This window comes from Suncus etruscus, chromosome 4 (assembly GCF_024139225.1).
Source record: "Suncus etruscus isolate mSunEtr1 chromosome 4, mSunEtr1.pri.cur, whole genome shotgun sequence".
NCBI lineage: Eukaryota > Metazoa > Chordata > Mammalia > Eulipotyphla > Soricidae > Suncus > Suncus etruscus.
This window is the reverse complement of record NC_064851.1, coordinates 86,859,909-86,920,856: the sequence shown is the minus strand read 5'-3', so window position 1 is coordinate 86,920,856 and position 60,948 is coordinate 86,859,909. Positions and strand designations below refer to the sequence as shown.

The following is a 60,948-nucleotide window of genomic DNA, read 5'->3' as shown; positions in this document are numbered from 1 at the left end:
AGATCTGTGTGAAATCTTGGTAGTGATATTTCAAGCATTCTGAGAACTAAAGATAAAAATTCTTTTGAGTGTGAGGTGAATGTGATAGCCTCTTTGCTACAAAACTCAGTAGGAAACTTGCCACAAAGGCGAGTGCAGCTAGAATAAAGAAGGAAGCACTATAAAAATAATAGTTGGAAAGGATCACTTTGGACAGGAAGTGGATTCTGAAAGGAGGTAAAGTAAATGATTGATACCCCTTCAGTAACTATATTGCAAATGTCAATTTTTAGAAAGTAAAGAAAGAAATATCGAGATAAAGAATGAGCAAGAGAAGGCTGTCTGCCATCAAGTCAGGCAAGAGGAAGGGCAGGGGAAGCATAAAAGCCAAACCGGGGACATTTGTGGTGGGAAATGTGCATAGTGAAGGGATGGTTGTTGGACATTGATTGAAAATCAATCAGGAACAACTTTGTAACTGTATCTCCAAATGATTCAATTAAAATTTATTTTAGGGTTCAGGGCTGGACGGATGGTATCTAATCATCTGAGGTTTAAGTTGATTCCACATGACATTTTTTCCAGGTAGGAGATATCCCTGTATTGTAAACAACTATGAGTTCCCATCTCTAGTAGATAGGAGCTCTTTTTTGTATGTAAGATTTCCCCTTTTTTTTAATGTGCCTTTGCAGGGGGAAATGGCGCTACATTCATTATATTGTCGGTGTCTTTGGGGGTGGACAAAGGGGAAAACAAAAACAGGTCACATACCCAGAGAAGGTAAAAAAAAAGAAGAAAAAATAATAAGAATATATATATATAGGAATAAGAATATATGTGTTCTCATATGTATGTGTAGAACCGACACATTTGAAAAAAAAATAGTAAAAAACAAAACAAAAAAAAAAACAAAAAACAAAAACACAAAAAAAAACACAAAAAAACAACAACAACAAATAAAAACAACGAAATAAGGAAGTATTTAAAGGACCAAAGTGATGCAATAGACTACTTTACATTTGGGGAAAAGCAAGTAAAGGGGTGGTGTAATACAGGTCTTATGCTTATGTTGGGAGTACAGTTTTTCTCATTGTCTTTTGGGTTTTTCTTGTGGTGTGTGGGTTCTCCGGCACTTTTCCATCACGCCACCTGACCTTCTTCAGATTGGCAAATGGTTTGCGGCAGGGAGGTCCTGGAAGAGATCTTGCCTTGGGGCTACTTTTGGGAGTAAGACCAGTTTCAAGTAGCAGTCCACATTAGGGGGAGTTGATAGGGAGGGCCACGCAGCATGAGTCCGCAGGGGAGTTGGCTGCCTTTTCTTGCAGGAGGCGAGGTGTGGGATTGACTGGGTGTCACTTCGCTTGGGTGCTGGGTACTGGGTCGTTGGGGTAGGAGGTCAATCTTGTTGCCTAATAGATTAAGGACTGAGGGTGAAGAGTTTTAATATGGTGGGAGGTCTGGCTGGGAGTGGAGGGTGGAGGGATAGTTGGATTTCCAGAGGGGGGAAAGGATAAGGCATATGGGAGGGGTAGGAAGGGAGAAAAGAGAAAATACCTTAGGAAGAAAGGGAGAAGAGAAAGGAGAAAAAGTAAAGAAAAGAATAGAAAAGGAAAAAAATAAAAATAATAAATAAATGAATAAAAATAAAAAAGAAAGTGGTGAGAAGAGAGGAGAGAATAGCAAGGGGATGCTAGTTTGCTTGAATATGTTCGATGAATAGGGCATGTAGTTTAAGTCTGTACGTCGCTGTTACTGCTTCGGTGGTCTGTCTGGTCACGTGCTTCAATCCCTAAAAGAAGGTATAACCTAGAGATAAGGTGTATGTTAGAGAGTTTTCTCGGGGCCGCCTTGTAGTGCAGACTAGGTATGGTATCTCGTGTGGTATCCCGAGATGCCATCTTAGCTTGTCCGCCTTTTGTATCTAAGAACACCTGTGGACAGAAAAGCTGAGAGGTTATTTTAAATATAGTAAGATAGAGGCATTAATACGTAGTGATATGGGATGTTTCCATTGGAGTCAGTGGTTTTCCGTGGTATTCTTTACCTGTGTTCCTATATACGATCCATAGAAACGGCACAGTCCTCCATGACAACTACAAGAAACAAATACCAGCCAGGACAGCCTTAATACGGCAGGGTCACCATCAAGTCCCAGCTCCAGTACGACATGCTGACAACGAGGAAAATGGGAACAACTTGATCTAAGAGCAGGTTACCCTACCTTACCAGCTAACAATAAGACAAAATCAGAAGACCTGTCACCCTTTGGTAGATCCAAAAGCCAAGATCGCGATTTACAGATGACTGGCTGCTAGAACCATAACCAGACGGTATACACCGTGAGACCAATAAAAAAGCCCTAGTCTAGGGTTTGAACTACGACCTGCACAACAACCATGAACCCCACTTCCAAAGGTCTAGCAGAGACAATCGTAAAGGAATCTGGCTTCTGGAAGCACAAAGAAAGATGCTATCCTAAGTGCCATCCTAGGTACAGTGCAAAGACCAAGACCACCAACCACAGATGATGGATTAAAATGAAACTGAGGGAACAGAACTCCTGAACCACAAAGACTGACGTCATCGTAAATCCCAACCCTGAATTTGTGCAGATACTGAGATCTCAAGACACAGAGGTCTGTTTGTACCACCCAGAACAGAACGGAAGTCTCCCAAACACGACAAAAGACCACCGGGAGAGTAAATGATCCTGAACAGAGTCTATAGTTGATCCCATGACAATATACTCCAAGGGCAGAGAAACCCATAACTCTTAGGCCAAGTGAATTCCTTTTCGAATGACCCCAACATTTACTGTGCCAGGGCAGAAGGGAAAACAAAAAAAGCACAAAGCATTGTTTACTTATTATATATTATTTTGTACCTTCATTTATTATTATTACTATTATTTTTACTTACATAACTATTTTTTGATCAATTTCTCTGTGTAGGTGTGGTTATTGAAGCTGTTGTCCCCAGATATTCCTAGTTTTTTCTCCTCTTTTCTTTTCTTTCTTTATGGGCTAATTCATGTTTCTTATATCAAGACCATGGCGGTTTTTGCTTTGTTTTGTTTTGTTTTGTTTGTTTGTTTGTTTTTTGTTTTTATTTTTGTTTTGTGCATGTGTGGTGCTTACCATTATTGTTGGAGTCCTCACTGGATAATGGACACTTTTTTTTTTGTACTGATGGAATGTTTCATTTTCTTTTTTCTCCATCGCCCCCCAAATCGATGATGAGAACCTCTAGAAGGACTCTGCCCACTTTTGGAGTATTAGACTTTTACCCCAGTATACTACTTTTCTCTTCTTCAGACCAAACCACGCAAACTTAACTAGGTAGGCCTACCTCCCAGTTAGAGGGGGAAATTAGGGAGACACCTAGACCAATCAGATGCAAGACTACTATGTGGTAGGATAGGTACATAGGGGACCACATATTCTAGCAGCCCTGGGGGTGAGGGAAGTGGATATGGGAGATACAACAAAAACGGAGGTGAAGGGAAGACAATTTGGTGATGGGAATCCCCCCTGATGTTATGTAAATATTTAACTAAAATATTATTGTCAACATGTAAACCACTATGATCAAAATAAAAATTATATTATAAAAAATTTATTTTAGGAAAAGAAAACAAAACCTCTTTTGAAATAATGGATATTTTGTATCATTTCTTACTGCTTTTTTGGGGGGGGATTGGGAGGCTCTATGATACTGAGGAAACTTAAGGTCACTAACCAGTAGTTCTCAGTCAACCAAGGGCTGACACTGTGATGTGAGGGGAACTATGTGGTGCTAGATCCAAGCACCAAGCTAGGCATCTACTCTAACTTTGCTGCTACCTGCCAGCCCACTTTTTATGCTTGTGCTGAATTTGGGAATAAATTAATCAAGAAACAGAATATTGAAGTGAAAGAAAGTCTTGTTGTATGCTGAGATAATTCTAATAGCAGAATGTAAGTTTACCCTTTTCTCATATAATTTTTAGGATGTTCAAAATGAACATATTGCAGTTATATAAACTCCCCGTAGAATTTTCTTGGCCAATCAGAAGTGTTTAAAGCAGTCAGCAGGTAGCTCAATTTGAATGAATATATTGAGTAAGATTTTGTTAACATTTTGAAAAGCTTATCAGTTTTCTACATAAACAACAATGGAATCAAAACTTGTAGACAGGTAAATGAATCGCAAGTATAGGTCATTTTACTAAACTTTGACAACTATGCACAAAATAAAAATACATTTCAAAATTATAGCAACAACTTCCTTTGGCATGAAGGGTGATTACAAACTAAATTTAGATTCTTCATGAAATTTTGCATCATCCAATGTGAAACTACAGACAATTCTAGAATATTGTATCGAATTTCTCCTAGTATGCACCTTCATTTTCCAAGAAAACACAGCACTGTAGTACTGAAGTGACGTCCCTCTACAACTATTTTATTTAAAGTGACATTACCAAAGTCAGCCGATTTGGTTTTGTTTGCTTGTTTGTTTTGGCTTTGTGAATAAACCTGGCAGTCAGTACTCAAAGCACAATGCTGTCTCTACGTTCAGAGATCACTGCTGGTCAGTTACAGATGACCTAATATGGTAACAGGTTTTGAACTGGGTTGAATGTGCAAGCTAAGCTCTTTAGCCTGGTACTATCAGACCTTGAGCAGCCAATTTGAAAAAGTTCTGTAATTGGCATTTTTTTCTCAGACTGTTCTAAAATGTCCCTTGGGTTTTATGTTCTTTTTTTCTGTCATGAGCAACCCATATAAGTTGCTTTTGAGAATTGTTCTCAAGTTTCTATTTAGCATATAATTTTACCCCAGGGTAGATGATTTATCCTTTAAATTCAGACATCTTCAATATTAGAGTGAATTTAGTCTGAGATTCATTTAAACTCATAAGTTTTCAAACCATATCTTGTTTCAATTAGTATTTATGTATAAGATAACAACCCTTTACTTGGTAAGTTACACACATGAAATTGATAAGTACAAGAAGTTGATTATTAGTCCAGAATTTCTGACTTTTATGTAAATTTTCATGAAAATGATCAAGTAAGAACATTTGCATATCAGATAAATTCTCATTCTCTCTCTCTTAACAGTCTATGTTAATAGTACTATGAAAAATAGTATACACATATTTCCTGCAATAACATTACTTTCCTCATTTTTTAAAAATGATTTTTATTGAGACAAATGTGAATTACATGTCTTTCACAGTATATTTAAGGTACATAGTGACAGTGAATTAGGACAATTTCCACCACTAATATTGACCTCCCTCCACCCCTGTTTCCAGCAATGTTCCATTGTCTCTACCTTTAGCCCCCTGGACTGCTAGTGTAACAGATCCCTTTTATGTATAGCTTTTTGTAGTTTGGATCTCTTGATTCTATTGTCATTAATTTTGGGTTGGGTATTTAGGTCTTTTCATTTTTTATACTTTCCTCATGTCTGTACCAAACAATAAGTGCATGTAACTCCTGAAAGTTTTACTAATTTTTCTCATATAACTCTCAAGGCTTAGAAAATAGCAATTTTATAAATGTAGAAATGGTGTCATGTGTTTTTGTTATGATTTGTTTGTTTATTTACTGGGAGTAGGTGTCAGAAGCTGTGGTGCTAGGAGACCATGTGAAGTGCCTGGGATCAATCCAAGTTTGAACACATGGAAGACAAAGACCTTGATCCCTGACCTATATATTCAGTCCTGTAAAATTATATTTAAAATATCAAAGGTGAAAGAGAAAAGCCATGAGTCATTATGCTATTATTGTACATGACTGCCTGTTCTTTTCACTTCATATTTTTATTCATTATATATTTTAATTTTTCAGTCTCAGGAAGTGAAGTAATTGACAATACTTATAAAATATATTATGTTGTATTAATTTTTCTGCTCTTTTTAAATTCTAGGAGGTTCTAGTATCAATATGTAGTTAGAGCATTTAACTTGAGATTGCCAAGATTCAGTTGTCTAAATACAAATCCTTAATACGTTGAATCATGCCAATGAGCAAAGGAAATGAAAGTGATCTTTCAAAGTCTTATTATATTGGAATGTAAAAAAAAGAATATAGAATATCCATCAAAATATTTATAGACAGCCTGAATTTGTCATATAGACAACTAAGAAAAATTTATATATTAAAAATTAATGATGATTTCCTTTGTTTTGCTGGTTTTTAAATTTGATATAAAATGTTTTACTTAATGTTTAGTTGGCATCTGTTGTATAATTTAAAAAATTACCATGAGATTTATATGAGAGCATATGTTACCCATATTTTCCTTTCCTCACTGATATTTATTGCAGTGCTATTTACAGTAGTCAGACTGGAAACAACTAAGATGCCCTTCAACAGATGAATGGCTAAAGAAATAGTGATACATAGACACAATGGAATATTATGCAGTCGTCGGGAGAGGTGACGTAGTGAAATTTTCCTATACATGGATGTACATGGGATCTACTATGATGAGTGAAATAAGTCAGAGGGAGAGAGATAGATGCAGAATAGTGTCACTCAATATGAGTTTTAAGAAAAATAAAGTACATTTTTACAATAATTCCCTGAGATAGAAGAGAAAGGGCTGGAACGTCCAGCTCATGACTTGAAGTTCACCACAAAGAGTGAGGAGTGTAGTTAAAGAAATAACTACATTGAGAACTATAAAAACAATGTGAATGAATGAGGAAAGTAGAAAGCCTGTCTAGAGTTCAGGTAGGGGTGTGGTGGGTAGGAGGAAGATTTGGGACTTTGGTGATGGGAATGTTGCACTAGTGAAGGGGAGTGTTCTTTACATGACTGAAACCCAACTACAATCATATTTGTAATCAAGTTGTTTAAATAAAGATATTAATAAAAATAAAGACATAAATAATGGAAAATATCGCATATAAATAATACCATCAAACAAAATTTATAAACTTTCCAAGAAACTTGATAAATTTTGAGTGTTTGCAGAGATTCACAATAATATTATTTTTATTTGCAATTACACCTGATGAATCTTTTTGTCAAAATAAGTGTTCTATTTTCTCTTTCTATGAATCTATATTAGAATTAAGAACTTTCTGACACCCCCTCAAAATGTGGCAAGAATATCACTGTACCAATTCCAGAACTACTTCTCAAAAGAACTTGCTGATTCCTCTTCTGGCTCTTGGACTAAAATCAAGTTACCATAAAAAATGTCAGGTTGTACTACAGAATAAACAGATATTCCATGGTGATAAATACCTGTATTTTAGTTCAACTCTAACATGTGTACACATATATCCATTGCACCTCTAACTCCAGCCAAGCTAATCTGAAGTCTCAAATATTTAAAAACATGAGTAAAGTCAAAAAAGAGCAATATATAACTCCATAGCCAGACATAATATATATTAGTTAAAAAACAATGTTTCAAGATAGTTGATTATTAATCTATGAATAAACAATACAGAAAATTATATTTTATTAAAATAATTTTGGCCCTTTGTTTCTAAATAGCATTAATTAAAAGTGTGTCTCACTAAGGACAAAGTGAGAGTACAGTGAGTAAATTATTTGCCTTTCAGAGGCCAGAGTGATAGTGCAGCGGTAGCGCATTTGCCTTGCAAGCAGCTGACAGAGTACGGACCTAGGTTAGATCCCCACCAAACCATATGGTCCCCCAAGTCAGGAGCAATTTCTGAGTACATAGGAGAAATTCCTGAGTGTGACCAGGAATGCCCCCTGTCCCCTATATATACATATATACATACATATATATATGTATATATGTATATATGTACCTTACATAGACTGTCAGGTGCTTGACAAGCATCTCCAGAAGAAATTCCTGAGAGAAAAGCTACAAATAAACGCTAAGCATTGTCTGGTGTGAATAAAAAAAAGAAATTTCTCAAGGTTTAATTAAGTCAAGAATCATTAGGTGCGCAAATGAATGTATGGGTTGATGTTAACATATCAGCATTCTTGTTTTCTGGCAGATATAGAACTGATATTAAATTATATTCTAATAAAAAATGAAGTGACAGAAACTGCATGAAGATCTCAAATAAAGCCAAAATATACTTTTTAAAATATAACACATTCATGATTTTAAAATATCTAAACTAAACTATTCCACAATAATAAGGAACCCTTAATATGTTTTATGTACTGTTGAGACATACTCAATAAAAGACTGATCTCTTTTCCTGGTAAGAACATGAACCAGTTTTGGAGATATAGTGGGTACTACGTTTACCTAGGCTTTTGATGTGGGCTCAATCCCAGCTTCCTATATGGTATGTCAAGTCTCAGAAAAATTCTTGACCACAGAATCGGGAGTAAGCTCTGAAAACTGACTGCTGTGGCCCCCACTAAAGGAAATATTGACTAAAGTGATTTCTATTCTAAACACTTGGACTATACATATTGCCAGAAGTACTATATGAAAAAATTAGATAACAAGGAATAAAATAAGGGAAGAATAAATACAATAATCAGTTAATTTTGCATATAGAAAATAATTACAGCTTCAAACACACAAAAATCCTGTTAAGCCTAATAAAATACAGCTGGAAAGATAGCACAGCAGTAGGGCATTTGTTTGCCTTGCAGGTGGCTTACCAAGAACGGATTTAAATTCGATTCCTGGCATCCCATATGGTCCCTCAAGCCTGGCAGGAGCAATTTCTGTGTGCAGTGCCAAAAGTAACCCCTGAATGCTGTCGAGGGTGCCCCCGTCCGGGAGGAAGGGAAAGGAGCAAGGAAGCATGGAGAAGAGCTAAAAGGGAAACAGAAGCGGAGGGAGTCAGAGAAGCCGAGAAAAAACTGCTATTGTGATTGAAATACATTTTGGTGCTTCATGGTCTGAGAAGGTTTTTGTTATTATTTCCATCATCTTGACATTTTAGGTATGTTTTGTGTTCTAGCTATTGACCGATCTTGTAGAATGTACCATGTTTAAAAAGAATGTATATTTGACATTGTGATGATGAAATACCCTATATCTATAAATCTAAGACCTCTCTTCACTTTATTTCATCAAAACAAACATTTTCTTACTAAACTTTAAAAGAGTAGATCTACTGAGAGGTTGCAGAGCAATTTCGAAATATCCTATCAGTATTATTTTGTTGCTATCAATATCTTATACTAACTCTATTAGCAGTTTGACCTATTTTCTGTTCCCTTGTTGGGTGCATATATGTTTAGGAATGTGGTTCTTTGTAGTCCTTTGATCATTACGAAATGACTTTTTCATGGCCGGAGAGATAGCATGAAAGTAAGGCGTTTGCCTTGTATGCAAAAGGACAGTGGTTCAAATCCCGGCAACCCATCTGTTCCCCCAAGTCTGCCGGGGGCAATTTCTGAGCATAGAGCCAGGAGTAACCCCTGAGCTCTGCAGGGTGTGACCCAAAAATCAAAAAAAAAAAAAAGACTTTTTCTTTCTCTTATAATTTTTTTAGCCTGAGGTCTAAGTTTTTTGATACTACTATGAACACACCAGCCTTATAAGGGAGTTATTGCTTCAGGGCTTATTTTTTATTCTTTGACACTGAGTTTTCTTGACTGCTCAGAAGTGTTTCATGTAGGCAACAGATTTTTGGGTTCTATTTTCTTTTTTTTTTTTTGGTTTTTGGGCCACACCCGTTTGACACTCAGGGGTTACTCCTGGCTATGTGCTCAGAAATCGCCCCTGGCTTGGGGGGACCATATGGGACGCCGGGGGATCGAACCGCGGTCCTTCCTTGGCTAGCGCTTGCAAGGCAGACACCTTACCTCCAGCGCCACCTACCCGGCCCTGGGTTCTATTTTCTAATCTACCCTATTTGCACTAAGAGAAATATACTCCAATTTTACTCAAGTATCATGAACTGCAAGATGTATACTTGTAGTTGCATAATATTCTTTTGTGAATACAACTCAAAATTTAGATAAACTTTGATCTTGCCTATTTCTCTAAGTACAAAAATGTACATCTCTTAAAATTGATACTTTTAGGTTTTGAGGATAGATATCTAAAACTGGATAACTGGGTTAAATGGGGGCTTTATTCTTGTTTCCCTGAGAAATCTTCATTTTGTTTTCAGGAGAGTCTGTAACCACAAAACATTACTACCACTCATGTGTGTATATTGTGTATATTTTTTTTTGCTAGACACCTCAAATAGCTATTTGCATTATCTTGATATATACTGTTTTTATTGTAAGTTTGATTTATGTTTCTATCATACTAAGTAATGACTGTTTCTTCTTCATAGGTTTTTTAAGCCATTCAAATATGTTCTTCATTGAAGTATTTTTAAGTTCATTTTTGCTTGCTAATACCGATATTTTTGTTGCTGAGTTTTGTACATTATTGATTAAGGAAGTTAATTATTTATCTAAAACATTGTATACATAGATCTTTTCCCAATCAATAGGATGCCTTTTAGTTTATTTTTTAGTGAAAAAACTTTTTACCTTTCACACAGTCCTATGTGTTTATTTTGGTTTTCTTTTCTTTGCCAGTGGAATAAGTCATCGATGACAACTTTGAATTTCAGTTACTGGAGAGTTCATCCTAGATTTCCTTCACTTATTTTATTATTTCTTGTCTAATATTTCAGGTTATTTACCCAATTTGAGGCATTTTTCTGTATGATGTGAGATATAGATTCACTTTTATATTTGCACAAGGGTCTATCTTGTGCTCTCCATTTTATTTACCCAACATTTTGTCTTAGGTTAAAATGTGTATCTGAGAATTTATTACTAGGATCCAGGATTTGATCAAACTATTCCAATAGCATCCTGTTTTGCTTAAAAAGCATTATTGGGGCCAGAGCAGTGGCACAAACATAGGGCATTTGCTTTGCAGGTGCTAACCTAAGACAGACCGCAGTTGGATTCCCCGGCGTCCCATATGGTCCCCCAAGACAGGAAAGATTTCTGAGTGCATAGCCAGAAATAATCCCTGAGTGTCACCAGATATGGCCACAAAACCAAAATGAATAAATAAATAGATATATAAAATTAAAATTAAAGCATTGTTTAATAAAGAATAAAATTCTTTATTACTATTTCAAGTTTTTTACTTGATATTGGCATATGTGCGTTTTCTACTCCTCTTAATCGTGTCTTAGAAATTTCTGTTTCAGAAATTCAACCAGTGGTTTAGGTTCTCCAGCTTGATGGCACAAGAGTGTTTGTAATGTCATCTGATGATTAGTGGAATTTAAAGGTGTCCATTGTAATTTCTTTCCTTTCATAATGAATCCTTATTATTAGTTTGGTTTTATCTTTTTGTTCCTGATGAATCTAGCTACCTGTCTGTATATATAATTTTTTCTTTAAGAATAAGCTCTTATTTTCATAATCTTTTCATAGTGTTTTATTACATTGTGGTTCAATTTTATTCAGTTTTCTAGTGCTATTTATCTATATATTTCTAGGTATTCAATGTGATTTTACTTTAATGTTAAACAATCAGATACATTTTATTTAGTTAAAAGACTAGTGTTTGAACACAGTTTTCTCATTCAAGTATTTTAATTATTAAACAATGACATGATTATTTATGCTTTGATTGATTCTTACTTTGCAATGAATAAAACACTAAAGAGAACTTTGCAGTTATTTTGACATTATATTTAAATCACAGAAACAAAATGTTATTATAGTGATACAATTATTTTATCTCACTGATGTAAAATATAATAGCAAACAAAGGGAAAAATGTAACAACAAAGAAGGCACTTCCAAAATTTATGGAAAGTTTCCCAACATTCATCATTATTTTACATAATTGTACAACATCTTTTTGGGAGGAGGCAGTCACACCCAGCAGCACTCAGGGGTTACTCCTGACTCTACGCTCAGAAGTCACTCCTGACAGGCTCAGGGGACCATCTGGGATGCCGGGATTCGCTCCACCATCCTTCTGCATGCAAGGCAAGCACCCTATCTCCATGCTATCTCTTCGGCCCCAATAATTATACATCTTAAAAGTACTTTCAATTTTAGTTTTATTGACAATCAAATTGGTGATAACAAATCTATGTAATGATTATTCATTTTGCTGATCAATTTTTATGAGAAATTTTTATGATAAGCACAATTGATAATATATATGAAAATATGTTCTGTGATAGTAGATTTTTATGATTCTCTTTCATTAAACCTACTGCTCATTTATATCCCAGATGAACTTCAAGGGGATATCTTTCATATTCATTTGGAATATCTTATCAAATCTTTCACTTTGATTCACAGTGAAATGATTTTTCCAGTCACCAATGGTACCTAATGTAAAAAAAAAGGTATGTTACACGGTTGAGAAAACATATTTCTCAAGACAAAAATTTACCCAAGATCCTTTACTCTCTTTCTAACAAAATATAGTAGCTGTTCATTGCCAATTAGGCTTAATAATTCATTTTCCTCAGATATATATGTCAACTTCTTTATTTCTTTTTTTTTTTTTTTTGGTTTTTTTTTGGGTCACGCCCGGCGGTGCTCAGGGGTTACTCCTGGCTGTCTGCTCAGAAATAGCTCCTGGCAGGCACGGGGGACCATATGGGACACCGGGATTCGAACCAACCACCTTTGGTCCTGGATTGGCTGCTTGCAAGGCAAACGCCGCTGTGCTATCTCTCCGGGCCCAACTTCTTTATTTCTTAAAGTACAAAAGCTACCATCCAATTATTACCTTACTTTAGAGAAAAATGTATATAAATTGAAATATTTAAAATGCATTTACTAAATTCCATGCAAGGTACATGACATGATAATATGGCTGGAACATAAAATAACTTGTACCAATGCATGCAATTAAGTAATATTTTTAAATACAATGAATTAAGTATTCCTTCAATTGTGTTATTTTATACATATTCTAATATTTTGAAGTTTTAAAACTGTGTAAACAAGAAAACAAATATAAAAGCAATAAATTTGTTCAAGGTAGTTTCCAGAATTTTTTTTTACTGCAGATATACAGGGAAAAGGAATTCATGACATATAGGGTTCATGAAATAATTGAAGATTTGGTTATGATTTAGGAAATTATAATATTGTATTAAATTCATTATAACTTTTAATGTAGAAATGTCATGAATGAGATACAGTAATTTTTTCTCCTATAACAAATTTAATGTACATAAGTATATTTTAATTTTTAACGCAATTGAGGTAATATAGTTTGAATGTTTATGATAATGCAATTATTACATGTCGAAGTACAAGACTCTTTTCCTCTGAACTTATGTCAAGTTTACTATAGTTTATAAAATATATTTGAGATAAAACTGTAAATTACATTTAAAATAAAACTAAAACATAACTTTAAAAGTAATATTAAATACTATAAGAGAATAAAGAATTAGTTCAAAGTGTCCCAATCTTCTGATTTTAAATATTTTTAAGTAAGACTTGCAGGCATATTTTAAAATATAAGATCCTGTAGAGGATAAGGAAAGAAAGAAAGTGCTATAATTTTAGATTCTTTAATCAATTTTTCAGTAAATAGTGTTGTTTCTTAGAAAAACAGTTTGGAGCATTTGAGATCTTTGATTTTCTGTAAAGGTCTAAATTGTCATACTTGGAGAAGTATATGGAAATATATTTTCTTTCTTTCTTTCTCTATATATTATTATTTAATCCTAGTCATTAAAATTCAAGAGAACTTTCAACACCTATGCTTCTTTAAATCACTGTGTATTACCTTTGCGCAGGAAACGTCCATGGTTGTTTTTTACCCCAACTTCATTTTTGAGTATATCGTTATAATTTGCTCGTGGATCAGATCTCATGTTCTTAAATGTAGCTTGATTCACAACAGCATCTATGTCACCTTCACTGAGTTCTTTCCCAAGAAACTTGCAGATTTTTTGCACAGCACTTCTAAGGTCCTAAAAGAGGTTTGCATATAAAGACATAGTAATTTTATAAAGCGTGCATGAGATGCATGTTAAAAACTTTATTACATTTTGTAAAGCACACTTCACCTATTCTGAGTCTAAAGTTTAAGAAAAGTTAATTGTATTCCCATTTTCTCTAGAAAGGCATGTATTTTAGTTGTCAGCTTTATTAGAGCTTCAAATTAAATTTATGAATATAGCATAGTTTTTATTTATTGACTCTTTTTTTTTTTGTTTTTTTGGGCCACATCCGGTGACACTCAGGGGTTCCTCCTGGATATGCATTTAGAAATCGCTCATGGCAACGTAGAGAAAAGAACCCAGGTCCATCCTGGGTCAGCTGCCTGTAAAGCAATATCGTGCCGGCCTCTTATTGACCCATTTTTTCCCCAAACTTCTAAATTATCTTTTTTAAAGATAATGTACAACATGATGGGAAATGTAAATTATACTGCCTATATTTATTGATGTTAAAATTTAATAATAGAATAAGTAAAACTCAATTTTTGTTATATATTAACATTATAATAGGATAACTAAAATTCTATTTCATAACTTACAAAGGGGTGATATTTAGGAAAGCCTGTATAATTAGAAAATAACTCAAGTTAAAAATGATTTTAAGCTCAAAAGACTAGAGCTTTTTGCTTTGCAGAGGTTGACTCAAGACAGATTTGGATTCAATCCCTGGAATCTCCTATGGTTCCCTCAAGCCAGGGGCTACTTCTGAGTGCAGAACCAGGAGTAACCCCTAAGTGCCACTGATATTGACCCCACAACCAAAATGGTAAAAAAAAATTTTTTTAAAGTAAATAAAATAAAATATTTATCTTACCTTCTTCATCTCCTCATATGACATGAACAAAATATTAAATTGATGTCTGTGTTCATACCAGCCTTTGATGTGATCAAACCAAAGGCTTCCATAAACTGTATAGAAAATAATAAGTAGCAAGTTAAGTTTGTTGAACTTTTTTAGCTGCAACCTCTCCTTTTTCTAAAGAAACATCCATAACCTGACAACTGAGTTTCTTTTCAAATGAATATTGGTGTTAAGCATTACATAACTTAACTAAAAACTATCTCTGTTACCCTACTCCATTGGTATGAGGGCAGTGGAAAAAATAATTTCAAAGAACAAAATATTGGGTTAACACTATCCCTTTTATAGGAATAAGTAATATTATTTTTCCTGCTTCCACCATGAAAACACATCATTCTACCCTTTTATTTAAAATCTGTGATGAAATTTAGTTAGCCATAATGAAATATAACTGAAAATTTGCTTCTAAATGAGTAAAATCTTCAGTTCTACAATCCACAAACCTCATACATAGTTATACACTATTATTTTCTCTGTTTTAAAGTTAAAATAACTTTAAATAACTGTATGAGTCCTGCAAAGATCCCGACAGTAAAAAAGATACAATAATCCTAAAAATAGGTATGCACAAATATATGCACCTTCTTTTGGAACTAACTAGTTAGAATGACTAGATCACTGAAATTTCTGTTATGTCCACTCAAAATGCTACTTCAATAGCCCATGACTGGCAACTTTTAGGCATTCGCCAAAGTGGTTCTGATGAAAAAAAAAATCACTTGGTTGAAGGAGAAAGTGTCATAACACAATAACATAAAATAATAATAACATCTGAATCTCTATAATGAATCTCTAGCCCACTTATTAAGCTTTCCACCTTCCAAAATATTTACAATGTTTGCAAATAAACTCTGACTAATAAATAAATTCAGTTACCTTTTCCATCTAGAAAAATATCAATGAAATTATCCAAATTTTCATGTGTTTCAATTGTTGCCACCAAATTTGAAAAATGAAAAAATGAGGTGATAACATCCTTAGGATTTCTGTAGATATAGACAATCTGCAGGATAAATAAGAGATACTGTAATATTTCTTGACTGCATTCAGTTTCTTAAACACAAATAATATCATGATATCAATATATAAAAATTTTATTTCATGAATAAAATTTAAATATTCGGGCCCGGAGAGATAGCACAGTGTTGTTTGCCTTGCAAGCAGCCAATCCAGGACCTAAGGTGGTTGGTTCAAATCCCGGTGTCCCATATGGTCCCCCGTGCCTGCCAGAAGCTATTTCTGAGCAGACAGCCAGGAGAAACCCTTGAGCATCACCGGGTGTGGCCCAAAAACAAAACAAGAAAAAAAAAATTTAAATATTCAAGATTTTGTGCAATTTCAAAAAAATGGGTCAAATAGTAAAACAAATCTTTTCACATGTGCAAGAACATAGGATAAAATTCTAAATGTGAAATTTTACATGAATTTTATTGACATAAATTATTTTGCATAGTGTGTATATTTTCCTATGAGCCTTAAATGATATTTAATATACAGTCAAAGTTTCATTGGTAAGTAGTGACAAAGAGTAAAACCACGTCAAAATTTTTTGTTTGTTTGTTTGTTTGTTTTTTGGGTTACACTTGACTGCGCTCAGAAATCACTCCTGACAGGCACAAGGGACCATATGGGTTTCAGGTATTCGAACCACCTTTGGTCCTGGGTTGGCCGCTTGCATGGCAAATGCCTACCACTATGCTATCTCTCCAGCTCCAAAGATATTTTGTTAGTTTGTTTGTTTGTTTGTTTGGGGCCACACCTGGTGACTCTCAGGGGTTAGTCCTGGCCATGCATTCAGAAATTGCTCCTGGCTTGGGGAACCATATGGGATGCCGGGGGTCGAAGCCAGGTCTATCCTGGGTCAACTGCATGCAAGACAAATGCCCGACCGCTGTGCTATCGCCAGCTCTACTTCAAAGATACTTTTGAAGGCCTCAAGAGACAGTACAATTTTTAGAGCTTTTGCCTTGCACATGGCAAACTTTGGGCTTAATTCTAACCTTAACAATGTTCTACACTGCTATCAAGTAATATTAACCCAGTATTAATCCAGCTGTGAACAGATGAAATCCCTTTACATGATAAATCCTGACAGCACACCTGTATAAAGATTTTGTTCCTCAGAAATTAGCATTATAAACATGCATTTCAATGAGGCCAGTGACGTGCTGGCTATCTTCATAGTTGTAATCTCTATGGTTCCAGAACCCCTGCCAGAAGTGATCCCTGAATATAAGGACTATTTAGTAGGCCCTGAGCAGTTATGTGTGGCCCATATACAAATATAAAAAAATTTAAATAATTATTTTTAGTGAAAATACATGAAAATAAGTCTATACTTATTTACAAATGATTAAGGGTTTAAATATGTAAATATAACTTTTATATTACTACTATTTTCCTAGTCTTGGTAAAGTATTTAACAATCAAAAAATTTATATAACTAAATTATACTTTCTATTTGATTTTGTCAAATTGATGGTACTCATAAAAGAAAGCTATATGTACAAGAACAACACATAACTAGTAATAGATTGCTATCAGAATATGTATATAAAACACTTCCAATAAGAAATAAGGGATTTTACTAAAGCCACAAAAATTGTATTGAATATGCCAATATGGCTTCACCTGAACTGTATGTCACATCTCCCTTGCTTCCTTACAATGCTTTTCTACCCAACTCTCAAATCAAAATCATGCAAAATTTAATATGTCTACACAATAACTTCACCATTTGGCCCCAGTTAATCTAAGTTTAAATGATTTTGATCGTGTCTCAAATATTTCCACAATTACCTGCTATGCATATGTATTATTATTGGCCTGCATAAAAATGAAATAGCATATTATGACACAGAGATGGTGAGAATAATAAATTATAAAGAATAATAATTTGCTGCATTATAAATAAGTTCATATTGCAGATGCTTGGTAATATGAAGCTCAAATAACAGTACCCACAAATCTTTAAGGAAAAAAAAGTAAAAGAATTCACATGAAAGAGAAGACAGGGATACTACTATAGACAAATCATTGAGCAAATAAAGCTTCAAGCCTCATCAAGGTGGAACTTAAATAGAAAAACAACCTATGAAAAACATAGCATAAAAGAGAATGTTATTAAGAAGACTCTGGTTTAAAATTATATGCACCCACATCCTGGACACCTGAAGAGTATTAGCTAAAGAGACCCAAATAAAAACACACCAAAGCACATCCTAGTCACAAAGGTGAAAAACAATTATAAGATCCTTAAAGCCTCAAGATCAAGAAACAAATGGCATATAAAGGAGCATTTTTAAGATGTTCAGCAAATTGGGGCCGGAGAGATAGCACAGCAGTAAGGTGTTTGCTTTGCCAGCAGCAGATCTAGGACAGATGGTGGTTTGAATCCAGGCATCCCATATGGTCCCTGGGCTCACCAGGAGCAACTTTTGAGTACAGAGCCAGGATTAACCCATGAGCACCACTGAGTGTGACCCAAAAACCAAACCCCCCCCCAAAAAAATAGATTTTCAGAAAATTGATCACAAGCTATCCTCCAGGCATGAAACCAGTGCTGGAATATAGTGAAAAAAACAAAAACAAAAACAAAAACAGAATGAGTTGAATGTCTTACTAAGTATATTTCACCAACACAGACAGACCTCATTCAGATTTGAAGGAATAATACAAAGCTTCACAGATAAACAACAGCTCATAAATTTATTGACACAAAACCAACTGCAAAAGAAAATCTTATTGGGTTACATTAAGGCAATACAAAACCCACAAACACATCAAAATCTACCGAAATTGGCACAAAATTGTATAACATTATTTTCTCAAAGTCAGTGAATTAAATGCATCAGTTAAAAACAAGGAGTGCCATAATAGATCATAACTTGAATTCACCATTGTACTGCCTGCAAGGAATGTATTTAAATAGAAAAAATTCAGACAAAAATCAAAGTTTGATAGTTTTTTAATAAAAAAAAAAAAAAAAAAAAAAAAAAACTCTGTCCAAAAAGCTGGGATGGCAGCTAATATCAGAGAACATAGATTTTAGTGTCGAAAGGTTCTGAGTTGGTTATGGTCATTTCTTAATAATCAAGGGATATATATATCAGGGAAAAAAATACTCCTAAGTATATATGTCTCAAAGAGGTGGAAGTAAAATACTTAAAACAACTGCTAATGGATTTAAAGAAAGACACCAATAGATATGCCTCAGTAGTTGGAGACTTTAACCCAACTCTTTCACCTCTTAATAGGCCAACCAGGCAAAAATTCAAAAAGGGTATAATGGCTTCTTTGAAGGAAAATATAAAAAGAGGGGGCTGGAGAGATAGCATGGAGGTAAGGCATTTGCCTTGCATGCAGAAGGTCAGTGGTTCGAATCCTGGCATTCTATGTGGTCCCCAGGGCCTGCCTGGAGCGATTTCTGAGCATAGTGCCAAGAGTAACCCCCGAGTACTGCCAGATTGTGACCCAAAAGCCAAAAAAAATTTAAAAAAATAAAAATAAATAAAAAGAGGGGCTTCAAAGATTTGGATAGAGCTTTTCATCCCCTAAAATTCAAATACACATTCTTCTCCAATGCATATGGGACATTCTCCAAGATAAACTAAAGGCTAGTCACAACACATACCTTTATTAAATCAAGAAAATGAATTTTTGTCTACTATATTCTCAGACCATAAAACACTAAAATAGAAGTGAATTACAAACAGAACTGTAGAAAAAGTTTAACACTGGAAAATAATAAGCTCACTCCTAAGCCATTCTTTTTTATGTCAGAGAGGAAAAATAAATTCCTGAAAACAAATGAGAAAGAGGAAACAAATTATGAGAATTTGCAGAAAACAGCAAAAGTGGTGTTTAGATGATGATTCATAGCTTTGCAGTTATTTATAACAAAGAAAGATAGGGCTTTCATAAATAATTAATGTCAAAGTTTAAGTCATTAGAACATGACCAAAAAATGAGCTGAAAATAGAGAGATGAAGTAAATAAGAAAACATAGAGCAGAAATTAATGAACTTGAAAATTTCCAAAAATCAATAAAATCAAGAATTTATTCTATCAAAACAAAAATAAGAATGAAAAACTAATAGCTAGACTTACAAATAAAAGGAAAGAGAAACTTAAACAGGATCCGGAATTAAAAGATAGATATTACTAAGGTACTATATATATATATATATATATATATATATACAGATAGTAAAGATATACAAAAGTTAATTAGAAATTAATTTGAGAATATTTATGCCATAGATCCAGAGAACTTTGAAGAAGTTGATAAATTTTTTGACTCATATGAACTCTCAAAATTGAATTAAGTTATTCTGGAATACCTGCAATAACCTATCACAATTAAAGAAGTTAAATAGAAATAAAAAGGCTTCCCCAAAATAAAATAATACCCCCCTATATATTCTCTAGTAAATTCTTTCAAAGCTTTAAGGACCTATTGCCAATCATTTTCAGACTCTTCTAAGAAATAATAAAACATAAACACTTTCATAATATCAAAAAGAGACATAAATATAAAAGTAAATTACATTAACATCCTACAAATACAAAGATTTTAAGCAAAATATTTGTAAATAAAATCAAACAATGCATCAAGAAGGTCATACCATACCAAATACAATTCTCCCAGAGATACAATGATGGTTTAAAGGATACAAGTCATTCAATATAATATACATATAAGTTGACATATATAATATGTGCATAAACATATAATAGAAATTATAAAATTCTTATGAGTATACCAATAGCTCTCAGTGGTCCTCAAATATTTTTAAACAGAGTTCCAGTTCATTGTCCCTCAGACTTTAGAGGCCTGTACTATAGTAAAACAAAAACTATGAACATATTCCCATGCACAGTGCATATATCTTATTTGAAGTAAAGAAACAAAATGGGAACTAATACAATATGTGACTCATGGGCTGTAGTTTAAGGACCACTGATAGAGAAATTATTTGACAAGTTCTAGCAACATTCATGACAAAAACTCTCAAAATGGTCAGAATAAAAGGAGTTTTCCTTGTTATCAAAGCCATTAACCAGACATACATGGTAAACATTATACTCAATTGGAAAAAGTAAAATCTATCCCATTAAATTCTGGCACCAAAAAAAAGTGGCCCACTCTGACACTTCTATTCAATATAGTGCCTGAAGTACTTGCCATCAATTTAGGCTAAAAAAATATATCAATGGCATTCATATAAGAAGGGAATAAATCAAGCTCTCACTGCAGATGAGTTAAATCTATATTTAGAAAATTCTTAAAACTTTTCTAAATAGCTTCTTAAAACAATAGATTTGCATAGTAAAATAACAAACAGCATAATTAAGGAGCAAAAAATCATAGTTTTCTATATAAAAAATGAAAAAGAAGAAAAATTAAAAAGCAATCCCAAAATTTGTGTTGTTGATGTTGAGTATCTTTGCATCTGTGTTCATCAGGGATATTGGTCTGTAATTTTCTTTTTTGGTAGCATCTCTGTCTGGTTTGGGGATCAAGGTGATGTTTGCTTCATGAAAGCTATTTGGAAATGTTCCCATTTTTTCGATTTTATGAAGTCTTGCCAGGAAGCAATCCCAAAATTTTTATCAAATAAATATTTATGATTAGTAAACTCCTCATTTAATGCAAAGTAAAAAAATTAATAAAGAAATAAAATAAAATATCAAAATGTATAATATAGAAAAATGACTAGGATTAAAATGTATATACAAATTTTATAGGACAAATTGAGAACAAATGATATTATAAAAATATATCTGTTTTGAAGCTTTGCAGTTTTATACTTGGATTAAACAAGAATATTCATTATGGAATTACTGTTTTAAAAAAGCATTCTTAACAATCAATGTTTGCCAATTTAAAAATAAAAAAAAATTGAAATTAACTGAGAAAAGTGACAACTGGAATTAAACTGTTCTGTGGCTTAACATTACTCTATTTAAAGAGCCCTACCACAATGCATAAAAAGCAGCACTATACTATAAGGGTCACAATGAGAAAACAAAGCAGAATATCACCAACATTGATACTGAAGATGCTAATTCTAAAGACCCAACTAATATCAGCAATCTATATAAACTCTCTAATGTGAACATTAGAAAAGAAATGTTAGGTCTGTTCAAAGGTCACAGGGAAACCATGAAATGGACTCAAATAGGATGTGAAAGTATAAATGGAAAAGCTTCAAACAGAAATAGTAGGGCTGAAAAAACATAGTAGGTAAAATGGAAACCTCACTGGAAACCTTACCAGCAGACTAACAGCTTCTGAGGACAAAATCAGTGAAAATGAAAGATGAGCTGCATAATACTTCCATTTGGCAAAAGAAATGGAAGAGTCTTAAAATAAATGAACAAAACATAGAAATATCTTCAAAATAAGTGACAGACAAGAATGGACATTTGAATAAATTTAAAAAGAATAACAAAAGAATAATTGGTGTTCCAGAGGGCCAGCAAGTAAACTCCTATGAAAAAGCAGCAGTAATAGTCATCATCACTGAGAAATTCCCCTAGCTGAAGACTGCTTGCACCACATCCTGGACTCCTGAAAGTACCAGCTAAGAGATTCAAATATAACCACCCATAGGTACATTCTAGTAACAATGATAAAAAACAAAGGTAGAAATAGAATACAGAAGATCAGAAAGGGAAACTATATACAAAGAAACATCTTTAATATTTATCACAATTTATCACAAGCAACCTTAAGGACCCAAAGGCAGTGGTGGGATAGAGTGACAAAATTCAATGCAACACATTATTCCACAAGAATACCACACTCAGATAAATCTTAATGTATATTTAAAGGAGGAATATACAGCTTCATGGATAAAGAACAGTTCAGAATCTTCACAGACTCAAAAACAATTTTAAAGAAAGAGCTGAAGGGTCTATTTTTTTTTTTTTGGTTTTTGGACCACACCCATTGATGCTCAGGGGTTACTCCTGGCTAAGTGCTCAGAAATTACCCCTCGCTTGGGGGGACCATATGGGACGCCGGGGGATTGAACCGTGGTCCTTCCTTGGCTAGCACTTGCAAGGCAGACACCTTACCTCTAGCACCACCTCACCAACCCCGATAAGGGTCTATTTTAAGGCAAGATAGACCTCAGAAATATAACAAAGTTCTACAAAAGGATAGCACAAAATACCTTGGCAATAGTCTTTCTCAATGTTATTGTACTAAATACACCAAGTAGAGAGACAGATTGTGGCAAAATGATCCCAAAATTGAATTGAACATTTTGCTTGTAGCAAGAAAAACATTTGAATAGTTGGGGCAAACATGGACTCAAAATCAAAGTTTGGAGGACAGGGGCTGAAGAGATAGCATGGAAGTAAGGCATTTGCCTTGCATGCAGGGGTCGGTGGTTCGAATCCCCGCATCCCATATGGTCACCCAAACCTGCCAGGAGTGATTTCTGAGCATAGAGTCAGGAGTACCTGTTGAGCGCTGCAGGATGTGACCCCCCCCCCAAAGAAAAAGTTGGAGGACGATCAAGCATAAAACTCCCTTAAAAAACAGGAATTCAAAAAAACAAAACAAAACAAAACAAAACAAAAACAGGGTTCAAGGGCCGAGCAGTGGCACAGTGGCAGGATGTTTGCTTTGCACACGACTGACCTAGAACGGGTCAGTCCTCCAGTGTCCCATACGGTTCCCCAAGCCAGGAGCAATTTCTGACAGCAGAGCCAGGAGTAACTCCTGAGCATCATAAGGTGTGCCCCCCCAAAAAAACAGGGGCTCATATATTTGATCCCAACCTAAGATTTGGCACAGTTTTCTACACTAGCAGGAGTAATCTAACTCTTCCTGGGGGAGGCCCTAATGCCTCCCTGACACCAATTTGCTCCAGTGTAGGTTTATATAACACCCTGCTGCTGAGAAAATAGCAACAACTTGCTCTAAGGGCAGGTTTCCCTACTTCACCACATAATGGTTATATAAAATCAGAAGATGTTCTGTGAAACCCTTGCTTCAACTTAGATCTCACAAAAACCAAGATCTCTAATTACACAAGACTGACTGCATCAATTGAGTCTGTGTAGAACTTTTCCTTCGACCATAAAGAAAGACCTTGGCCAGAGCCTTTAGTTGGTCTCAGGACAGTATGTTTCATGGATAGAGACACGCTGCTTCTTTTAGGACCATAATTTCCTTTTAATTTAACAACTTTCACTGCACCTATAAAAAGAAACTGCCACACTCGCCCCCATTTTTTAAATTTTAATCATATATTCTCCTGACTCACAGAATCTTGAAACTTGAATCACTTTATTTTACCTCATATTTCTAATTGAGAGAAGAAAAAAATGTTGGAGCCCATGGGCCAAGAAGTCTTAGGTACATTGTGTAGGAAAAAATGGTCAGAACTAAATACTCAAGGCAAAATCAATGATAATAAAATCAAGAGACCCAAACCATAACAAGCTAAGTACAAAATTGAGCTGTTACACTAGTAACCAGTAGCCTAAGTGTTGACATGTGAAATGCATGCTGGGAACTCTGGTGAAGGATGTTCAACAACAGTTGAACAGCCCTAATTCACTGCCACTATATGTCTTAAATGCAACTATAAAGACTTGTAATTCAAAATGGTATCTATAAAATATTAAACCAAAACTGAGGTAGCCATACTAATATCAAGTGACAGAGACTTTAGGTTTAAAAATGTTATGAGACAAATATAGGCATTTTTTTATAATTAATGGATGTCTACACAAGGAAATACTCATACTCCAATATGTATCCAATAAGGAACTAGCAATTTGCAAAAAATAATGGTTAATAGTTTTAAAGAAAGACATTAATAACAGTACAATAAGAGTGGAAGATCTCAACACCACTCTGTCACCTCTTGTTAGATCAACCAAACTTATAAAGGTCTTAGAAGGTTGAAATATAGGAGTAGTTTAGTATATTTACATACAAGGCTATTTATCTCAGAAATCAAGATACATATTCTTTTCTAATGTTCTGGAACATTCTCAAGAAGAGACCACATGCTGAATCATAAAACATACCTTCCCAATATTAAGAAAATATAAATTGTATTACCTACCTTCCCAAACTATGATGCCCTGGAAATAGAAGTAAATTACAAAAAGATACAAATAAAATACTTCAACACCTGAAATTAAATAGCTCACTATTGAATAAGTGGGAAAGAGAATAAATCAAAGAGGAAATAAAAAGATTTATAAAAACAAATAAGAATGAAAACATAAGTTAACAGAATGTGGAACATAACAAAACAGTATTAAAAGGAAAAGAGATTTTGCAAGCATTCATCAAAAAGGAGGATCATCACAAATAAATTAATGGTATGGCTTTAAAAATGAAATGGAGCTTACAAGTGATTAAAATATAAGCAGGAGTTAGGAAGTCATAAAACTTAGAGGAGAAATTAATGAACTGAATATTCAAAAGATCAATGAAAGCAAAGTTAATTATTTGAAAAATAAACAAGATCAATAAACCATGAACAAGATTCACAAAGAAAGAAAGAAAAAGAGAAACTTAAAAAATTGAACCAGTAGGAGCTGGTAGTATGGGATGCACTCTGGGAACATTGGTGGAGGGAGTCAACATTGGTGGTTGGATTGGCTCTGATTCATTGTATGTCTTGTATGTCTGAAACAAAACTCTGAAGGACTTTGTAAATCACAATGATTTCTATAAAATTAAATTTAAAAAATGATAAATGAAGATAGGAATGTTACTACATATACTATAGAAATCAAGAGAGCAAAGATTACGTTAAGAAACTTTATAGCACAAAACCTGGAAGAAATGTATAAATTCTTAGACTCCTACAACCTCCCAAGTCTGAACCAGGATTATCTAGAAAACCTAAACAGATTTGTCATGGTCCTGGAAATTGAAATGGTAATCAGAAGATTTCCCAAAAATAAAAGATCAAGCCCATATGTATTCACTAATGCATACTTTCCTACTTTTAGAGAATCTACTGTCAATATTTTAAAGGCTCTTCCAGGAAATTGAAGAAACAGAAACATTCTCAAATAGTTTCTTTAAACTATCATCATAGAGAGACAACAACAAGAACAACAAAAGAATTAAGTGCCAATATCCCTGATGAAAACAAATGCGAAGATCCTTAAGAAAATACTAGTAAATACAGTACAACAACTCATGAATACATTTATACACTATGTACAAAATAATTTATTCCAGTTATGCAAGGATGGTTTAACATACACAAGTCAGTCAAAAAGTACAAGTCAATCAAAATAATATACTATATAAATAAAAGGAAAAATAAAAGCCATATGATCACAGCACATGAAAAGGTACATGAAAAAATGCCCCACCTCTCTAGTCATTGAGCAGATGCAAATTAAAGCAACAATGAGGTATTATCTCACATCACAGAAATTGGCACAAATAACAAAGAGTAAGAACAACCAGAGTAGTTGTGGATGAAGGGAGAAAGGTACTCTCATTCACTGCTGGTGGGAATGTAGCTTTTTTAGAAAACAAAAATGGATATTCTTCAAACAACTGGAAAGTCAGCTTTCATATGATCCAGCAATACCACTCCAAGGGTTATAGCCTAGAAACACTAAAACACCATGCAGAAAACACCTTTGCATTTCTATGTTTATTGCAGTACTATTTACAATATCAATAATCTGGAAACCATCCAAGTGCCTAAGAATAGATGAGTAGCTAAAGAAACTGGTACATCTACACAGCTATTAGGAAAAATGAAGTCATGAAATTTTCTTATAAATGAATGGCTATGAAGATTATTATTCTGAATGAATTGAATCAGAGATATATCAAGAGATATAGAATAATCTCACACATTTTGGGGGTATAAGAAAAATAATAATAGGTTAATAAACCCAGAGATAGTAGAGATGAGGATCAGGAGGACCATTCCATGAAAGAAAGATAGTCACAAAGAGTAGTAAATGCAGTTAGGTAGTGAATGGTCCATGGTGATAGTAATGATTGGAAAGGATCACACTGGCAAGAAAAACTGTGCTGAAGAGATAAAGTGGTGTATACGGTTCACCTTAATTAGCAGTAGTACAAATTACAGTATCAACAAAAAAAAGAGAGAGAGATGTAAAATGTCTGCCCAGTGGCAGGCAGAAGATGATAAACGGGAGGGATATTGTGGCCATTAGTGGAGGTAAATGTGCACTGTATTGCCAATGATTGTCTAAAACAAAATAGAGGGAGAGAGAGAGAGAGAGAGAGAGAGAGAGAGAGAGAGAGAGAGAGAGAGAGAGAGAGAGAAGAAAAATGTATGCTCAGGCACAGAAAAAGAATAGGCATCAGGGATGGTGAGAGGAAAATTGGGAGCACCTGTGAAGTTTGTTGTACATTGTATGACTATAACTCAATCATGAACAATTTTATCTGTAAAAGAAAAGAATGTATTATGAACAAACCTCATAACTACAGTGTCTAAGTAAGAACTATAATAAAATTAACATATTTTCATAAAAATTAATAAGAAAAGTCACCAAAAATCTAGCTGTATGCACCAGGTATAAATAATCGATAAATAGAATGAATGCCATTAAATTTGTTTGGGTTTTATTTATTCCAAGATTATAATAAAAATGTTGGTTATCATTTAAATTTAGAATTAATCTATTTTCTACTAGGGCTTTTCAGCAAACAATTGAAGTGAAAAATAAAGAAAACTTCAAGGTGGGGCCAGAGCTATAGATCAGAAGTAGGGCATTTGCTTGCCTTGCATGCAGACAATCCAGGAAGGACCCAGTTCAATCCCCAGTATCGCATATGGTCCCCAGAGCCAGCCAGGAGTGATTTCTGAGTGCAGAGCCAGGAATAATTCCTGTGTGCTGCCAGGTGTGGCCCCCAAAGCCCCCAAAAAAAGTAAACTTCAAAAAAAAATAGAGATTAGAAACTTATCTGCATATGTGTTTCTGAAGTCAATTTCAAATAAAGAAAACTAAGAAAAATGTCAAAAAAATTAAAGTTAATACTAGAAGGTTAATATCTATCACCATAAATATATTTTCTATAGATTTCAACTATAGAAATAGAAAACATGTTCTAGGTATTTGGAAACCATAGAGAGATACTGTGCTTTTGTTTTCTGTCTCTTATTTTGAAGAGTCACACACAAAAATACTCAGGGGATATTTCTGGTTCAGCATTCAGGAATCACTACCCCTGAGTTGTTGCATGCAATATCTGTTTATCTCCATTATATGCTATGCTCTTGTCAAATAACACAAAATTATATTTCAAATAAGTAATACTGTATTGACTATAATTTGTAACTTAAGCATAAGTATGACTATATAACTATTATATATGATCATTTAGAGACAGCTTGAGAAAATTGCATAATCATTACAGTGGGGAAAGTGTTTTTCCAGCATAAAACAGGGACAAAATATATGAAGAGAAGATTGATATACTGAAATTCAAAACAACATAGTAAAAACAGTTTTGAAATATGAATTCTACTTAATCTTCACAATTAAAAGATACTTTGATAAAATATCTGTCCCACTAAAATGCTTCTAAAATAAAAAACACAAAAGAATAGTAAAGAATAGCTAGAGAAAATGAATAGAAAATATAAACATTAATTAAAAGTTTTAGAAATATGCAAATATATAAAAATTACATTCAAGTTTATTAAAATTTAATGATATGCAAATTGTTAATAATTTCAATAATTGGAAAGCATATAAAAATAAGCTTATATGTATTCAATGTATGATAAATTGTTAGATCATGAAAGCAAGTAGATAATTCCCAAGAGCACATTACTAAATCTTTGGAAACTTTGAAAAGTCTATTTTAGTGAAACATTTCACCAGGAACAAATATAAAATATTACTGTTCCTTTCTTAACTATGCTATCCACCACTACTCCTTAAATATATTTATATTTATATCATACAATGCTACTAAAACATTTCAAATAATATTTTATTGGCTAAACTAAAAGAAACTTTGTTATGCAACTTGTGATTACAAAGCAAAATGGAGTGTGTGGTAAGAACTGTGCGTGATTAGAATATGTATTTACTTAAAATTCATATATATCTTATTTAAATACATTTGGGGTCTCCTAAGTGATGAGAAGGAGGCCAAGGGCCCATTCAAGAAAATATCGACCCACAGGTTACCAGTTTAATGAGGAACCTGAGTATATAGAGTTGTTTTATGTTCAGGGACTTCTAAGACTACTATATTAATCCTGGAGAAGTGTGAAACAAGATACTCTTACTATGTCTCTAGTTCATAATATATACGAGGGAATTATAGACATTGGAATAGTCACTTTAAAGAGCTTTGGATGAGTCCAAATGGAAAAAAAGACACTGGCAGATAATTTTGTTTGTATCCAGAGCAATTTCAATGACATACTTTTGCTTTTTTGTTCTTGAGACCATTGGGTACTATATAATATGGTAGATGGGAAGCGAATAGGCGAGGTGATGGTCTTTGGATATAGTCCATATGACGAATGTTGTACTCTAGGAAGGGGGCTCGGTCAATTGTGTCCATATTTTGAGTTTGTGTACGGGCATCCTCATAATAAATCAAGCTCAATATCTGCTGAGTCCAGATAGTACCTGTAAAAACAAGTTATCTTTTCTCAAATCTCATATATTTTAAATTTTATTTTATTTTATTGAATCCATTCTAATCTACAAAGACCTTCATAATTGAATACAGTGAATCAGGGTCATTCTCACCACCAGTGTCAACCTCCCTCCACCAATATTCCCAGAGTGTATCCTATACCACACCTTTTCCCCCTGGCCTGCCAATATAACAGGCCCATTTAAGTTTAGATGGTTAATTTTTATGCTTCTTGTGAGTTAATTTTTAATATTTATTTACTTACTTTTGATGAAGCAATAAAGTTTTTATTCAAATTTATTTTGAAAGATTCAAGGTGAGACATATAATTACATGTTCTAGAGAGAACAGAGACTTCTTTAGAGTAGAAACAGCCAGCAAAAAACAGAGACAACCAAGATATTTGTTCAAGGGAGAAAACTGGTATCAAGGGCAAGCCTCTGAGTTAATTTTTAATGATAAGTGTCAATATGAAATTACACTACTTAGGCATTTTAAGCTTTTAATTTATTGCATGCATTTTGTAGACCTAAGAATGTTTGTAAGCTTACTAGTAACTTACATTAAAATTGAAAATAATAAAATAAAATTTTATTTTCTCTTTGGAGAATCATTGTTCTCTAATTCCTTTACAGATACTCATACTAATTCTTCTACTTTTTAATTTCCTATATTTATTCTAATTTCCCTTTTTCTACAGTTCTATGGGGTTTTATTCTATTTACATTTCTTTAGGTATCCTCAGCTTCTGATTTTTTCTTAATTGGAAATATAGGCAAATTAAGAGTTCAAGTCCCAATTCATATTTAATATTTTAATCTCTACCTGGTGAACAAAAACAATACAGAAAATACATTCTTAAAATTCATGAGTATAGTTCATATTTATTACCAGGGCTGAGGGGGGCTTCTAATACATTGTCTCAAACTCCAAGCTTACCAGATTTGGGGTATGTAATTATGAAGACATCATCATCTCTAATTTCAAAATCCTCAATATCGTCTAATCTTTCAGCATCAACCATAGCACGTATAAGGTTGTATCCTTTAAATTTCAGTAAATATGTATCAGTATCCATAATTATTCACCTATAAGTAAAAAGAAAGTTCTTTTCATATACTTAGAACTTCTTGAACTGAGTGTTATAAATGAAAACTACATTTATGCTTGGTATTTATTGCCATACATTATTTATAAAAACAATGTAGAGGTATTATTAATACTTTGTTAACAAAGGAGAACCTAAAATAATTGGAAACTAAAACAATTTCTTTGGGTGGGAACACACCCAGTGATGCTCATGAATTACTCCTGGCTAAGCGCTCAAAAATTGCTCCTGGCTTGGGGGACCATATGGGACACCAGGGGATAGAACCATGGTCCATCGTGGGTCAGTAACATGCAAAGCAAATGCCCTACCGCTGTGCCACCACTCTGGCCCCTAAAACAACTTCTATAACACCTGAAGAGTGTTAAGGGAGATAATATCATAAGTCAAATGAAAAAATTAAGATGGCCGGGGGGTTCAGAAATTGATCCCAGTTCTTTTATTAGCAGATGACAAGTTTTGCTTCAATTTGATCGATACCCTTGATTTTGATTTTAAATAGCTAGATCATAAGGTTTCTGACTAGTTTACAGGTTTACTCTTATACTATTTTGCAATAAAATATGTAGGAAATAATTTAAGAGATGTCTTTTTCTTCCCTTTCAGTTTTCTGTATTTTCTTCTTTCTTCCATTTTTCTTTTCTTTTTTCCTCCTCCTTCATCATTTTCTTCTTCCAGCTCTCATTTATTTCCTTTTTCCTTCCCTTCTATGCTTTTTCTCTTTCCCCTCTTTCTCTTCTGTTCACTATTTTTCTCCCTTTCCTTTCTATTTTTCTTTCTCTTTTTATTATTTTTTCTTTCATTTTCACTTTATTTTAAAACTAAACTTGTTCTCAGAAAGACACTTCTTAAGTTTTGAAATGTGATTCAACAAATAATAGGGCAAAATCTGCCTGAGATATAATTTGCTATAATTTCTAAATGTTAACCTCATATGAATGGTTCCATGACAGTGTATAGTAACTATTATATTTTATTCGATTTTTTTTTGTTCAGAATTCTATAATTAAAAAGAGAAAACAAAGTATCCATCCTGGATAAGCCGCATGAAAGGCAAATGCCCTACAGCTGCACTATCAGTCTGGCCCAGTAATTCAAATTTTAGAAGTAACGGATCAGATCTGCCTGAGAATTTTGCTTTTGATTATAAAACAACTAAGTCTCAAATTAAGAATAATAATAGGTTACAGCATCTTATATTACAGTAAATCATTTAAAATATTAAACATTTAAGTCACTTGATAAAACACTCACTTGATAACAAAGTCTTGGGCTTTGTTTGTTTGTTTTGGTTTTTGGTTTTTGGGTCACACCCAATGGTGCTGCTGTAACCAGTTACTGCTGGCTCTGAACTCAGAAATTGCTCCTGACAGGCATGGGGAACCATACAGGGATGCCGGATTCGAGCCACCATCCATCCTGGTTCAGCTACTTGCAAGGCAAACACCCTAAGTCTGTGCTATCTCTTCAACCACATGCAAAGTAAAATTTTTTGGGTTTTTTTTTGGGGGGGGGGGGTTACACCTGACTGTGCTCAGGGGTTACTCCTGGCTATCTGCTCAGAAATAGCTCCTGGCAGGCATGGGGGACCATATGGAATGCCGGAATTTGAACCACCTTAGGTCCTAGGTTGGCCATTTGCAAGGAAAACGCCCCACTGCTGTGCTATTTCTCCAGTCCCGCAAAGTAAAGTTTTATTTGAGAGTTTATGACAACACATTTTTTTAGTAAGGATTCATTTTTCTAAATAATAAACATGTATAGAATCAAAAGTTATGGCTAATATGATCCAGAATTTAATATGATCTACCTAATAATCCTACCACACCCAAAATGTTTATGCAACTCAAATAAAGTTATTGATTTTAATAAATACTTTATCTTAGATTCTGGAGTAGAGTTTTTAGAATTTTACTTGAATTTATTGAAAGAATCTACTTAAGAACCAACCAACAGTAAAAAGTTTTCTCACTAGCAGTCAAATCTAAGTTACAATCTAGTTAGAACTAAGGAGAGAATGAATTTCTGATAAATCATCAAAAATAGTGAATAGAAGTAGATAGGGAGCAATTCTGGCAATGAAATTATGAGTCTTTTAGAAAAACTTGGAGAACTAGGGTTTTAGAAAAAATTATGAGATAAAATTCATAACATGCTCTTATGAAAAAGTCTGAAGGCAAAGATAGACTTACTTATGGTGACATACCATCTGATACCTCACATTCCCCAAATCACCAATTCCAGACACTGGATGCTTAGAAGAAAGAGAACCAAGCAACTCACACTATCTGAACATAGCTGAAGAGTACCTTTTTGTAATGTGTATATCTGTCCTGTTTAGTCTCACAAGAGAGTTATAAAGCTGAAGCATTTTATATTTTTCCTACATAAAATCTTTATTTAAGCACCATGATTGTAGTTGGATTTTAGTCATACACAGAACACCCCTTTACTAATGCACTTGTGCAATATTCCCACCACCAATGCTCCCCCTTACCTCCTTCCCAACCCCTTCAAAAACAAGAGAAGGATATAGTGAAAATAGATCTATGCGAAATCTTGGTAGTGATGTTTCATGCAGTCTGATGACCAAAGGTAAAAATTTATTTTGAGTATGAGGTAAATGTGATAACCACTCCACTACTAAAATGCAGTAGGAAACTTGCCACAAAGGAGAGTATAATTAGAGCAGAGAAGAGACCACTATGAAAATAATAGATAGAAAGGATCATATGACCTGGATTCTGAAAGGAGACAAAATGATGTGTTTGATATCCTTACAGTAATCATATTGCAAACATCATTATTTAGAAGGTAAAAATGAAAGACTGTGAAAAAGAATGAGCAAGAGAATGCTGTCTGCCATAAAGGCAGGCAAGAAAGGGCAGAAAAAGGCTAAGAGGCAAACCAAAAACATTGGTGTGGAGAAATGTGCATGGTAAAAGGATGGCTGTTAGACATTGTCTGACTGAAACTAAATTGGGAACAACTTTGTAATTATAACTCATAGTGATTCAATTAAAATTTATTTTAGAAAAAGAAAACAAATCCTCTTTTAAAATAATGGATATTTTGGGTCATTTCTTGCTGCTTTTTGGGGAAAGGGGGCTCTAAGTGGTGCTGAGGAAGCCTGAAGTCACTAACCAGTAATTCTCAGCCAATTCAGAACTGACACTGTGATGTGTGGGGAACTCTGTGGTGCTAGATTCAAGCACCAAGCTAGGCATCTACTCTAACCAATTTGCTACCTGCCAGCCCACTATTTACACTTTTGCTGAGTTTGAGGGAAAAAATAAGCAAGAAACACAGAATATTGAAGAAAAAGAAGTCATGTTGTATGCTGAGAATGACTTTAATGGCAGAATGTGTCTACCCTCTATTACTCACAGTTTGAAGATCTGTTGAAGCAAAATCCACTTCTGAAATAATTTTTAAGATGTTGGAAATGGACGTATGCAGAGATATATAAACTCTATTCAGAGTTTTCTTGGCCAATGAGAAATGTTTGATGCAGTCAGCAGGTATCTCAATTTGGATGAACACATTGAGCAAAATTTTGTTGACATTTGGAAAAGCTTATCAGCTATGAAATCAAAAGCAATGGAATAAAAACTTGTAGTTAGACCAAGAACTGCAAGTAATTTTTGGTCTTGTTACTCAACTTTGGCAACTATGCATGAAATAAAAATGCATTTGATAATTATAGGAACAACTTCCTTTGTCTTGAAGGTTGGTTACAAACAAATCTTAGACTAATCAGGGTATTGTTTATTCATTAAATTATGCATCATCCAATGAGAAATGATTGATGACTCTAAAACCTTTGTATGGAATATCTTCTCCTAGTATGTACATTTATTTTCCAAAGAAACACAGCACTGTAATATTGACATATTTATACACCTTAAATTTAAAGTAACATTACCAAATTTAGCCAATTTGGTTTTGTTTCCTTATTTATTTTTTGCTTTGTTTGAGGAATATATCTGGCAGTCAGGATTCAAGGCATTCAGCTTTCTCTAGAGCACTCAGAGATCACTGCTGGTCAGTCACAGAAGACCTAATGTGGTAACAGGTTTAGAACTGGTTTGAGTGTGCAAGTCAAGCTATTTAGAAATGGTACTATCTATTTGGCCTTCAGCCAATTTGGAAGAGTCTTTAATTGGCATTTTTCTCAGACCTGTTCTAAAATGTCCCTTGGGATTTAAATTCTTTTTTCTCTCATGTGCAACCCACATAAGCTGCTCTTTGAGACTTTCTCAGGTTTCCATTTAGCACATAATTTTACCCCAGGGTAAAATTTTTTATCCTTTAAATTCACACATTTTCAATAGTATTAAAAGAAATTAGTCTGAGATTCATTTAAGCTTAAAATTTTCAACCTATATCTTGTTTTAATTAGTGTTTGTATGTAAGAAAACAACCCTTTATTTGGTAAGTTATGCACATAAAATTGATAAATTCATGGGGTGGTTACTTAGTCCAGAATTTCTTATTGTAATGTAAATTATCATGGAAACATAAATTAAGAGAACATTTGCATATCAAAAATTCCCAATTCTCTCTACCTTAAGAGTCTCTAGTACAGCATTGTTAAAAATATATACTTGTTTTCTGCAATAGCATTACTTTTTTTAATTCTACACCAAACAATATGTGCATTTACTCCTGTTACTCAATTTTTTGTTTTCATATAACTTTGTAAGGCTTAGAAAATAGCAGTTTTATAAATGTCAAAATGGTATTATGTGCTTTTGTTATGGTTTGTTTATTTGCTGGAAGTAGATGCCATAAGCTGTGATGCTCAGGGGAACATGTGATGTGCCTGGGATCAATCCAAGTTTGAATACCTGGAAGTAAAGGACTTTGATCTCTGACCTATCTCTTTAGTCCTGTAATGTTATGTTTAAAATATCAAAAGGTGAATCAGAACAGATTTTAAAAAGCCACGAGTCACTGAGTTATTATTATGCAATACAGTCTGTTCTTATCATTTTATATTATAATTCATTTTATGTTTTAATTTTTCTTAAGTGTCTCATAAAACGAAGTAGTTGGCAATACTTATCACATGAATATATCATCCTGTATTATATTTTTCTGCTGTTTATGTCTTCTAGGAGCATCTAGTATTAATAGCATTAGGAGTAATTAACATGAGCATGTCAAGATGCAATTGTCTAAATACCAATCCTTAAAAAGTGGATTCAGGAAAAGCTGCTGCCTATGGAATAGGTCAGGGAACAAATGAAACTAAAGTGACCTTAGAAAGTCTTATAAGGAAAGCAAACAAATACTCAAAGATTCTAGGATATTCATCAAAATGTTTCTAGAGATATCCTGAATTTGTCATAAAGTTATGGGAAAACTTAATATTAACAACAATGATTTCTTTTTTTTTTTTGCAGTTTTTTCAGTTTGATAAAATTGTCCTTCATGTTTATTTGGCATCTGTTGTCTGATTTAAAAAATTACCATGAGAGCTGCCGCTGCCGACCACCACTCCAAGGCCTGCAGCTGATCATCGCAGTTGGTGCTGAGACCAACCCCTACCTAGAACCCTTTGATGAAGCTGTGTAAGCGAAGGTAAGCCAGAAACAGTGAGGCAGGGAGAAGCCTGCCTGCTGCATCCAACCACCAGGGCGTGGGTGCTGAGACCAACCCACACCCAGAAGCCCTTGCTAATGCGGTGTAAGCACAGGTAAGACAGAAATGGCAAAGCAGAAGAAGCCTGCCTGTATGCCTCCGCAGACCATCTCTTCAGGGCCTGCAGCTGATCATCGCTGTGAGTGCTGAAACCAATCCCTGCCTAGAAGTCCTTGCTGACGCTGTGTAAGCTGGAAACGATGAAGCAGGAAGAGCGAGGCCTCTCTGCTTTGTGTCTGTGTGCATTTCCTAGCCCATGAATCCCCCACAGCATGCAGTAAAAGCCATATTACAAGTATGTCAATGGGAAAAAAAAATGCAGGACAACAGCATGCATAGAGAATGAAAATGACAGCTCTGATAACCCCCCAAAAAACCCACATAGTTAGCCTCTCAGATAAGGAGTATGGAGTAGTGATATGGAGGATGCTCATAGAACTCAAAGAAAGCATAGATCAAACTTAACAGAACACAAAGAGAGAAATCAGAAAACTCCAAAATGAAATAAAAGGACTGAAAAACCCAGTAGATGAAATTAAAAACTCAATGGAAAACCTCTCCAACAAAGTAACAGCCATTGAGGACAGAATCAGGGAGCTGGAAGATAAAATACAAAGCAACACTATCCAGCAGAAGATACTGGAAAAAAACCTTGAAGCAAACTATCAAACAATAGAAAAAAATACTCAATGAATGTGAACAGATGAAAATAGAAGTTCAACAAAAACAACATAAGAATCATTGGAGTCTCAGAGACCCAGGAAGAAAATCCCCAGGTAGAATCAATAATCATTACAGAGAAACTCCCAGAGCTAAAGACAACATACAAACAAATCCTACATGCCTGAAAAGTACCAGCTAAAAGAGACCCAAAGTAAGGCACCCAAGGAAATATCCAAGTCACAACAAATCCTACAGATAGGAGTAGAATACTGAAAGCAACAATATCAAAAAGGAAAATTACATTCAAAAGAGTATCCTTACAATTTACAGCAGATCTGCCACAAGAAGAAACCCTCAAGGCCAGAGGTAGTGGAGGGATATAGTGACAAAACTCAATGAAATGAATGCTTTGACTACCATACTGCACTCAGGCAGACTCACTTTCAGGTTTTAAGGAAATTTATAGCTTCGTGGATAAACAGCAGCTCAGAAACTTTTCAGACTCAAAACCAGCCTTAAAAGAAAAAGTGAAGGGCTGGAGAGATAACATGGAGGTAGTATATTTGCCTTGCATGAAGAAGGACGGTGGTTCGAATCTTGGCATCCCATATGGTTCCCCCAAGCCTGCCAGGAGTAATTTCTGAGTGTAGAGCTAGGAGCGCTGCTGGGTATGACCCCCCAAAAAAATGAAAGAAAAAGAAAAGAAAAGTGAAATGTCTAGTTTAAGACACGACAGATCAACAGACACAACAAACTTCTACACAAAGATGACATCAAATCTATGAATCTAATCTCACTCAATGTCAGTGGACTAAATGCACAGTTAAAAAACACAGACTGGTAAAATGGATCAAAAATCTGAAACCATTATTCTGCTGCCCACAAGAAACACATCTAAATAGTCAGAACTAGCATAGACTCAAAATCAAAGGCAGAAGGAAAAATCATCCAAGAAAACAACTCCCTTAAATAGCTAGAGTGGGGGCCAGAGCTATGGCTAAAGCAGTAGGGCATTTGCCTTGTATGTTCTAGCCTAGGACAGACCATGGTTGGATCCTTCAGTATCTTATATTGTCCCCCAAGCCAAGAGTGATTTCTGAACACATATCCAGGAGTAATCCCTGAGTGTTACTGGGTGTGGCCAATAACGAAATAAAAGAAGCTGGAGTGATCATATTAATATCAGATGATACAAACTTTAGACCAGAAAAGTTATAAGAGACAAAGATAGCCATTTTGTACTAATCAGATTATATGTACATCAGGAAGAAATCACTTTCCTAAACATATACACATCCAATGAGGTAACAGCAAAATATTTAATACAATTGTTGACAAATCTTAAAGAAGACATCAATAGCAATACAATAATAGTAGGGGACTTTAACACTGCCCTGTCACCCCTTGATAAGTCAACCTGGCTGAAACCCAACAAGAATATAAAATCTCCACAAAGAGAAATGGGAGAAAGTTGACCAATATATATATATATATATAATATTAAAATTAAAATGTATGTATACATATATATGTATGTATACACATATATATACATATATATGTGTATATATAACACTCCATTCCCAAAAAATTGGATTCAAATTCTTCTCAAATGCACTTGGGTCATTCTCCAGGATAAACCACATGCTGGCCCATAAAACATATCTTCATGAAGTCAATAGAATAGAAACTGTACAGACTAACTTCTCAGATTACAAAGCACTAAAATTAGAAGCAAATTACAAAGGGACACAGCACAAAAAGTTTAACACCTGGAAATTAAACAGAACACTGCTGAAAAACTAGTGGGTCAGAGAGGAAATCAAAGAGAAAATCAAATTATTCCTGGCAACAAATGACAATGAAGACACAAATTATCAGAATATATGGGACACAGCAAAAGCAGTACTAAGAGGAAAATTTATAACTTTGCAAGCACACAATAGAAAGTAAGAAGGGGCCTATATAAAAATCTTAATGAGTCAGCTTTTATGTTTAAGAAATTATCAATAAACGGAGTTAAAAGAGGTAGGTAGAAGAAAATAATACTGCTTACAGAAGTAATCAATGAAGTGTAAATTAAAAATATCAATTTTAAAGATCAACACAAGTGGGGGATGAAGAGATAGCATGGAGGTAAAGTGTTTGCCTTGCATGCAGAAGGACAGTGGTTTGAATACCGGCATCCCATATGGTTCCCCGAGCCTACCAAAAGAGATTTCTGAGAGTAGAGCTAGGAGTAATCCCTGAGTGCTGCCGGGTGTGATCCCCCCCCCCCCAAATCAACACAAGCATAAGTTTTTTCTTTGAAAAAATAAACAAGATTGATAAACCACTAGCAAAACTCACAAAGAAACAGAAAGAAGGAAACTTAAACCCGACTAGAAATGAAAAGGTGGAGATCAATAAAGATACTACAGAGAAATAAAGGGTAAACAGAGACTACTTTGAGAAATTCTGTCATGAAATATGAGAACCTGGAAGAAATGAATGAATTATTGGACTCTTGTAATCTTCCATATTTAAACCAGGAAGATCTATCATGTTGAAATAAACCTATCACCATATAGAATTAAAATGATAATCCAAAGTCTTCTCCAAAACAAAAGCTCATGTCAAGATATATTCACTAACTAATTCTTTCAAACTTTTCAATAGAAATTACTACCAATCCTTTTCAGGCTTTTTTATGAATTTGAAAAATCAGGAAGAGTCTCAAATAGTTGTTGTTTTTTTTAAGCTAACATCACCCTATTACCAAAAGCAGAGAGATGCTGCAAAAAAATGTGAAGTACAGACCAATATTCCTAATGAATGCAAATGCAAAGATCCTCAAATAAATTCTGGCAAACAAGATCCAATGCCTCATCAAGAAGGTCATAGACTACGACCATGTAGGAATCATTTTAAGGAGTACAAGTATAGTTTAACATACATAAATCAATCAAAACAAAACACCATATCTGCACTCAAAAGAAACATACACAAAAGGAAAAGAAAACATGATCACATCAATAGATGCAGAGAAAGCATTCAATAAGATCTAACATCCATTCACAATTTTAAAAATAATTTTTATTTTGATCAAAGTGGATTACGAATCTTTCACAGTAATATTTTAGGTACATAGTGACATTGAATCAGGGGCATTTCCACCACCATTGTTTTCCTCCCTCTACCCCTGTTCCCAGTATGCATCCCATATCCCCCTTCTTTGCCCCCCCACCCCCCGAACTCTAGTATAACTGGTCTCTGCTGCGTGTAGCTTGTTGTAGATTGGGTATCAATTCTGTTCCTGTTGGCTTTGTATTTGGTATTTTAGTATGATTATTTTTTATTTCTACTCAAGTTTATACAACACTTTAATCTTGGTACCCTCTATTATTTCCCCCTCAATTTATGAGGAAGAACAAGATGGTTCAAGTTATATGGTTTTGTTTGAAGGGGAAAAAAGGAGGGGGGAATCATACAAGTAAAAATGGGAGGAGTCCTTCTAGAGGCTATAAATATCAATTTAAGAGAAGAAAGGGAAAAAGGAAGAAACATATAACGACAATGCAAAAAATAAATAAAGCACCACAGAAATAAAGACAACAACCAAACAATAATCACAGTCCCAAAATAAAAATAAAACAAAGCAAAAAAAAGCAATAACAAAAATATTTGTGCTTCTCCTTTTTTATTTTTTATTTTTTTTGCATAGGCACAGTAAATATTGGGGAGATTAGAAAGGAAATTCCCTTGGCCTAAGAAATATAGGGTTTCTTCTCTCTTGAAGTATAATACCATGGGAATAACTACAGACTCTGTACATGCTCTTATTCTCTACCCTAGGTGGTGTCTGGAAACTTTCTGCTCAGTTGTGGATGATAAAATCAGGCCTCTGTAACTAGAGATCTTGGTATTTGCACAGGTCATAGAATGTAGCCTAGGATGGAGTCTTTCTTTACCATTCTAGAAGTTCTGTTCCTCACTGTTGCTTTAATCAGTTTCTGTAGTTGGTGGTCTTTGTTTTTTCACAGATCCTAGAATGAAGCTTAGAATAGTGTCTTTCATTATGTTTCCAGAAGCTCTACTCAGTCTAACTGCTCAGTCAGACCTCTACAGTTAGAGAGCTTGGTTGTTGTACAGATCGTAGACCGAAGCTTAGAATAGAGGTATTTTTATTGGTCTCAGGATAAGTTCTGCCCAGTCATGGCTGTCACAGTCAGTGTTCTATAGTTAGCGATCTTTGCTTTTGCACAGATCCAAGAATGACGTGTCTTCTGATTTTATCTTATCATTAGGTGGTGAGATAAGACAAACTGCTTTTAGATCAAGTTGTTCCTATTTCCTCATGGTCAGGATGCCATATCAAAATGGCACATGTTGGTGTCAGAGCACTATTACTAATAGAACTTTCCAGAGGGTGTTTGGCTCCTGGAGCTCTTGCGGAGAACTGTGTCAGTTCTATGTCTGAGACCTAGGGTTCGGGGCTGGACAATCATTGTCTAATCACATGGAGTCTAATTTAGCTCCACATGACATATGTTCAAGGTGGGAGATGCCCTTGTATTGAAAATGTATGAGTTCTTGGGGAAAATCTACGAAACTACACCTGCCCAGTGGGGCCCGACTATGAAAAATTGTGAGTGCTGCCTGTGTGTGTCTGACTACTGTCCTGTCACGTGAACCTCTTGGGAGTGGGCCGAAAAGTGGCTCCAGAAATCTTGCTTTCCCAGAGGCCCATTCTAGGGCGGGAACACTAAGGAACTGCTCCATAAAGTGAAAACTGGCTATAAGCAGTAGTTTGCAGAAACCAGGTCCCTGGCTTGTGAAGTCAAGTTGGGAAAATCTACGAAAGTACGCCTGCCAAGTGGAGCCCAACTGTGAAAAATTGTGAGTGCTGCCTGTGTGTGTTTGTCTACTGACATGTTGCGTGAACCTCCTGGGAGTGGGCCAAAAAGAGGCTCCAGAAAACTCGCACTGCCAGAGGCCAATTCTAGGGTGGGAACGCCAAGGAAATGCTCCATAAAGTGAAAACCAGCTATAAGCAGTAGTTTGCAGAAGCCAGGTCCCCTGTTTGTGATGTCAGGCTGGAAAAATCTATGAAACTATGCCTGCCCAGTGGGGCCCAACTGTGAAAAATTGTGAATCCTGCCTGTGTGTGTCTGTCGACTGTCCTGCTGTGTGAACCTCTTGGGAATGGGTAAATAGAGGCTCCAGCAGAGCACGGCCACTCCACTTCATTACATGGCTGAGCGCTCTTTCTAAGAAAAGAATACCATCGCAACAAGAAGAAAAAATCACACTAAGAACTGTGCTGATCACTGAAGCCCAGCATTTCTCTCCAGACTAACTTCTATGTTGCATGCTTGGCCTAAGATTTGATTCTGTGTGAGGCTTTATCCAAGGAGGACTCCCCTCTCTTGGAGATAAGTCCACCCAACCAGACAGGGCGGAGTCAGAGGAGTGTGGCTGCCTACATCATTTAGCCAATGAATACCACTTCAACACATAAAAAAATCCACAATACAAGTGTGACAATGGGGAAACAATGCATGCCAGCATCAGACATAGAGAATAAAGATGACAATTCTGATGATCAGACAATGACCAACCAACTAATCAAACTCTCAGATAAGGACTTTAGAGTAGCAATATGGAAGATGCTCAAAGACCTCCAAAAAACCATAGATCGAGTTGAACAGAACACTAATAATAATCAAGAAAATATGAAGACAGAAATCACAAAACTCCAAACTGAAATAACATGTCAACTAAAGGCCTGAAAAAATCAGTAAACGAAGTGAATGACAAAATAGATAAGCTCTGGGACAGGGTATCAGAAGCTGAGAATAGACTTGGTGCTGTGGAAGATGAGATAAATAACAATTTCAAACAGCAGGAGAGATAGGAAAAATAACTTAAAGCAAATGAACAGACAGTGGATTAATTAGTCAAAGAATGGGAACAAATGAAAATAGAAGTCTATGATAAGATCAACAGAAATGGAAAACCGGCTAAGCTTTGCAAAAGCCGGCTCCCTGTGTGTGACACCAGCGGGGAAAATCCGCGAAAGTACACCGGCCCAGTGGGGCCCAACTGTGAAAAACTGTGAGTGTGACCTGTCGATGTCTGTCTACTGTCCTCTTGCGTGAAACTCTTGCGAGTGGGGCAAAAAGAGGCTCCAGAAACCTCGCTCGCCCAGACGCCATTTTCAGGGAGGGACTACAGAGCATGAAAACCGGCTAAGCTTTGCAAAAGCCGGCTCCCTGTGTGTGACACCAGCGGGGAAAATCCGCAAAAGTACACCGGCCCAGTGGGGCCCAACTGTGAAAAACTGTGAGTGTGACCTGTTGATGTCTGTCTACTGTCCTCTTGCGTGAAACTCTTGCGAGTGGGGCAAAAAGAGGCTCCAGAAACCTCGATCGCCCAGTTGCCATTTTCAGGGAGGGACTACAGAGCATGAAAACCGGCTAAGCTTTGCAAAAGCCGGCTCCCTGTGTGTGACACCAGCGGGGAAAATCTGCGAAAGTACACCGGCCCAGTGGGGCCCAACTGTGAAAAACTGTGAGTGTGACCTGTCGATGTCTGTCTACTGTCCTCTTGCGTGAAACTCTTGCGAGTGGGGCAAAAAGAGGCTCCAGAAACCTCGCTCGCCCAGACACCATTTTCAGGGAGGGACTACAGAGCATGAAAACCGGCTAAGCTTTGCAAAAGCCGGCTCCCTGTGTGTGACACCAGCGGATATAATCCATGAAAGTACACCGGCCCGGTGGGGCCCAACTGTGAAAAACTGTGAGTGTGACCTGTCGATGTCTGTCTACTGTCCTCTTGCGTGAAACTCTTGCGAGTGGGCAAAAAGAGGCTCCAGAAACCTCGCTCGCCCAGACGCCATTTTCGGGAGGGACTACAGAGCATGAAAACCGGCTAAGCTTTGCAAAGGCCGGCTCCCTGTGTGTGACACCAGCGGGGATAATCCGCGAAAGTACACCGGCCCTGTGGGGCCCAACTGTGAAAAACTGTGAGTGTGACCTGTCGATGTCTGTCTACTGTCCGCTTGCGTGAAACTCTTGCGAATGGGGCAAAAAGAGGCACTTTTTCTAAGGAAAGAACTCCGTTGCAACAAGAAGGAAAAATCACACTAAGAACGGCGCTATATCACAGAAGCAAACATTTCTCTCCGGACTGTCTTCTCTGTTGCATGCTTGGGCCTAAGATTTGACCCAGTGTGAGGCTTCATCCACGGAGGACTCCCCTCCCTTAGATGCAAGTCAGCCCATCCAGAAAGGGAGGAGCCAGAGGAGTGTGCTGCCTGCATCATATAGACAATGAATACCACCACAACACGTAGAAAAACCCACAATACAAGTGTGACATTGGGGAAACAACGCAGGCCAGCATCAGACATAGAGAATGAAGATGACAATTCTGAGGACCAGATAATGACCGACCAACTAATCAACCTCTCAGATAAGGACTTTAGAGTAGCAATATGGAAGATGCTCAACAGACTCCAAGAAACCATGGATCGAGTTGAACTGAACACTAATAAGTACCAAGAAAATATGAAGACAGAAATCACAAAACTCCAAACTGAAATAACATGTCAACTAACAGGACTGAAAAAGTCAGTAAACGAAGTGAATGACAAAATGGATAAGCTCTGGGACAGGGTATCAGAAGCTGAGAATAAACTCGGTGCTGTGGAAGATGAGATACATAACAATTCCATACAGCAGGAGAGATTGGACAAAAAACTTAAAGCAAATGAGCAGACAATGGAAAAATTAGTCAAAGAATGGGAACAGATGAAAATAGAAGTCTATGATAAGCTCAACAGAAACAACTTAAGAAACATTGGAGTCCCAGGAAGAAAATTTCCAGGAAGAATCAACGGTCAAGAACATCATTAAAGAGAAACTTCCAGAGCTAAAGAATATATATGATCAAATCCTGCATGCCCGAAGAGTACCAACCAAAAGAGACCCCAGAAAAACCACCCCAAGACACATCCTAGTCACAATGACAAATCCCACAGATAGAGACAGAATTCTGAAAACAGCAAGATCAAAACGGGAAATCACGTTCAAGCAAGCTTCCCTAAGATTTACAGCAGACCTGTCACCAGAAACACTCAATGCCAGAAAGCAGTGGTGGGATATTGTGACAAGACTGAATGAAATTAATGCTTCACCCAGAATACTATACCCAGCAAAACTCACTTTTCGGTTTGACGGAAGAATACATGGCTTCACAGACAAAAAACAGCTCAGAAACTTTACAGACACAAAACCAGTCTTATGAAAAAAACAGAAAGACCTAATCTAAGACAAGACTACCCAAAAGACACACCAAATTTTGAAATAAAGATGGCGTTAAATCCCAGGACAATTCTTTCTCTCAACGTCAATGGACTAAATGCACCAGTTAAGAGACACAGAGTGGCTAAGGATCAAAAAACTCAATCCAACCTTCTGCTGCCTAAAAGAAACGCACCTGAATAGTCAGAACAAACATAGACTCAAAATAAAAGGCTGGAGAAAAATTATCCAAGCAAACAACACCCATAAAAAAGCTGGAGTTGCCATACTAATATCAGATAATGCAAACTTTATACTCGGAAAGGTTGTAAGGGACAAAGATGGACATTTTATATTAATCAAGGGGTACGTAGAGCAGGAAGAATTCACTCTCCTAAACATATATGCACCGAATGAGGGGCCAGCAAAATATTTAATACAACTGTAGACAAATCTGAAAAATAATATCAACAACAACACAATAATTGTGGGGGAACTTAACACAGCTTTGTCAACACTGGATAGGTCAACCAGACTGAAACCCAACAAGTATATACTAGACCTGAGGAGAGAAATGGAAGAAAGAGGCCTAGTGAATATATATAGGACACTCCATCCCCAGAAACCTGGATACACATTCTTCTCCAATGTACATGGGACATTCACCAGGATTGACTACATGCTGGCACATAAAACATACCTCCATAAGACCAAGAGGATAGAAATTTTGCAGACTACCTTCGCTGACCACAAGACTCTGAAATTATTTGTGAACTCCAAAGGGACTCAGAAGAAACACTTTAACACCTGGAAGTTAAACAGCCTCATGCTCAATAACCAGTGGGTCCGAGATGAAATCAAGGAGGAAATCAAAAGGTTCCTGGAAACAAATGACAATAAAGACACAAACTCTCAGAACTTATGGGACACAGCAAAAGCAGTACTGAGAGGAAAATTTATAGCTCTGCAAACACACATCAGGAAGGAAGAAGGAGCTTACCTGAGTAGCTTAATGACACAGCTAATAGAACTAGAAAATGCTCAACAAAAGGACCCAAGAATAGGAAGACAGAAGGAAATAACAAAGCTGAGAGCAGAAATCAATGAAGTGGAAACTCAAAAAACAATCCGAAAGATCAACGAAAGCAGAAGTTGGATCTTTGAAAAAATAAACAAGATTGATAGACCACTGGCAAACCTAACAAAGAAAGAGAGAGAGAGAAACTTGATAACTCGTATCAGGAATGAAAAAGGAGAGATCACTACTGATATGACAGAGATTCAAAGGGTAATCAGAAACTACTTTGAAAAACTCTACGCCACTAAAAATGAGAACCTGGAAGAAATGGATAAATTCTTGGACTCTTATAATCTTCCACGGTTGAAGGAAGAGGATGTAGCATATCTAAACACCCACATCACCATTGATGAAATTAAAACAGTAATCAAATGTCTGCCGAAAAACAAAAGCCCAGGTCCAGATGGATTCACTAATGAATTCTATCAAACTTTCCAAGAGGAACTACTGCCAATCTTGGCAAGACTCTTTCATGAAATTGAACAAACAGAAACACTTCCAAATAGCTTTTATGAAGCCAACATCACCTTGATACCTAAACAAGACAGAGACGCTACCAAAAAAGAAAATTACAGACCAATATCGCTGATGAATGCAGATGCAAAGATCCTCAACAAAATCCTGGCATATAGGATTCAATGCCTCGTTAAAAAGATCATCCACTATGATCAAGTAGGTTTCATCCCAGGAATGCAAGGCTGGTTTAACATCCGTAAATCTATCAACATAATACACAACATCAATAACAAGAAAAATAAAAACCACATGATCATATTAATAGATGCAGAGAAAGCATTTGATAAGGTCCAACACCCATTCTTGATCAAAACTCTCAGCAAGATGGGAATGGAGGGAACCTTTCTCAATATATTGAAGGCCATCTACCACAAGCCAGTGGCAAATATTATCCTCAATGGAGAAAAACTGATATCCTTCCCTCTAAATTCTGGCACAGGACAAGGCTGTCCTCTCTCACCACTCCTATTCAACATAGCACTGAAAGTACTTGCTATAGTGATTAGGCAAGAAAAGTATATCAAGGTAATCCAGATAGGAAAGGAAGAAGTCAAGCTCTCACTGTTTGCAGATGACATGATACTCTACTTAGAAAACCCTAAAGACTCTATCAAAAAGGTGCTAGAAACAATAGACTCATATAGCAAGGTGGCAGACTACAAAATTAACACACAAAAGTCAATAGCCTTTCTATACACCAATAGTAATAAGGAAGAAATGGACATTAAGAAAACAACCCCATTCACAATAGTGCCACACAAACTCAAATATCTTGGAATCAACTAGACTAAATATGTGAAGGACCTATACAAAGAAAACTATAAAAACTCTGCTCCAAGAAATAAGAGAGGACGCACGGAAATGGAAACGCATACCCTGCTCATGGATTGGCAGGATTAACATCATCAAAATGGCAATACTCCCCAAGGCATTATACAGATTTAATGCCATCCCTCTAAAGATACCCATGACATTCTTCAAAGAAGTGGATCAGACACTTTTGAAATTTATTTGGAACAATAAACACCCTCGAATAGCTAAAGCAATCATTGGGAAAAAGAATATGGGAGGAATTACTTTCCCCAACTTTAAACTGTACTACAAAGCAACAGTTATCAAAACAGCATGGTATTGGAATAAGGATAGGTCCTCAGATCAGTGGAATAGGTTTGAATACTCAGAAAATGTTCCCAAGACATACAACCACCTAATTTTTGATAAAGGAGCAGGAAATCCTAAATGGAGCAGGGAAAGCCACTTCAACAAGTGGTGTTGGCACAATTGGACAGCCACTTGCAAAAAATTGAACTTAGACCCCCAGATAACATCATGTACGAAGGTAAAATCCAAATGGATTAAAGACCTCGATATCAGCCCCAATACCATAAGATATATAGAACAGCACATAGGCAAAACACTCCAGGACATTACAGGCATCTTCAAGGAGGAAACTGCACTCTCCAAGCAAGTGAAAGCAGAGATTAACAGATGGGAATATATTAAGCTGAGAAGCTTCTGCACCTCAAAAGAAATAGTGCCCAGGATACAAGAGCCACCCACTGAGTGGGAGAAACTATTCACCCAATACCCATCTGATAAAGGGCTAATCTTCAAAATGTACAAGGCACTGACAGAACTTTACAAGAAAAAAACATCTAACCCTATCAAAAAATGGGGAGAAGAAATGAACAGACACTTTGACAAAGAAGAAATACATATGGCCAAAAGACACATGAAAAAATGTTCCACATCACTAATCATCAGGGAGTTGCAAATCAAAACAACAATGAGATACCACCTCACACCCCAGAGAATGGCACACATCACAAAGAATGAGAATAAACAGTGTTGGCGGGGATGTGGAGAGAAAGGAACTCTTATCCACTGCTGGTGGGAATGCTGTCTAGTTCAACCTTTATGGAAAGCGATATGGAGATTCCTCCAAAAACTGGAAATCGAGCTCCCATATGATCCAGCTATACCACTCCTAGGAATATAACCTAGGAACACAAAAATACAATACAAAAATCCCTTCCTTACACCTATATTCATTGCAGCACTATTTACCATAGCAAGACTCTGGAAACAACCAAGATGCCCTTCAACAGACGAATGGCTAAAGAAACGGTGGTACATATACACAATGGAATATTATGCAGCTGTCAGGAGAGATCAAGTCATGAAATTTTCCTATACATGGATGTAGACGGAATTTATTATGCTTAGTGAAATAAGTCAGAGATAGAGAGAAAAACGCAGAATGGTCTCACTCATCTATGGGTTTTAAGAGAATTGAAAGACACCCTTGTAATAATAATTTTCAGACACAAAAGAGAAAAGAGCTGGAAGTTCCAGCTCACCTCAGGAAGCTCACCACAAAGAGTGATGAGTTTAGTTAGGGAAATAACTACATTTTGAACTGTCCTAATAATGAGAATGTCTGAGGAAAATGTAGAGCCTGTCTAGAGTACAGGCGGGGGTCGGGTGGGGCGAAGGGAGACTTGGGACATTGGTGATGGGAACGTTGCACTGGTAATGGGTGATGTTCTTTACATGACTGAAACCCAAACACAATCATGTATGTAATTGAGGTGTTTAAATAAATTAAAAAAAAAAAAAAGCTCAACAGAAACAACTTAAGAATCATTGGAGTCCCAGAGACTGAGGAAAAAATTTTCCAGGAAGAATCAACGGTCAAGCACATCATTAAAGAGAAACTTCCAGAGCTAAAGAATATACATGAATAAATCCTGCATGCTCGAAGAGTATGAAAAAAAGAGACCCCAGATAAAATACCCCAAGACACATCCTAGTCACAATGACTAATCCCACAGATAGAAACAGAATTCTGAAAACAGCAAGATTAAAAAGGGAAATTACATTCAAGGGAGCATCCTTGAGATTTACAGCAGACCTGTCACCATAAACACTCAATGCCAGAAAGCAGTGGTGGGATATTGTGACAAGACTGAATGAAATGAATGCTTCACCTAGAATACTGTACCCAGGAAAACTCACTTTCCGGTTTGACAGAAGAATACATGGTTTCACAGACAAAAAGCAGCTCAGAAACTTTATAGACTCAAAACCAGTCTTAAGAGAAAAACTGAAAGACCTAATTTAAGACAAGACTAACCAAAAGACACACCAAATTTTAATATAAAGATGGCATTAAATGCCAGGACAATTCTTTCTCTCAATGTCACTGGACTAAATGTACCAGTTAAGAGACACAAAGTTGCTAAATGGATTAAAAACCTCAATCCAACCTTCTGCTGCCTACAAGAAATGCACCTGAATAGTCAGAACAAACATAGACTCAAAATAAAAGGTGGAGGAAAATTATCCAAGCAAACAACACCCATAAAAAAGCTGGAGTGGCCATACTAATATTAGATAATGCAATCTTTATACTCAGAAAGGTTTTAAGGGACAAAGATGGACATTTTATATTAATCATGGGGTATGTAGAGAGGGAAAAAATAACTCTCCTAAACATATATGCACCAAATGAGGGGCCAGCAAAATATTTAATACAACTGTTGACATATCTGAAAAATAATATCAATAACAACACAATAATTTTGGGGGAACTCAACACGGCTTTGTCAACACTGGATAGGTCAATCAGACTGAATCCCAACAAGAATATACTATGCCTGAGGAGAGAAATGGAAGAAAGAGGCCTAGTAGATATATATAGGACACGCCATCTCCAGAAACCTGGATACACATTCTTCTCCAATGTACATGGGACATTCTCCAGGATAGACTACAGGCTGGCACATAAAACATACCTCCATAATATCAAGAGGATAGAAATTTTGCAGGCTACCTTCGCTGACCACAAGGCTCTGAAATTATTTGTGAATTCCAAAGGGACACAGAAGAAAAACTTTAACACCTGGAAGTTAAACAGCCTCATATTCAATAACCAGTGGGTCCGAGATGAAATCAAGGATGAAATCAAAAGGTTCCTGGAAACAAGTAACAATAAAGACACAAACAATCAGAAGTTATGGGACACAGCAAAAGTAGAACTGAGAAAAAAATTTATAGCTTTGCAAGCACACATCAGGAAGTAAGAAGGGGCTTACCTGAGTAGCTTAATGACATAGCTAATAGAACTAGAAAGTGCACAACAGAAGGACCCAAAAATAGGGAGGCAGAAGGAAATAACAAAGCTGAGAGCAGAAATCAACAAAGTGGAAACCCAAAAACAATCCGAAAGATCAACAAAAGCAGAAGGTGGTTCTTTGAAAAAATAAACAAGATTGATAGACCACTGGCAAACCTAACAAGGAAAGAGAGAGAGAGAAACTTGATAACTCGTATCAGGAATGAAAAAGGAGAGATCACTACTGATATGACAGAGATTCAAGTAGGTTTCTTCACAGGAATGCAAGGCTGGTTTAACATCCATAAATCTATCAACATAATACACAACATCAACAACAAGAAAAATAAAAACCACATGATAATATCAATAGATGTAGAGAAAGCATTTGATATGGTCCAACACCCATTCTTGATCAAAACTCTCAGCAAGATCGGAATGGAAGGAACCTTTCTCAATATAGTTCAGGCCATCTACCACAAGCAAGTAGCAAATATTATTTTCAATGGAGAAAAACTGAAAGCCTTTTTTCTAAATTCTGGCACAAGACAGGGCTGTCCTCTCTCACCAGTCCTATTCAACATAGCACTGAAAGTACTTGCTATAGCAATTAGGCAAGAAAAAGATATCAAGGGAATCCAGATAGGAAAGGAAGAAGTCAAGGTCTTGCTGTTTGCAGATGACATGATACTCTACTTAGAAAACCCTAAAGTCTCTATGAAAAAGCTTCTAGAAACAATAGACTCATATAGCAAGGTGGCAGGCTACAAAATTAACACACAAAAATCAATGGCCTTTCTATACACCAATAGTAATATGGAAGAAATGGACAGTAAGAAAACAACCCCATTCACAATAGTGCTACCCAAACTCAAATATCTTGGACTCAACTTGACTAAAAATGTGAAGGACCTATACAAAGAAAACTATAAAACTCTGCTCCAAGAAATAAGAGAGGACACGCAGAAATGGAAGCACATACCCTGCTCATGGATCAGCAGGATTAACTTCATTAAAATGGCAATACTTTCCAAAGCATTGCACAGATTTAATGCTATCCCTCTAAAGATACCCATGACATTCTTCAAAGAAGTGGATCAGGCACCTTTGAAATTTGTTTGGAACAATAAACACCCTAGAATAGCTAAAGCATTCATTGGGAAAAAGAATATGGGAGGAATTACTTTCCCCAACTTTATACTTTACTACAAAGCATTATTTATCAAAACAGCATGATATTGGAATAAAGACAGGTCCTCAGATCAGTGGAATAGGCTTGAATACTCAGAGCAATAGTTATCAAAATTCCCCAGACATGCAATCACCTAATTTTTGATAAAGGAACAAGAAGTTCTAAATGGAGCAAAGAAAGCCTCTTCAACAAGTGTTGTTGGCAAAACTGGCTAGCCACTTGCAAAAAAATTGAACTTACACCCCAGCTAACATCATGTACAAAGGTAAAATCCAAATGGATGAAAGACCTCGATATCAGACCCGAACCATAAGATATATAGGACAACACATAGGCAAAACACTCCAGGACATTGAGACTACAAGCATCTTCAATGAGGAAACTCACCCTCCAAGCAAGTGAAAGCAGAGATTAAAGATGGGAATATATTAAGCTGAGAAGCTTCTGCACCTCAAAAGAAATAGCGCCCAGGATACAAGAGCCACCCACTGAGTGGGAGAAACTATTCACCCAATACCCATCAGATAAAAGGCTAATCTCCAAAATATACAAGGCACTGACAGAACTTTACAAGAAAAAAACATCTAATCCCATCAAAAATTGAGAAGAAGAATTGGACAGACACTTTGACAAAGAAGAAATACAAATGGCCAAAAGACACATGAAAAAATGCTCCACATCACTAATCATCAGGGAGATGCAAATCAAAACAACTATGAGGTACCACCTCACACCCCAGAGATTGGCACACATCACAAAGAATAAAAACAAGCAATGTTGGTGGGGATGTAGAGAAAAAAGAACTCTTATCCACTGCTGGTAGGAATGCCATCTAGTTCAACCTTTCTGGAAAGCGATATGGAGATTACTCCAAAAACTGGAAATCGAGCTCCCATACAATCCAGCTATACCACTCCTAGGAATATACCCTAGTAACACAAAAATACAATAAAAAACATCCCTTCCTTGCATCTATATTCATTGCAGCACTATTTACCATAACAAGACTCTGGAAACAACCAAGGTACCCTTCAATATATGAATGGCTAAAGAAACTGTGGTGCATATAGACAGCTGTCAGGAGAGATGAAGTCATGAAATTTTCCTATACATGGATGTACACGGAATCTATTATGCTGAGTAAAATAAGTCAGAGAGAGAGAATAATGCTGAATTATATCATTCATCTTTGGGTTTTAAGAAAAATGAAAGATATTTCTGCAATAATAATTTTCAGACAGAAAAGAGAGAAGGGCTGGAAGTTACAGCTCACCTCATCTCAAACAGGGATGAGTTTAGTTAGAGAAATAACTACATTTTGAACTATCCTAATAATTAGAATGTATGTGAAAAATAGAATACAGGTGAATGTTGGGTGGGGAGTAGGGAGATTTGGGACATTGGTGATGAGCATGTTGCACTGGTGATGTGTGGTGTTCTTTACATGACTGAAACCCAAACACAGTCATGTATGTAATCAAGGTATTTAAATAAAATATATTTAAAAAAGAATAGATATCTAAAATTGGATATTGGTGGCTCCATTCTTTTTGCACTGAAAATACTCCATTTTGTTTTCAGAAGTCTATAACCTCAAAACATTCCTACCACTCATGAACGTAAAGTTTTTGCTACACCCTTGCAAATAACTGCATTACCTTGGTATATACCATTGTCACTTTGATCATGTATCCCTCATACTCTGTGATAAATGTTTCTCTTCATTGTTTTTTAATATAATTTTTATTTTGTTCATAGTGGCTTACATATTGTTGACAATAATAGTTTTAGGTACATATCAACATAAAATCAGAGGGATTTCCATTACCGACTTGTCCTCCCTACACCTCCGTTCCCGTACTACCTCCCATATCCTCCCTCCTCACCCCCAGGGTTGCCAGAATAAATGGTCTCCTCTGTGCCTAGCTTACTACTTAGTGGTCTTATACCTGTTTGGTCTTGGTACCTCCCTTATTTCCCCCTCTAACTGGGTGGCGGGACTAGATAGTTCAAGTTATGTAGTTTTGTTTGAAGAAGAGAAAAGTAATAAACTGGGATAAAAATCAAATACGCCAAAAATGGGCAGAGTTCTTCTAGAGGCTCTCATCATACGTTTGAGAGATGAAGGGGAAACAGAGTTGGAACACCCCAAAAGTACAAAAAGAAGTGTCAAATAAAATATCCAATGAGCACTCCAACAATAATGATAAGCACCACATAAAAGCCATGGTCTTCAAATAAAAAAACATGACAGAGCACATAAAGAAAGAAAAGAAGAAAATAAATAAATAAATAAATATAAATGGAGAGAACAACTTCAATAACCTCACCAAAACAAAGAAATCGACAAAAGCTAGATATATAAATAAAAAATAAAATAAATTGTTTTGTGCTTTTTTTGCTTTTTTTTTTCCTCCTGCACAGGCACAGTAAATATTGAGGTCATTCAAAAAGGAATTCCCTTGGCCTAAGAGATACAGGGTTTCTCCACCCTTGGAATATATTGTCATGGGATTAACTATAGAATCCATTCAGGTTCATTTACTCTCTCCTTGGTGCATTTTGTGGTATTTGGAAGACTTCTGCTCCGTCCTGGGTGATAAAATCAGTCCTCTGCATCTAGAGATCTCGGCATCTGCACAGGTCAAGGAGAGGAGCTTATGATGAAGTCTTTCTTTGTGGTTCTAGAAATTCTGTTCCCTCAGTGTCATTTTAATCCGTCTTCTGTGGTTGGTGGACTTGGTCTGCGCACCCACGTGGAGCGGCCCCAGGGGAATGCACTCACCCTGGGGACAGATGTGTGGGATGGCGGACGCAGAAGTCTCTGCGCGTCCAGGTGAAGCGGCCACAGGGCACTGCACTCGGAGCGGCCACAGGGCACTGCACTCACCCTGGGGACAGGCGCGTGGGGTGGCGGATGCAGGGGTCTCTGCGCACCCACATGGAGCGGCCCCAGGGGAATGTACTCACCCTGGGGACAGGTGCGTGGGGTGGCAGACGCAGAAGTCTCTGCGCGCCCAGGTAGAGCGGCCTCAGGGCACTGCACTCACTCTGGGCACAGGCGCGTGGGGTGGCGGTCGCGGGGGTTTCTGCGCGCCCACATGGAGCTGCCCCAGGGTAATACACTCAACCTGGGGGCAGGCACGGGGTCTTCTTCATTGTTTTTTAAACCATTGAAATAAATTTCTTCATGGAAATATGTATATTTCCTTTTTTGGGGGGGCACACCCGTTTGATGCTCAGGGGTTACTCCTGGCTAAGCACTCAGAAATTGCCCCTGGCTTGGGAGACCATATAGGATGCCAGGGGATCGAACCACAGTTCTTCCTAGGCTAGCACTTGCAAGGCAGACACCTTACCCCTATTGCCATCTCACCGGCCCCAATATATTCTTTTTTTTGATTGGTGATACTGATATTTTTAGTGATGAGCTTTGTGAGTACTTTATAGATTCAGGAAGTTAGTTCTTAATCTAAAGCATTGTATGCATAGTACTTTTTCCAATCAATAGGATGCCTTTTAGTTTCTTTTCTAGTGAAAAAAACTTTTTATCTTTCACACAGTCCTATGTGTTTATTTTGGTTTACTTATCTTTTTGCCAGTGGGATTCATTAATGACATCTTTTAAGTTCAGTTACTTGAAGTTCTGCCCAGATATCCTTCATATATTTTGTTGATTTTTTGTCTAATTATTTGTGTTAAGTATGAATTTTGAGGCATTTTTCTGTATGGTGTTTTATAGATTCACTGTTACTTTTGCACAAGATAGTATCTTGTGTTCTCCATTTAATTTATCCAACTAATTTGTCTTATATTAACATATATCTGAGAATTTGTTACTATGATTTCAAATTTGATCCACTGTCAGGCATTCCATCTTTATTCTAATAAAATACTGCTTTGTTTAAAAAGCAGTTTTTATGGTATGGTTTAAAGTAAGATAAATCAACACATTACAACTTATCTTTTACAAGAATGGTTTTGGTACTATGTGGATTTGTAGACTACCATGCAAATTTTAGTAAAGTTTGTTCTAATTTCATTTAAAATGTCATAAGCATCCTGATGAGAGTTTTTAAATTGTATGTTATTTGGTTAAACTAGACTTTTTGACTCTACTGATTTTCCAATTCATGAGCATAGTAAACTTCAACTATATTGATGAGAGTTTTCTAAATTTGTATGTTAGTTTGATTACACTAGACTTTTTGAATTTATTTATTTTCCAATTCATGAGCATAATGAACTAACTCACTAGTGAAGCATCTTACTTGGACTTTGTTCTTTGTGAAATTCTTTATTACTATTTCAATTTCCTTACTCGATATTGGCATGTGTGGGTTTTTTACTTCTTTTTGATGGTGTCTTGAAAAGTTGTGTTTCAAAAATTCATTCATTTGTCTAGGTTCTCCAGCTTGGTGGCACAGAGTTTTTGACATTGCCTCTGATGATTATTGAAATTTAAAGCTGTACATTCTAATTTATCACCATTAATAATGCATCCTTATTACTATGTTGGTTTTATTTTTCTTCATGTGAGTCTAGCTACATGTCTGTATATATAATTTTTGTCTTTAAGATTAAGCTCCTGGTTTCATAATCTGTTCATGTGTTTTCTGCTATTTGTGGTTCACTTCTATTCTCAGTTTTAAATTGGTATTCACCTATATACTTCTAGTTAGTAAAATTATTTTATTCTACTGTTAAACAATTAGATAAATTTTAAATCAGTTAAATGAATAGTATTTGAGCAGTTTTCCCAGTCAAATAATTCAATTAGTAAACAATGACATGATTGTTTCAACTTTGATTTATGCAAATTTTGCAATTTAATAGAACATTAAAACATACAGTTCTTTTGACATTATCTTTAAATTAGAGGAACAAAATTCGGGGTTAGAGTGGTGGTGTCTGCCTTGCTAGCCTAAGATGGACTGTGGCTAGATCCCCTGGTGTCCCATATGGTCCTCCAAGCCAGGAGTGATTTCTGTGCCCATAGCCAGGAGTAATGCCTGAGCACCACAGGTGTGGCCCAAAAACCAAAAAAAGAGAAAGAGAGAGAGAGAGAGAGAAACTAAATTCATTATGATGAAATTTTTAAAATATTTTTAATATTATTGATGTAAAATATAATAGCAAACAGTGGAAAATGTAACAAGTAAGGCATTTCCAAAATCTATGCAAAGTTTCCTAACATTCTCATTATTGTACACAATAATAATTGTACAATATCTTAAAAGTACTTTCAATTTTTGCTTTTATTTATTATCAAATTGGTGGCAACACATTTATATAGTGACTATTCATAATTATTAATCAACTTTTATGAGTAATTTTTCTGATAATCACAATTGATTATGTATATGAAAATGTGTTCTGTGGTAGTAGATTTTTTATAATTATTTTGCACTTAATCTACTGCTCATTTTTATCCCAGATGAATTTCAATGGTATATCTTTCATCTTCCTTTGGAATATTATGTCAAATCTTTCACTTTGATTCACAGTGATATGATTTTTCCAGTCACCAATGGTACCTAATGTGAAAAGAACAGGTACATTACGTGGTTCTCTCAAGGCAAAAATTTCCCCAAGACACCTTATTCTCCTTTCTAACAAAATATATTAGCTGCTCATTGTCAATTAGGCTTAATAATTTACTTTCCTCACATAAGTATGTCAAATTTTTTATCACTTAAAGTACAAAAACTATCATCTAATTATTAACCTACTTTAGAGAAAAATGTATGTAAGTTTAACATTTTAAAATGTATTTTACTAAATTCCATACAAAGTACATGACATGATGATATGGTTGAATGTAATATAATTTTTACCAATGCGTGCAATTAAGTAATACTTTTAAATACAATGAATTTAATATTCCTTAATTGTACTATTTTATATATTATCTCAATATTTTGAAGTTTTAAAACTGTAAGCAAGAACACAAATATAAAAGCAATAAACTTTTGTTCAAGGTGGTTTCCAGAGTTATTTTCACAGCAGATTTACAGGGAAATGGAATTAATAACATAAAAGGTTCATGAAATAATTGAATATTTGGTTATTACTTTTTTGGTTTCAGAATTTATAATATTGGGGGTTGGAGTGGTGGCACAAGCAGTAGGGCATTTGCCTTGCACATGCTAACCTAGGAAGGACTGTGGTTTGATCCCCTGCTGTCCCATATGGTCCTCCAAGCCAGGAGCGATTTCTGAGCATATATTCAGGAGTAACCCTGAACATCACTGGGTGTGCTCCCCAGAAAAAGACAGAATTAACAATTTTGTATCAAGTTTGTTATAATTGTTTCACTGTAGAAAATGTCAGGGATGAAATACAGTAATTTTTCTCCTATACAAAAGCTAATGAATATGAGTATATTTTAATTTTAAACACACTTGAGGCAACATATTGTGAGTTTTTATGATATGCAATTATTACATTTCAAAGTGCAAGATTCTTTCTCGCTGAATTTATGGCAAGTTAACTATAGTTTATAAAATATCTTGAAATAAAATTGTAATTACATTTAAAATAAAACTAAAGCATAACTTTGAAAGTAATATTAAATTACTATAAGAGAATACAGAATTAGTTCACAGTGTCCTCATTCTCCTGATCTTAACTATTTTAAGTAAGACATGCAGGCGTATTTTAAAATATAAGATCCTATAGAAAATGAAGATGTATCATCCTTTGAATTATGAAAAATAAGAATACTAACTATAGAAAACTGACTTTGACAACCATGACTGGGCAGAACTTACCTTGAGACCATTAAGGAAAACCCTACCCTAGGCTGTAGCCCAGGACTCTTACAAAAAGCAAGATTTCTTAATACAGAGGCCCAATTTTGACAATAGAGACTGAGCAGAACCTTTGGAACCATAATTTCCTAGACTTCGGCTTAGGGAACGAGCAAAAATATGGAGCACATGATACAGAAAACTGAACACACCAACAATGATGGAACAGAACCTCTAGAACCCTAAAGACTCTATCCTAGGCCTTGTCCTAGGGCCTGCACAAATACGAAGATTGCTAGCTACAGTGGCCTGATTTTTTCATCCATAACCGAGAGGAAAGTTTCCTGACACCACAAAAAATCCCTGGGATATGGCAATGAGTATGCATGGAGCCAGTGGTTGTTCCCATGACAATATGCTTCAAGAGTGGAGAAACCCTGAATCTCTTAGGCCACAGGAATTTCCCTCCTTCCCCAATACTTACTGTGCCTATGCAAAAAAAAAAAAGTGGGGGGAACACCAAACCCTGCCACTCCAGCATTCCTTTTTCTTGTTTTGTTTTGTTTTGTTTTGTTTGTTTTTGATATTATTTTCCTTCTCCTTTTTCTTCCACTTTTTTCTTTCTCTTTCACTCTTGTAGATATTATTTGGTGATTTTTTTTTAGTAGGCGATACCAAATTTTTCTTCTCTTTTCCTTAACCTTTTTACCTCCAACAGAATAGCATAACTTGAATCATTCAGCCTCATAAATTGAGGGGGGAAATGATGATACCAGGACCAGTCATATGAATATGTAGTGAAAATAAAAAATGACCAGACTGGAACACCAAACCCTAAGTCAATGACAGAATAGATACCCAATCTACAACAAGCTGTAAAGTGGAGACCAGTTACACTAGTATTCTTGGGGGTAAAGGAGGAAGATTTGGGAGACATGCTGGGAACAGGAGTGGAGGGAGAAGAACATTGGCGGTGGGTATGCCCTTCATTCATTGTCACTATGTACCATAAATCTGTGTAATGCACTTCAGTCACAATAAAAAAAAATAAATAAGGGAAGAAAGAATGAGCTCTGATTTTAGGTTCTTTAATCAATTGGTGTTTCTTAGAATAATATTTTGTAAAATTTGCAGGCTATATATTTGGTTTTCAGTAAGGGTCTAAATTGTTATACTTGAAGAAGTATGTGAAAATATATTTTGTTTATATGTTTATTTTTTATTATTTAATCTAAATATTTAGGATTCAGGAGAACTCTCAATACCTATGCTTCTCTAAATCACTGAGTATTACCTTTGCGCAAGAAATGCCCATGATTGTTTTTTGTCCCAATTTCATTTCTGAGTATGTCGTTATAATTTGCTCGTGGATCAGATTTCATATTCTTAAATGTAGCTTGCTTCACAACAGCATCTATATCATCTTCACTCAGTTCTTTCCCAAGAAAATTACAAAATTTTTTCACAGTACTTCTGAGATCCTGAAAGAAGTTTGAGTGTAAAGACATAGTAAATTTATAAGAAATGAATAAGATACATGTTAGCACCTCTATTAAATTTTGGAAAAGCAAACTTCTTGGTCTGATTCTGAGTCTACAGCTTAACAAAGGTCTATTGTATTTTACTATTATCTAGAAAGGCAAGCAATTTAGTTGTCAGTTTTGCTAGAGCTTCAACTTAAATTTAAAATTAAACACAGGGAACTGAGCTCTCAGGATTCTGACTGCAGGTACGAGTGGATAAACCCACAAAAACTTTTTAACCCCTACTTGGCTTTGGATACTGCAGACTCTTTTGAGGGTCACACCTGGAGCTACTTCCTGATTAATCTATGGGTTTTAAGGAAAATAAAAAACATTTTTGTAATAATTCTCAGAGACAATATAGATGAGAGCTGAAAGCTCCAGCTCACAATATGAAGCTCACCACAAAGAGTGGTGAGTGCAGTTAGAGAAATAACTACACTTTCACTAACATAACAATGTGAATGAATGAGGGAAGTAGAAAACCTGTCTCAAATACAGTCAGGGGGGCAGGTAGGGAGGTGGGAGTTTTGGACCATGGTGATAGGAATGTCATACTGGTAAAGGGGGCTTTTCGAAATATGACTGAAACCCACCTATAATCATGTTCGTAATCAAATTTTATAAATAAAGCATTAATAAAGAAAAAAATTAAAACAAAGGGGATTGAGTCGGCTT

The 60,948-nt window shown here is 35.7% G+C and overlaps 2 protein-coding genes across 2 annotated transcripts in view; both read right to left on the bottom strand.

The window, feature by feature from the left end:
• Positions 1-11,947: 11,947 nt before the first annotated feature.
• Positions 11,948-33,941, bottom strand: LOC126006036 (amine sulfotransferase-like). The gene is made up of 7 exons (XM_049771369.1): positions 33,886-33,941; positions 30,330-30,478; positions 29,172-29,380; positions 15,623-15,749; positions 14,699-14,793; positions 13,668-13,854; positions 11,948-12,247 (listed from the first exon to the last, which is right to left on the bottom strand). Exons 2-7 carry the CDS (start codon positions 30,466-30,468, stop codon positions 12,126-12,128), a joined length of 879 nt encoding a protein of 292 aa, XP_049627326.1. The 5' UTR covers positions 30,469-30,478; positions 33,886-33,941; the 3' UTR covers positions 11,948-12,125.
• A 23,450-nt stretch (positions 33,942-57,391) lies between these two features.
• LOC126006055 (amine sulfotransferase-like) overlaps positions 57,392-60,948 on the bottom strand; it is a 17,117-nt gene continuing 13,560 nt past the window's right edge. The window contains exons 5-6 of the mRNA XM_049771386.1: positions 60,042-60,228; positions 57,392-57,532 (exon numbers count right to left, since the gene is read on the bottom strand). Of these exons, the coding sequence (XP_049627343.1) occupies positions 57,411-57,532; positions 60,042-60,228 (309 nt within the window). The 3' untranslated portion in view covers positions 57,392-57,410. The remainder of the gene's footprint in view (positions 57,533-60,041; positions 60,229-60,948) is intronic.

Bases quoted from the DNA above. Each gene is read 5' to 3' on its own strand.
- LOC126006036 (XM_049771369.1), bottom strand. From the start codon at position 30,468: ATGGATACTGATACATATTTACTGAAATTTAAAGGATACAACCTTATA. The intron at 15,750-29,171 runs GTATGTCATTGA...TTTATCCTGCAG, and splicing joins TCAAGAACAAAAAAGCAAAA to ATTGTCTATATCTACAGAAA. The intron at 13,855-14,698 runs GTAAGATAAATA...AACCTCTTTTAG, and splicing joins CATATGAGGAGATGAAGAAG to GACCTTAGAAGTGCTGTGCA.